This window comes from Peromyscus maniculatus, chromosome 1 (genome assembly GCF_049852395.1).
Source record: "Peromyscus maniculatus bairdii isolate BWxNUB_F1_BW_parent chromosome 1, HU_Pman_BW_mat_3.1, whole genome shotgun sequence".
NCBI classification, from domain to species: Eukaryota; Metazoa; Chordata; class Mammalia; order Rodentia; family Cricetidae; genus Peromyscus; species Peromyscus maniculatus.
The window spans coordinates 136512950-136581267 of record NC_134852.1 but is presented as its reverse complement, the minus strand read 5'-3'; the positions used below and the strand labels follow the sequence as shown (position 1 = coordinate 136581267).

Here is a 68318-nt window from a genome sequence, read left to right as displayed (position 1 = left end):
TCCTGCTAGTACCTGTTCAGCCCTTAGTCATGTCTCATCTACGTCACCTCAAGAGCTCTCTTCTGGGTTTCATACATCCCAGTACCTGTCAAGTTCATTCTATGAGTCATTCTGATGAGTTATTTAAAGTTTTTTTTTTTTTTTTTAAGATTTATTTATTTATTATGTATACAGTGTTCTGCCTGCATGTGTCCTTGAAGGCCAGAAGAGGGCACCAGATCTCATTACAGGTGGTTGTGAGCCACCATGTGGTTGCTGGTTATTGAACTCAGGACCTCTGGAAGAACAGTCAGTGCTCTTAACCACCGAGCCATCTCTCCAGCCCTTAAAGTTTTTTTTTTTTTTTTTAATGTGTATGTGTTTTAACCTGTATGTATATTTATGCATCACGTGCATGTCTGATGTCTGAGAAACTGGAAGAGGGCATTGGCTCCTCTGGGACTGGAGTTACAAATGGTTGTGGGCCACAGTGTGGATGCTGGGAATCAAACCAGGTCCTCTAGAAAGAAAATCAGTGCTCTTCACCACTGAGCCATCTCTCCAGCTCCTAATTATTGAAACTTTTTTTGTTTTTGTTTTTTAAGACAAAAACACAGTTTCTCTGTGTATCCTTGGCTGTTCTGGAACTCACACTGTAGACCAGGATATATAATGAAATCCTGTCTCAAAAAAAAATGTGAAATGGGCATTAGAAGGATAGCTCAGTGGTGGAAATACATGTTTAGTGTGTATAGGCACTGGATTTCATCTTCAGCTCTGTAAAAAATTGTGTGTGTATGTGTGTGTGTGTGTGTGTGTGTGTGTGTGTGTGTGTGGTTTTGCTTGCTTGTTTGTTTGTTTGTTTGTTTTTTGAGACAGGATTTCTCTGTGTGTATTCCTGGCTGTCCTGGAATTTGCTGTAGACCAGGCTGGCCTTGAATTCACAGAGATCCACCTGTCTCTGCCCTCCAAGTGCTGGGATCAAAGTTGTGTGACACCCAGCTATAATATTTGTTTTGAGTCAGGATCTTTCTATGTAGACCAGGCTGACCTCAAATTCAGAGCTCTGCAGGCCTCTGCCTCTGAAGTTTTGAGATTAGAGGTGTGCTCCATCATGCCCACCTTCTAATTGGTATATGTTTTTAGTATGTAGTATTGGGTTCATAAGGACATTCTCTCTGTCTCTGTCTCTGTCTCTGTCCTTCCCTCCCTCCCTCCCTCCCTCCCTCCCTCCTTCCTTCCTTCCTTTCTTCCTTTTTTTTTTTTTGAGCTGGGGTCTCACTATGTAACCCTGGTTGGCCTTGAACTCAGAGAGCTCTTCCTGCCTCTGCCTCCCAAGTGGAGGAGTTTTGGGATTTAGGGCTTGAGCCACCACCCCAAGCTCACATTTTCCTACAAATCTACAGAGTACTTTGAGCACATTTCCCTTTCCAGCCCTTGCCCTTCCCAGTCACCTTTGCTTTGTTTTTACCTCCATGTTACCGAAACTGTATTTATATATCTGTGTATAATTTAAGACCCACAGAGAGAAAACATTGCCTATTTGTCTTTCTGTGACTGACTTAAGTCATTTAATATGGTTCTTTCCAATTATAACCATTTTCCTGAAAACAATATAACTTTGTTCTTTATAGCTAAAAAAAAAAATTTCAGTGCTCACAGAGGCCAGAAGATGGTGTCCCATCCCCTGGAATTGGATTTACAGGCTGTTGTGAGCTGCTGGGAATGAAACCCAGGTCCTCTGGAAGACCAGCCCATGTTCTTAACTCCTGAACCATCTCTCTGACCCTCATCACATGCACATTTTTAAATAAAATTATTTTTTTTTTTTTTTTTTTTTTTTTTTGGTTTTTCGAGACAGGGTTTCTCTGTGTAGCTTTGCGCCTTTCCTGGAGCTCACTTGGTAGCCCAGGCTGGCCTCGAACTCACAGAGATCCACCTGCCTCTGCCTCCCGAGTGCTGGGATTAAAGGCGTGCGCCACCAACGCCCGGCCTAAATAAAATTATTTTGTTATGAGTTTTTTTTCCAGCATGTATGTATGTGGACTACATGCATGCATGGTGGCCTTGGAGCTCAGAAGAGGGTGTCAATTCTCCTGGGACTCTAGTTACAGAGCCACCACATGGGTACTGGAAATCAAACCTGGGTCTTTTAAAAGAGCAAGTGCTGTTCACTGGTGAGCCAACTCTCCAGCCTATAGCATATTTCCTTTATCCATTCCTTTGTTGATAGACACCTGGGTTGTTGATGCCATATGTACTGAGCTTCCATGCATAGTCCTGCAGTGAACATGGATATGCAAATCTTTGATATGTTGGCTTAGAGTCCTTTGTTGAAATGCCTAGGAGTGACATAGCTGGGTCATACGTTAGATCTATTTTTATTTGCTTTTTAAAGATTTATTTTTGCCGGGCGGTGGTGGCACACGCCTTTAATCCCAGCACTCGGGAGGCAGAGCCAGGCGGATCTCTGTGAGTTCAAGGCCAGCCTGGGCTACCAAGTGTGTTCCAGGAAAGGCGCAAAGCTACACAGAGAAACCCTGTCTCGAAAAACCAAAATAAAAAAAAAAAAGATTTATTTTTAATTATGTGTAAGTGTGTGTGTGTGTGTGTGTGTGTTTTCAAGACAGGGTTTCTCTGTGTAATAGTCCTGGCTGTCCTGGCATCTGCTTTGTAGATCAGGCTGGCTTCAGATTTACAGTGGTCTGCCTGCCTCTACCTCCTAAGTGCTCATATTAAAGGTGTGCACCACCACTGCCTGGCTGAGGGCATCAGATCTTATGGAGCTGAAGTTACAGGTAGTTATGAGCTGCCCAAAGTGGGTGCTGACTATTTATTTGTGAGACAGGGTATTACAAAATATTTGTTTAACTATGCAAAAGTGTGTTGCATTTCTTTAACTATGTAAAGATATATTGCTGTTTTATCTTGCTTGCCTAAGGTCTAATGAAAAGCTGAATGACCAATAAATAGTGAGGGAGGAGGTATAGGAGGGACTTCAAGGCAGAGAGAGTAAGTAGGAGGAAGAATTTAGGATTGGGGAAGAAAGAAAAAGAGACACCAGAGAGATGCCAGGGACCAGACAGACAGACAGACACACAGGAAGCAGGAAAGTAGAACATACAGAATGAAAGGAAGGTAAAAAGCCCTGAGGCAAAGCCTAGATTAATAGAAACAGGTTAAATTAAGTTAAAAGAGCTAGTGGGACAAGCCTAAGCTAAAGCCTAGCATTCATAATTAATAACAAGTCTCCATGTCTTTATTTGGGAGCTGGTTGGCAGACCAAAGAGAATTCCAACTACAACAGGGTGTTGTGGAATATTATTTTAACTAGGCAAAGATGTGCTACGTTTGTTTATGCTGTCCAATATTACTTCAACTGTCTAAAGGTGTGTTACATTTGTTTCTGCTGCCTTTGTTTACATTACTTTAATTATATAAAGATGTGTTACATTTGTTTCACCTTGCCTGCGTAAGGCACCTGATTGGTCTAATAAAAAGCTAAACGGCCAATAACTAAGCAGAGAAAGGATAGGCAGGGCTGGTAGGCAGAGAGAATAAATAGGAGGAGAAATCTAGGCTCAAAAAAAGCAAGAAAAAGAGACTGAGAGGAAGATGAAGAGAGGAGAGAAGGAGGGAGACACCTGGGGACAGAAGCCAAGCAGCCAGCCATAAAAGCAGCGGGAAAGTAAGATATACAGAAAGAATGAAAGGTGAAAGTCCCCAAGGCAAAAGGTAGATAACGAGAAACAGGTTGACTTTTTGTTGTTGTTTTGTTTGTTTTTTGAGACATGGTTTCTCTGTGTAACAGTCTTGCCTGTCCTGTCCTGGAACTTACAGAGATCCACCTGCCTCTGCCTCCCAAGTGCTGGGATTAGGCGTGTGCCACCACTGCCCAGTAAAACAAGTTAATTTAAATTAAAAGAGCCAGTCAGAAATGAGCTTAAGCTAGGCCGAGCATTCATAACTAATAAGTCTCCATGTCATGATTTGGGAGCTTGTTGGTGGCACCAAAGAAAAAGCCTGGTACAATAGGGTCTGTTAGCCCTGGTTAAACCTTTTATACGGATCAGGTTGGCCTCAAACTCATAGAGACCCACCTGCCTCTGTGTCCCAAGTGCTGGGATTAAAGCTGTGTGCATCATGCCTGTCTGACATTTATTTTTATGAGTATAGGTTTTGCCTGTATGTCTGTCTGTATTATGTGTGTGCCTCATGTTCAAAGAGGCCAGAAGAGGATGTTAGATCCCCTGGAACTGGATTTACAGACAGTTTTAAGCAGTCATGTGAGTACTGGGAACTGAACTCAGCTCTTCTGGAAGAGCAGAAAGTGTCCTTAACCACTGAGCAATCTCTCCAGCCCTCATTTTATTTATTTTGGAGAGAGGGTCTCACTATATAGTCCAAGTTGACCTAAAAGTCACTACGTAGCCCAGGCTGGCCTCAAACTTACCTTGATCTTTCTGTATCGGCCTCCCAAGTGCTAGAATTACAGGTGTGAGCCATCATACTTGGCTCAATTTTTATTATGCATGCTCCTGGAGGCCTTTCCCATAACACAAAGGCCCAGGAATTGACATCCAAATACCTAGAGTTGGGCTGGCAAGATGTCTTCGCCAGTAAAGGTGCCAACTGCCAAGCCTGACAACCTGAGTTCAATCCTTGGGGCCCACATGGTGGAAGGAGAGAACCGACTCCAGCAAGTCCTCTGATGCCTATGGAACCTGTGCTCACACACTCTAAACAAACGTAATTTTTTAGAAAACTAAATCTCACCCCAGAGGTGGTGGCGCACGCCTGTAATCCCAGCACTCGAGAGGCAGAGACAGGTGGATCTCTGTGGGTTCTAGGCCAGCCTGGTCTACAGAGCAAGATCCAGGACAGCCAGCACTACACAGAGAAACCTTGTCTCGAAAAAACAAAAACAAAAGTAAATCTCATGTACTTGCCTGTTTTTGTTTTTATTTAAAAATTTATTTTCAGGTCTGACATGGTGTTGAACACCTTTAATCTCAGCACTCAGGTGGCAGAGGTAGGCAGATTTCTGTAAGGTCAAAGCTAGCCTGGTTTACATAGTTAGTTCTAGGTCAGACAGTACTACATAGTGAGACCCTGTCTCAAAAAGAAAACTCACAGCCAGGGCTGGAGAGATGGCTCAGAGGTTAAGAGCATTGGCTGCTATTTCAGAGGTCTTGAGTTCAATTCCCAGCAACCACATGATGGCTCACAACCATCTGTAATAAGATCTGATGCCCTTTTCTGGCATGCAGGTGTACATGCAGATAGAACAGTGTATACATAATAAATAAATCTTAACACACACACACACACACACACACACACCCAAAAACAAAACAAAACAAAACAAAAAATCACACCAGCCATCTACTTGCCTCTGTCTCTGCTGGGATGAGAGATGTGTACCATCACACATGGCTATTCATTTTTTCAATATTTATTTTATGTGTATATGTATGTGTGCCCATGTGTATGTACGTAGAACTGGAATTGCTGTAGAACTGGTCATGAGCCACCTGGTGGGTGCTTGGAATTGAACCCAAGTCCTCTGCAAGAAAAGCAACTACTCGACTTTTGAGCCATCTTTCCAGCCCTATTTATTTAGCTATCTTGTTGTTGTTGTTTGGTTTGTTTTTGTCAAGACAAGGTTTCTCTGTGTAGCTCTGGCTGTCTGGAACTTGCTCTGTAGACCAGGTTGGCCTCAAACTCACAGAGAGGTTGCCTCTGCCTCCTAAGTGCTGGATTAAAGGTGTGAGCCACCAAACCATCTAATTTAGTTAGTTTTTTTTTAATTGTTTATTTTTATTTTATGTGCATTGGTGTTTTGCATGTGCATCTGTGTGAGGGTGCCAGATCACCTGGAACTGGAGTTACAACTGTGAGCTGTCCAACAGGTGCTAGGGGAGTGAACCTGGGTGCTCTGAAAGAACAGCCAGTGCCCTTAACCACTAAGCCATCTCCCCAGCCTCCTAATTTAGTTAGTTTTGAGATGGTCTTGCTATGGACCTCCCGTTGACCCAGAAATTTCTGTGTGATCAGGCCGGCCTCTAACTCACAGAGACCTAACTGCCTCTGCCTCCAGAATGCCAGGATTAAAGCTGTGTGCCACTGTGCCTGGCTTTACTTCTTGAAAACAGGGTTTCACTATCTAGCCCTGGCTAGCCTCAAACTCACTTGTTTCTTTCTATACCCGCCTCTCCAGAGCCAGGGTAACAGGCATGAGTCATCTTGCCTGGCTCGGTTTATATTATTCGTATATTTTGAGGGACATGGTCATGCTACCAGAGCCACTGCCTTAGCACAAGGGCCCAGAAATGGACACCTTCCAGGGAGGTTGATTTGTAAAAGGCCTCGCTCTCCTATGGCTGGACAAATCTGAGGAAGAATTGATATCCTATATTCTCTTATGGGAAGCAAATCAACTATCCACTCACGGGTACCGCATACTTACCTGGCTCCCTTCCTGGTTTCTTCTAGTAGCATTTTTTTTTCCTTGGGGGTGTGTGTGTCTCCTTTGCCCCTCTTCCTCTTTCAACAAATCACACAGATCTTGTCTCGAATGTTCCTGGGAAACAGGACCCAGCTCTTTCTTCTCCTTCTGTGACTACCTGTTAAACGTTTATGGTTCTACAGAGGCCCTAGGTCTCTTTCATGTCCAATGTCTGATCACCAAACTACTTTGTGTAACTCCATCTCTAGTAGACAGCTCCATTTAGTTACAGAAGGACTCCTCCTGACTTAGAAAGTAGCCACTTAACCACAGGTAACTATATTTTGTTTTGTTTCTGTTTTTGTTTTTGTTTCAGGGTCTCACCAATGTAAAAACAGCAACAACAAAAAACCGGTTTATTGATCACACTAACCAAGCCTGTGACCAAGTGACTACAATATCAGACTATTTCAGTCATTTTAGAAATTCAATTGGGTGTTGGGAGTAACTTAAGAGATCTAGTATGTTCCAGGCTCTGAGTTTGACCTCCCGGCACCCCCTACAAAAGGCTAGACAGTTTAGACACACCATAACTAAACAACATCCAAACTGATCAATCGTTCTTGGCCCTTCTGTATTCTTGAACCATGTCTGTCCTGGATGATGGACAGGTAAGCTACAGGGAGTGAGGGAGGATATGGGTGGCCGACCACAGGAAAGGGATCACTTCATTTGCTCTCCCTTTGAAGTGGTTAAGGGTTAGATAATGCTGTAATGAAGACCTCAACAAAGGTGTCTGTGAGATGATGCTATGGGTTACAGCCTGGGTGATTTAAGACCGGCTAAGCCATGGGCTGGAGAGAAAGTTCAGCAGTTAAGAGCACTTGCTGCTCTTGCAGAGGACCCAGGTTTGATTCCTGGAACCCACATGTTGGTTCAAATCCATGAGTAACTCCAGTTCCTGGGGATCTGATGTCCTTTTCTGGTCTCTGAGGGCACTGTACATGTATGCAGATAAACCACACATATACATAACAACAACTAAAAAAATTTTTTTTAAAAACAAAAGACTGATTTGCTTTAAAAAACAAAAAAACAAAAGCCATGTGGGTGTGGGGGAGGCAGAGGCAGATGGATCTCTGTGAGTTCAAGGCAGGTCTGGTCGACAGAGCAAGTTCCAGCACAGCCAGGGTTATACAGAGAAACTCTGTCTTGAAACAAACAAATAAAACAAACAAACAAACAACAAAGAAGAAGGAGGTGGAGGATAAGAGCCCCAAACTTGCTTTTTCTTTCTAAGATTTTTTTACTCCATGGGGGTGGGGTGGCACCCTTAAACAAACTTTTTTTTTAAAGTGCATTGGTGTTTTGCTTGCAGTATATCTGTGTGAGGGTGTCAGAGCCCCTAGAATTGGAGTTACAGTTGTGAGCTGCCATGTGGGTGGTAGGAATTGAACCTGGGTACTTCGGAAGAGCAACTAGTACTCTTAGCCACTGAGCCATCTCTCTAGCTCCTATGACAAACATTCTTCATGTGCGACAAGTCATTTATCGATCTCCACATTCTGGGTCACTGGCCTCTGGGTTCCAGGATGGCACTTGATTTAGCCAGCTATCTGACTCCGGAAATTTTAATTATTTTTTTCAAGACAGGGTTTCTCTGTGTAGCCCTGACTGTCCGGAAACTCAATCTATAGACCAGGCTGGCCTCAAACTCAGTGATCCACCTGCCCCTGCTTCCCAAGTGCTGAGATTAAAGGCATGGGTCACCACTGCCCTGCTTAATTTTTTTAACTTAATATTATTTATTTTAGTTTATGTATGTGTTTTTCCTGCCTGTGTAGGTCAGAAGAGGGCATTGGATCCCCTGGAACTGGAGTTACAGTCAGTTCTGAACCACCATGTGGGTGCTGGGAACTGAACCTGGGTTCTCTTCCCAGCCCCGTAATTTATTTAAATTTAAAATTTATTATTACTATTGTGTATATGTGTATATGATGGGGGGGGCGCACAAGCATGTGCGGCATATTGGAGGTCAGAAGACAACTTTCCAGCGTTCTTTCTCTTTCCATGGTGGGTTCTGGGGATGGAACTCTGGTCATCAGGCTTGCATAGCAAACTCACGCACTTTTACCCCTGAGTCATCTCACTAGCCCGGTTCTGGAAATTTTATTGGCGGTCTCAGAAATGAGGGATGCTCCTTCCACTGAGTTACTAATCTATTAGAACTTATTTGAATATGGGTAAAAAGCTGTCTTGCCACCAAGAGACAAGAGCCCGTCTGTGGGTGAAGGCAAATGCACGAGACAAGTATAATCACAGATGGTGAGCTACAGATGAGCAGTATCTTCTGGCTCCGGTCAACAATCGCAATTTACTCTGGCCTTTTCAACTCCTTAAGCCGTAGTGAAGCTGGATCAATGTGAGCCTGCATTGCGAGAGGACATTTGTGCGCAAGGTTTCAACGGCGTTTTGTGCCTTCTGTTCTTCATCCCTGTACCTTGCCTAGAAGCCTCTTATCATCTTCGAGTTCTATATCCATATACTTCTTGAGGTCCCCCAAGCATGTCCGAAACTGACCTCGCCATTGCTGCCACATCTTTAGTTCCTGTCTAAGGTGGAACCCTCCGGGACCACCCGGTCCCTTTCCTCGGAAAAGCCAAGGTCGGAAGTTCAGGCTCCACCCGCTCATTCGGCTTCCCAAGGTCACCGATCCTTCAGCTCGCCCAACTAACTCCCTGGGGGCGGTGTCCGTGTCCCCTCCGTGCAGGGCCAGGCGCTCTAGGCTGCGGCCAGCTCTTCAAAGAGCTTTATCATCTCGCTGATTTCCCGAACGGGGCGGCTACTCTCTCCGCTCAGGTGCCTTCTCTATGGTTGACTCCTCGCCTTTGTCTCTTCTTCGCTTCCGAGGACGCTCGTCTGGGACCCAACTCCTTCCCACAGTTGTCTCCGTGGTCCCTTTTAGGTACGACTGCAGAAGCCACGGGAGTGCAGTGAGACTCCCGTCAGCCTAGCTCCGGCCAGCTCCGCGCGGAGAACGATGGCGGAAGTGAGTACGAAGGTGCCCTCCCTCTTACTTTTCTTCTCTATGGTCGCTTCCTTCCGCGTCGAGAAAACCCGTCCTGGCGCCTGCGCAGAAGCGCGTGCTGGGAGCTCGTCGCGGAGGCGGGGGGCACAGGGAGCGGGAGCTGCGGCCGCCGCAGCTGCCGCCGCCGCCGCCGCCGGAGCTGAGCGCGGGGACCGAGATGCAGGTGGGACCGGAACCGGAACCCCCCCTCCTTAAGTGCCTCTATCCTCTCCGGGACTCGATCCTGGCGTCCGAGGAGCCTGGGCGGGGGTGGGTGTGAGGGCTCGGGGCTGGAGGGGTGCTTGGTTCCGGAGAGGGCAGCAGATAGGGTTGGTTCCCCCGGAGGCTCGGGCCTCGGGGCATGTGGAGGGTGTCCAGCGATTAGGATCGGGTCCGAGTGATTGGCCACCGGGGCCTGGAGGGTCCGAACCCGGAGCGCAGCCTGCACCCTCCACCACCCGCCCTTCTGGAATGTCAGAACTAAGCCAAGAGGCAGGTGCACCGGGAAATTGTGACTGAGCCTTCTTGGCAGAAGAGAAACTGAGTCACCAATCCAGGAACCGCAGGGTCAGCGGGCCTGAAGGGGGCTGGGTCGGCCAGTGGTGCTGAGGGCTGGGTGGGCCTGTGTGAGCCGAGGTAGCCTCTGGCTGGGGACCATGTCTGCTGTGCCTGCACCTCTTGGCCGGGTTCCCCTGTGCTCTGTGACTCCCGCATCTCCTGGCAGCTTCTCCATGGTTTAGAGTTGTCCCTGTGGTTGGGGCCATCGGAGGGTGTAGGGCTTAGGCTGAGGAGGAAGGGGAGGGGGGGTCTCAGACTTTCAGCCGGGTTGTAGGTTTGATGAAGAGGTTGACATCACTGATAGTTTGGGGAGACTTTCCTGAGCTGTCCTGGGCATTCACCTTGCCTTATGTCCTAGGGCAGGACCACTCACCAAAGAGCTACTGGTTGTAAATTACATGCCGAGCTCTGTCACTTTCTAATTGTGACTTAGAGTTGTGACACCATCAGAAAGCTCTTCTCTCTGGTCTCTCTTAGAGCAAGAGCAGACAGGACCCATAATACTATTCTCCCCCATGTAAATAGTGAAGATGGCAGTCACGTCTTGTGTGCTGACTTTGTGTCAAGCACAGACATGCACCTTGTCGTTTCATTTTTCCTGACATCTCTAGCAGGTAGAGATTATTAACTGTGTTTCACAGATACAGAAGCTGGGCTCGCACAGCTAACAGGTGGGCTGAGCTGGGGCTTTGGTCCAAGTCTCACAGGCTTTAGGGCATACTCCCCAGGGAGAGAGAAGTCTTGAGCCTAGCTCCTTGTGATGTCTTATGTGGCCAGTAAAGACTTGCCCTGACCCAGCACACCATCTCTTTTTCTCTAGGACTGCTCCAGTCAGCCCTAGAAAAGGGGGCAACCCAGAGATTGGTCTTTGGCCAGTCTCCACACGGGGCTTAAGTGCTGGGTTGTAAAATCAGCTTCTAAGACAGCTAGCTGATCCTTCAGTCCATCATCCTCTCATTGGGCCTATGAAGCGAGGGCTCTAAACTCTGTAATCCCGGCACCCTCTTGGCCCCCTGAGACCAGAGCAATAGGGGCTGTGGTTGGGGCTGGTCCAGCCAGTCCCTGGAGACTAGAACTATGCAGTGGAAAACACAGTAGACTCTGAATTCTGGAGTTTGTTTGAAGTCTCTGCTTCCTATCCGAAGAAGTTATTAAGTTTTCTAAGGAAAGGTAAAATGACCTATGGAACCCACTGGAATGGCATATGGAAAGAATATGGAAAGTGTGTGGTACTTAGGAAGGCTTTGCTTTGAGAAGGGACAGTGATGATCTGGAAGAGTCCTCTGTGTCGTAAGATGCTTTGAGGCCCTCTCTCTCCTGGATCTCACAGGGAGAGCAGCTGCAAAGGCAGCGGGAAAGATGCAGTGTGAACACTGCCCGGGCATCCCTATCCCTGCGGTCTATGTGGGGTGTGGGTCCTGAAGAGGGCAAAGCAGTTCAGTTCTCTTCCCCTGTTGCCCCCGAGGGATCTGGATGGGAGTCCCTGGCTTGGTCTGGGACACACCCCAAGCTCCCCTCTGCAGTGACTCAATGTGTATGCCTCTTTCTTCCTCCCACAGCTGTGGCCGCTCACCCCGTGTCTTCTGGCCGCTTCCTCCTTAGCTGCCTCTCCTCACAGGCTCCCCCTGTCCTCCTCCTGGGGCCCATCATGAACGGTGCCCCTTCCCCAGAGGATGGGGCCTTCCCTTCTCCGCCAGCACTGCCGCCACCCCCTCCCCCGAGTTGGCAAGAGTTCTGTGAGTCCCACGCGAGGGCTGCTGCCCTGGATCTCGCCCGCCGTTTCCGCCTCTACCTGGCCTCGCACCCACAGTATGCAGAGCCTGGCGCAGAAGCTGCCTTTTCGGGCCGTTTTGCCGAGCTGTTCCTGCAGCACTTCGAAGCTGAGGTGGCCCGGGCCTCCGGCTCCCTCTCCCCGCCTGTCTTGGCCCCACTGAGCCCCGGTGTGGAGCTGGCACCACCACACGACTTGTCCCTCGAAAGCTGCAGGGTGGGTGGGCCCCTGGCCGTGTTGGGCCCATCTCGGTCTTCTGAGGATCTAGCTGGCCCCCTCCCTTCCTCAGTCTCTTCCTCCTCTACAACGTCCTCGAAGCCGAAGCTCAAGAAACGCTTTTCCCTCCGTTCAGTGGGGCGCTCAGTCAGAGGTTCTGTACGAGGCATCCTGCAGTGGCGGGGGGCCGTTGACTCTTCCTCCCCGGCCGGGCCTCTGGAGACCACACCAGGCCCTCCAGTTCTAGGTGGAAACAGCAACTCCAACTCCTCGGGTGGTGCCGGGACGGTCGGTAGGGGGTTGGCTAGTGACGGCACATCCCCTGGGGAGAGATGGACTCACCGCTTTGAGAGGCTGAGACTGAGTCGTGGAGGGGGAGCCCTGAAGGACGGAGCAGGAACGGTGCAGAGAGAGGAGTTGCTCAGTTTCATGGGGGCCGAAGAGGCTGCCCCTGACCCGGCAGGAGTGGGTCGTGGGGGAGGGGCGGCCGGGCTGACCTCAGCGGGAGGAGGGCAGCCTCAGTGGCACAAGTGTCGTCTGCTGCTCCGCAGTGAAGGAGAAGGAGGAGGAGGAAGTCGCTTGGAGTTCTTCGTGCCACCCAAGGTGAGCCCGCGGGAGGGGGCCAGCTGGAAGGGACAGCGGCTGGAGGGGTGGTGCAGCCCTGTGAGAGGGCCCTTGTGGGCAGTGTCGGTGTCTGGGTTCAGCGCTTGCTGTGGGCTTTCATTTGCCATTGATGATTCTGAGACCAAAGAGCTATTCCTATTTCATCTCACCTGGGAGGGAGGGATGGACAGACGGACGGACAGCTGGTCCTGGCACACAAGAGGACTGATTAGTCCTCCCTTTCCCACTTAGGCATCCCGGCCCAGACTCAGCATCCCCTGTTCCACCATCACTGATGTCCGCACAGCCACGGCTCTCGAGATGCCTGACAGGGAGAACACGTTTGTGGTTAAGGTAGGGGCTCCACGCTCTGCCCCCAGACAGTGCCTGTGCTTGAGAGAATGTGCGCGGTAGATTTAGGCAAGTGTCTTTGGCAGCAGGATGAATATATGTCAGGACAGGCTTTGAGTCTGCCCCTGGGGCTGTTGGGCATGGCCTGTAGGCCTGCTGCTGCCCCCCGGTCTTGGCTGAAGCCCAACCTCTTGGCCCCGTAGGTGGAAGGCCCTTCAGAGTATATTCTGGAGACAACCGATGCACTTCACGTGAAGGCCTGGGTATCTGACATCCAGGAGTGCCTAAGCCCAGGGTAAGAAGCTCGCCTCTGTTCTTGGGGGATCTGGAGGCGGGTAGGGAGCAGCCTTGTCTTTCTCCTGGGGATCCCCCAGCACCACCGTTCTCCCTGTCTTTGTAGACCCTGCCCTGCTATCAGTCCCCGTCCCATGACCCTCCCCCTGGCCCCTGGGACCTCCTTCCTCACAAAGGATAACACAGACAGCCTGGAGTTGCCCTGCCTGAACCATTCAGAGAGTCTGCCCAGCCAGGACCTGCTGCTGGGACCCAGCGAGAGTAACGACCGCCTTTCGCAGGGTAAGGTAGAACCTTCCAGAGCTGCTGGGCCAGGTTCTTATCCCTGGCTGCTCTACCTACAATCTGCTGATTGCTTGTTTTTGTCTCTGAACATACCATGTGTCTTAGGTCACGGCCTCCTATTTAGAATCATTACTGTCGCCGCCCTGCATGGGCTCCACCAAACTCCTATGGCACCTTTCACACTCAGCCCTGTTGCTTTTTCCGTATGCCTATAGAATGTCACTGTGTGTGGAAGTCATAGTTCTCTTCTGCAAGCTTCCAGAGTTTGTGGACATCTTTGTTTTAGTCTTGTCATGCAGTTCGGCATATGTCAGTAGCCTTTGCGCTTTTTCCTTTGACCTGACGTACCACTCATCTACTGAGAAAGATACATGTCTGTCTGGCCCACCTCTCCTCCAGCCTCTGCTTCCACTCTGCCCCTTTCTCCTGACCCTTGCTCTGAGTTTGAGCTTCACAGTGCCTGGTGTACAGGCTGCATTCCATCCACAGAAGAGCTTTCCCAGACTGGGATCGTTAGAGCTAGCATAGACCTACATCACATTGCAAGTAGCCAAGACCACAGGGAGGGAATGGATTTCCCGAGGATTCTGACAAAGATGGGCTGTGCCAGCCTAGTTCCTGACATGCCTGTTTTCTAAGCGGTGTGGTGATCTGTCTACTGGCCTAGGCCTGAGGTTTGACGGACGTGCAGTCAGGCCCTCGTGTATCACTAGCTGCACGCTAGGCTCTGAGGTGGATGGGGAACTCAGATGTTTCAAATGGCTCCTTAGTCTCCTTGGGTTCGCTATTGCTGAATTGGTAAGACATTATTCCCAATAAAAAGCAGGTCTCCAAAATGGGGTGTCTGCTTAGTGTCCTCTGAGCAGCCCAAGCAGGGAGCATCTTGGGAACTCAGGAGGAAGAGAACAGGGGAGATAGGATAGACAGAATGCTGCACAGAGGGGGAGAGAGAAGAGCGTGGCTTCAGGGAGCCCCGGGCCCTTGCTGACCCTGCCGGAGGAGTACCAGGATGTATGGGAAGAGGGTGGGCTAACGTGACTAACGGGAAGAACTCACAGTGTGGTCAAAGTAAAGAGCCAGTTGATCTGGCCTAAAGGGTTAATAGGAAAGTGGAAGATTTGTTTTTCCTTTGTCTCTGATGATTGAATCCAGGGCCTTGCTCTCTTGGTAGGCAAGCACTGAAGTATGTTCCAGCTCTTTATGTGCTTTAGGCTAACCTGCAAGCCTCTAGCCTTAGCCTTCTGAGTGCTCGGTACAGGAATATACCTCCTGACAAGAATTTTTGATGGCCTTCACATTGGTAGTTTTCCTTTCTAGTCTAAACAGAGGGCTTCTCTCTTTCTCTCTCTCTCTCTCTCTCTCTCTCTCTCTCTCTCTCTCTCTCTCTCTCTCTCTCTCTCTCTCTCTTTGTTTTTTGAGACAGGGTTATCTGTGTAGTCCTGGCTGTCCTGGAACTCACTCTGTAGACCAGGCTGGCCTCGAACTCACAGAGATCCCCCAGGCTCTGCCTCTCGAGTGCTGGGATCAAAGGTGTATGCCACTGCCGCCTGGAGAGGCTCCTTTCTAATGTGGACATTTTTCACAGTTTCTGTCCCTTACGCCACCAACCATTGCAATAATCTTTCAGCTGTTGATTCAGAAAAGACATAGGGACATTTGGATTCTAGGACCTCCTCGAATAACCATGGTCCCTCAGCAGTGCAAGCAGTGTGAGTCAGAACCGGCGTAAAAGTCGATCAGGGTCAGTCCTCCAGAGGTGTGTGGGGGCTGGGCACACAAGTGGACAGCCAACGGGGAGCTGGCAGGAGCCCAGGCGGCCAGGAGAGGGACCTGTGGTGTTCTCAAGTTGGGCCTCCTCCATTTTCTTTCAGGGGCGTATGGGGGCCTCTCTGACCGGCCGTCAGCATCCTTCTCCCCTAGCTCGGCCTCCATTGCCGCCTCCCACTTTGACTCAATGGAACTGCTTCCTCCAGAATTGCCCCCTCGCATTCCCATTGAGGAGGGGCCCCCAGCGGGGACAGTTCATCCCCTCTCAACCCCCTACCCTCCCCTGGATACTCCAGAGGCAGCCACAGGTACTGGGTGCATGCGTGTCTGTCTTTGGTTTGTGGTCCTGTATTGGAGCCGGAGGGGTCAAACCAGGAGGAGCCAGTGACCTGGCTGGGGAGAAGGTGTCTCAAGGGGAAAACAAGGCTGGGGGGAAGCCTCTGACACCCTGCTTTCCCCTCTCTCTCCTCCCTCAAGGGTCCTTCCTGTTCCAGGGTGAGTCAGAGGGAGGTGAGGGGGATCAGCCCCTCTCAGGATATCCTTGGTTCCACGGCATGCTCTCTCGACTCAAGGCTGCCCAGTTAGTGCTAGAAGGAGGCACTGGCTCCCACGGTGTCTTCCTGGTACGTCAGAGTGAGACAAGACGTGGTGAATATGTCCTCACTTTCAACTTCCAGGGCAAGGCCAAGGTGAGTGGTCCTGGAGAACTCTATTGGGCAGTGTTGGGGTGGATCTGGAAACTCCATTGCCCAGGGGAGGAGGGATTGATAACTACCTTACTTGCTCATCCTGCCCTCAGCACCTGCGGTTGTCACTGAATGAGGAGGGTCAGTGCCGGGTCCAGCATCTGTGGTTCCAGTCCATTTTCGATATGCTTGAGCACTTCCGGGTGCACCCCATCCCTCTGGAGTCTGGAGGCTCCAGTGACGTTGTCCTTGTCAGCTATGTGCCCTCCCAGCGGCAGCAGGGTGAGCAGAGCAGGTCTGCAGGGGAGGAGGTGCCCGTGCACCCGAGAAGTGAGGTGTGTGTGCCAGGAAGACGGGGTGGGGGGTTGGAGGAGAGGCCCTGTTAGTGGGGAGCAGGGCAGTCAAGGTACCTGGGCAGGGGCCTGAAAGGGACTGCAGAAGGCTGACAGGATGCAGGCAGGCAGAGGCTCCTCCTGGGGCCTGGGGTAGTGGGGAGTTGGGTGGTGCATTCCCATTCCATCCGATCCTCCGCTCCATCATTGTCTGTCTCCTGGACCCATCCTCCTTGGCCTCGTCTTTGACCCCATCCTTCCTCCCTTGATGTCTGATGTCCCTGTCTGATCTCTCACTTTCCTGCCCCACCATCCCATCTGTCCCCGCGTTGCCCCTCCCCCCAGGCCGGGAGCAGGCTGGGAGCCATGCAGGGGTGTGTGAGGGCGACCGATGCTACCCCGATGCCTCCTCCACCCTCCTGCCCTTCGGAGCGAGTGACTGTGTGTAAGTGTGGTCCTCTCACCACCGCCCATGATCCATCTTCCATGGAGGGGGGTTGCTCAGGAGACGGGATATGGGGGAGATAGCTCACGGCTCCTTGGGGAGGCCAAGCAAAGGGGAGGCCAGCACAAGAACGCACTTCCTTCCACAACCAACGTGTCTTCTTACCATTCCTGTCCAGAACGGAACACCTCCCGTGACCCAACCCAGCCCCCTGAACCCCCTCCATGGACAGATACCCCACATCCTGGGGCAGAAGAGGCGTCGGGGGCGCCAGAAGTGGCGGCCACCACAGCCGCAGCAGCCAAAGAGAGGCAAGAGAAAGAGAAAGCGGGCAGTGGAGGGATCCAGGAAGAGCTGGTCCCCGTGGCTGAGCTGGTCCCCATGGTTGAATTGGAAGAGGCCATAGCACCAGGCACTGAGGCTCAGGGTGGTGCTGGCACTGGTGGGGACTTGGGGGTGTCCCTAATGGTGCAGCTCCAGCAGCTACCACTAGGGGGCAACGGAGAAGAAGGGGGCCACCCCCGAGCCATTAATAACCAGTACTCCTTTGTGTGAGATACCTGCCCACCCTCCATTTTCCTGCTCCCGGCCTTCAGTTATGAGACTGGGCTGGGTAGGGACACCGAGGACAGTGGGAGTCCCCTCCCCACATGCTTCCTGACCCTTGTCAGCCAAGGGCATGTATGTTGGTACAAGTAGAGGTTCAAGAGCCCTGTTAAGTCCCCAGTTACTACACTACAGGTGCCCTTGCCTCGAGGCCAAGGACTTGGGCTCCATTACCTCCCTGAGGGGCTCTTATGGTCAGCCCCATCCTTGGGGGCTGCTTCCCCACTAATAACCCCCCAACCCAAGCAAGGGTGAGGGGGAAGGGCTGTCAGTTATATTAAGGTTGTTGTTGTTGTTTTAAACAAAATGGAAAAGCATAAATAAATAAAGGGTTTATCTTAGTTCCATCACGATGGCTGTGGCTGGTGTTTGGAGTGGGCCTGGGACAGGCAGATAAGTCTGTCTCGGGTGGTTAAACCTGTGTTCTGAGCTCAGAGACCAAAGAGCTGGCCTGGATCCAGACCTTTCCATCCTCTAGTCCAGGGCCTTCGGAGCCCCCTCTCCTCTGAGTCCACTGGGTTGCTGAGTATTGAAATGCAGAACTCAACCTGCTTCTTGGGGGTTCCAGCATGTTTGGTTTTTCAGGGTGAGGGTTTCTTTGAGGGCTGTCTTACGTAAGCAGAACTTGTGACCCTCCCGCCTCAGCCGCCTGTGTGCTGAAGGGATTATACTGCCACACACTGCCAGCTTGTTCTTTTAATGGGACAAGACACTGAACGATGGGATTCCCGATCTCCAGAGGCCTTTGCGCTGCTGAGCTTTCTGAATGAGCTTCTTATCCTAGGAAGAGAGTAGGCAGGAGATGCTGGGGTCAAAGTTGGAGAAGACTTACTGTAGCAGTCCAGGTCTGACTGCAGAGGCCCAAGGCCAGGCTGATGGTCCCTTGTCAGACCAGGCTGGACTAGGTGACAGTACTGCCCCTCCGAGTCCCGCTGCTGCCTCTCGTTTGCTATGTGGAGCTGGGGCAAGGCAAGCGACTCTGTGAAATGTGAAATTCCATCTTAGTTGGTGCTGCTGACATGATTTGGCTAAATGTTTCTGTCCGAGTTTATACACATGTCTCAAGGCTTCCCTTGAAAGTCACAAGTTCCAAGCCGGGCAGTGGTGGCGCACACCTTTAAACCTAGCACTTGGGAGACAGGCAGGTGGATCTCTGAGTTCGAGGCCAGCCTGATCTACAGAGCGAGTTCTGGGACAGCCAGGACTACACAGAGAAACCCTGTCTCAAAAAACCAAAAAAGAAAAGAAAAAGAATCAAAGTCACAAGTTCCAGTTGTCTGGGTCCAGCTTCTACACATTGCCCATCCTACCAACTCACTTCCCTGAGGTCTCGGCTGTTGGCATGGGGTTTATAATCCCACCTCGCCCACCAAACTCCTGTCTTTAAATATAGACCCTACCCTGAACACATCTTTTGGCACTGCATCTGTGATCTCCAGTAGGGGTGCCCTGGCCTCCCAGTTTAGAGGTGAGGGCCGGGGTGCTAGAAGGCAAGCAGGATCTGTAGACTGTTGCCCTCCCATCCACCTTACCACTGTCTTACCCCCTCCCCTGGGAAAGTGGAGTGGCCGATCTTCTGTCCCTCAGCCTCTGCCCCACCTCCAAGAGGCCCTGCCCACACTCATGACCTTGCTATTCTGAGCCGTGTTGGTTCTGTGGGGAGATGGACAGCAGACAGCTGAGCTCATAGCCTCTCTAGGGTGGGGGTTGGTGGGGGGAAGCCTGCTGGCTCTTGTTTTACCTGATCCCTGGGGCTCCCCAAATCTTGGCCTTGAATAGGGATTGGATTGGCCCTGTTGTGGAGGTTGGGTGGAGGGCAGCCTTAGACCTGGGTGCTGTGTTCTCCAAGTGAGATGGTTAGACAGCCAATGGCCGGTGAGGGCTGTAACACCTCAGAGTGGGAAGGCCTGATCCTCTCCTAATCTCATGGCAACTGGTGCTCAAAGGCTGCCCTCCCCCATGCCTCGCCACCTTCAGGGACTTGCCATCCTGGGGTGGGCAGAAAGACACCCCCAGATTACCATGTCCTGGCTAGAAGAGCCCAAGAGACAGTGAGATGCCCTGTGAGGATGTGGAACTGGACAGGGATGGGCCCGGCTCTGCCTTCATGCCCTTCACAACCTGCCCCCTTCTTTCCTCAGCCTCAGGACTCAGGAGTAAGAACACCTTCAATCTTGGTGTCGTGGGAAGTGGTCTGAAATCGCCTCATCTGCCTTTTCCCACCGCAGATCACAGGGCAGAGAGGTGTCCCTGCAGCTCTGGGCTGGTAGCTGCCTCTCTCTGGCCTTCATTTCTCTCTCTGGGAAGTGGGAAGGGGTAGAGGTGATACCCTCAGAGAGCCTCTTTGGCAGGAGTGTCCTGTAAACCCTGCCTTCTTTCCTCACTCGACTTCTCCGAAGCTCCCAGGTCCCTATCCCCCTCTCCATGTTTGGACATTCCTGCTGCTGGAAGACAGTGGCCCTGTCACTCCTCCAGAGGCTCCTGGGGAGACGCCAGGGAGGGCCCAAGCCTCCCTGGCTGTTCAGCCTGCCTCTGGCCCGAGACGGAGGGTCCCGGGCCAGGTGGAGATGCCTTTTTATGTGACCCCCTACATTCCCGCTCCATTGTCTACGCCCCTGCACCTTAGGTCACAGCAGGACTCTGCTGGAAGGGAGGGGTTTGTGGGAACTGTGAAAAGAGGGCGGGAAGGAACACCTTGTCCTCACATCACCCTCCCCCAAGTCTGGGCAGAAGGCAGGATGCATCCGAGACTCAGCTCTTCACTTCTGTCTGTCCGTGTTGGCCACCCCTCACCCTCACAAGTGGGCCTTCTTTTTCTGCTGGGCTCTGCTGCTGTATCATTCGGTCTGTGTGCTGGAGCCCTGGTGCGGGAAGTCCGTCTTGGTTCTTTGTGGGGAAACTGAGGCCTGGGTAGAAGTGGGACCTGTGCTCCAGGGCTGCAGTGCCCTCGCTGACCTTTTCACCTCACTCCCATGGAAACGTCTCTGCCTCAGTTTCCTCCCTGCTTGCATCCTGGCCCATGTACCATATCTGCTCCTCCAGCAGCTGCCTTGGTGGAAACCAAAAATGCCCCCACGGTGAATCGGGGTCGGGAAGGGTGGCTCAGAACAGCTGCTCTTCCGAGGAAGCTGACACCCAGGCCAGCCCTTCAGCGACAACTTGAGGCTTTGCACCCAGCCCCCGGGCCCCGCCCCCCAGACTGCACTGCCAGGACCCTGCTGTTTCTTTTCCCTCTGCTCCTCAGACTGAGGAGAGTCTGTCTCTGCTCCTTCCTTGGTTCTGTCCTCATTCCTTCATAACCACCCCTCCTTCCCTCTCTCCGGAGCCTCCACTTTATCCAGCTTCAGGGGCCCTACAACCAGGCCTGATCCTCACTCTCTCTGTGGGCCGCTGCGTCAGGGCCAGAACTGCTGAGACCCCCACACCTCTGGGGCCAAACCACGAGGCCCCTGGGATTAAAGGCCAGTGTGGGATGAGGAAATTCTCATTCCCCTGCCTCACCCTGAAACACTTATCCCTCCGCCTCTGCCATCAGCACATTCTGTAGCCTCTTGGGTTACCTGGGTGTCCCATTTTCCTCAGGGGGGGATTCCCTGCCAGTTTCAAGGGGAGCTGAAGGCTGTGTTCCCAGAGGCTGAGCTACAGCGGTGTGGTGGCGGGGGGAGTTTAGGAGACGCAGACAGTCCTGGCCTTGCTGACCAGGGCCTGGACACTAAATCCCTTGTTGATGGCTGCAGCCGCCCCTCCCTGGGGTAAGGTTACCATTTGCCCCGTCCCCTTGACAGATCATCTCCCTTCCCTACTTCCCCTTATCTCTCTAGAGCCACTTCCTCTGTCCCCCAAAGATGCTCTCCCTTCTCCTTTGATCCCCAAAGACGTGGAATACCCCCCCCTTCTCTGAACACATAGGCAGGGGAAGAAAATGACTATGAGAGGGGGCTCAGGGTGGCCAAGACAGGAGAGGGCTGAGGGGCCATGAGGCCTAAGGGCAAAAAGGGGTGGTTGGGGTGAGCTTGGAATTGGGCATTTAGTGCAATTGGGGAAGTTGAGGCAACGGGGGGGGGGGCAGGGTCAGTAGCAGATAATAGAAAATGACTTTTTTCCCTGCTCGCCCCCCCCTTCCCTGGGGCTGGGGCCACCCTTGTGAGTGACATCTCAGGCTGCGGCCCCATGTTCTTCTCTGTCAGCAGAAATCTCTCTCTCTTCTGACCCCTCCTGCTGGGGTCTCAGCCAGCCAATCCCTGATCTGGGGGGAGGGGGAGCCGGCCCCCCCACTCCCTCATAAGGACCAGCTGGGGGCTGGGGGGGTGGCCGGCTGCTGCAAGTGAGACCGGGGTCAGAACTTTGTGGAAGGAAGAAGAATCTGGGAGGGGGGGGCAGGCAAGAAAAAGGAAGGAGCCCGGATCAGCAGACAGGTGGACCCGCTGAAGAAGTCCCCCCTCCAGTGAGAGGCCCCTAAGAAGGAACACATTGCCCCCGGGCCCCCAAGAAGGGAGCACAATGGAGGCGGCACACTCCAAGTCCACAGAGGAATGTTTGTCCTATTTTGGGGTGAGCGAGACCACAGGCCTTACCCCAGACCAAGTAAAGCGGCATCTGGAAAAATACGGCCCCAATGGTAAGTATCCCTCCGAGGGGAGGCTGCCATGGCTGCCCTCCCACCCCACTAGTGGGAATGCTTCCTCTGGGGGCTGTAGGGATGAGCAGGACATTTGCCTGCTTCTTGCAGCAGGAGGACACTAAAGAAAACAGTTTTAAGATCTGGAGTTTGGGGAGGTTTTATGGGTGACCTTGAACTTCAGATGCCCTTTTGATAGCCTGATTCTCTTAGCCACAGAGTTCGGGGTGCGGGGGACATGAGGCTGGACCCCTACTAAATGTGTCTTTTTCTTCTTTTTCCCTGGGTAGAGCTCCCTGCTGAGGAAGGTAAGTTACCTGAGCCTTGATCCCTCCTGAATGACACCCCTCTCATGTGCCCCATTCCCGGCTCCCCGCCTTCTCCTTTCCAAGACCCACAGCCCTTACCCAAAGGGCAGATATCCTTCCCCAAAGCTTAGCGTCAGACATCTCCAGGTGCTTTTTCCTTGAGACTTCCTGCCCTTGAACAAGTGCCACAGATTTAAAGAGTCTTTTGGGGTGTTTTATCTCTTTCGCTCATGTCAAGCTGGGGTGCCCATCAACCTAGAGGTCCAGGGCGCTCTAGACTCTGGACGCTAACTCTCCAGAGCCACAGCCCTTCATCTTTTGGATCTTAACCCCTGGGACTCCTCTTCTTGCCTCTTCCCCAGGCAAGTCCCTGTGGGAGTTGGTGGTAGAGCAGTTTGAAGACCTGCTGGTACGCATCCTTCTGCTGGCCGCCTGCATTTCCTTCGTAAGTGCCGAGGGCAGGGGGACTGTCTGAAGAACGGTGTGGGGCGTGTGATGTGCTTGTGGCTACCTACCTACCTGCCATCCTAGATGCCCTCATCCGAGCCCTCAACACCCTCTTTTCCACGCCGGAGCTGGGGGTGGAGTGCTGATTTGCTTCCTCCCCGGCAGAGAGGTTTTATTTTAAGCCCTGAGAGTGTTCTCAGCCAAAACACTGAAGCTAAGCCACCCTCCCAGCTTCAAGGGTTTCAAGGGCTCAGGTTACCCCCGAAGCACGGGGCTCCCAGCTTCGATGTGGGCTGCAGTGTCCACTGTGGGGGCCACCACCGCTCCCTTCCTGTCCTGGTTGGTCCCCACTTTGCTTCACCAATCCTGCCCTGCCCTGTGATGCTGATCGGCCGAAAGAAAGACTTGTTCGGAGACGTGGGGAAGGTGCTGCTGGTCCAGCCCCTCCAACCCTCCACACCCCACCCCTCCACTGTCCCCAGCCTCTACCACATCCTACTTCCATTAGGGGCTGGCACTTGGTGCCTACTTCTCTGACCCAGCCTGCTTCATCCTTACCTCTCGGTGTCTCCAGCCCCCTCCGAGCCTTAGCTACCCCTCTCCTTGTCACATCGCCAGTGTCCACAGCCCCTGCTGCTGGCTCCTGTCACCCACTGACCCGGCGGTCCGTCTTGTATTTTAGAATTTCTTTAGCATCTTAGCTGGAAAATAAGGCCTGGGAGACAAAACACGTCAAACATCTATGGAGCCCCGTGCACCCTGGGTCTAAGCTGGCAGCCTCCCTTCTCTCTCCTCAGATTTGCTCCTTGACATTTGCCTGTGGCTGCTGCCTGGCCGTGGCAACAGCTGGGGTGGGGTGGGTGCTGGAGGCCTGTAACCCTACTCCCCTCCTGTTCCCTCATGAAATTGGAGCTTCCATGCCTTGGCGGGAAGGGAGGGCTGTGGGTGGGCTGGGCCCTTCGAGGACCATAGGGATTTTCCTATTGGGCTTGGGTCCCTGTGGGATGGATGTGGCTGTAGGGGGAGTTGACCCTGGATGTCCTGGCAAGGTTTGCTTACAAGTCAGCAGTTTGGTCAGGGACACCTGAGGGCATTCCCCGTAATCTCCACGTGTGTGTGTCTGGGCAGCGTTATCTGCTCAGCATCACCAGGGGGGCTGTGTGTGTGTGTGTGTGTGTGTGTGTGTGTGTGTGTGTGTGGGGTGTGTGTGTGTGTGTGTGTGTGTGTGTGTGCTTGGAGCTCTGCAGTGTGAGAGCCTCACAGTCCTACACATTGTCTGACCTCTGCAGCGGTCTTCCAAAGCCTTCCAGTTCCTTTCTTCAGTCATGTGGGGGCTCTGTCAGCACCTGTTAACTCTCCCTTCCCCTCCCAGGTGCTGGCCTGGTTTGAGGAAGGCGAAGAAACTGTCACCGCCTTTGTGGAGCCTTTTGTCATTCTCTTGATCCTCATTGCCAACGCCATTGTCGGGGTTTGGCAGGTTAGTGTTGACCCCTTCTCCCCGCTTGGGTCTCAACACTGGGCAAGGGGCCAGGCCTCCTCCCAGGTTCCTCCTCCTCCATCATTTCCTCCAGCTTTGCCCGCTCCTCTGGTCTTCTCATTCAGGTGGGACTGGTAGGGAGTGTTAGAAAACGCTGGAAAAGCTCACATGCTTCCTGTGTGACCCTGAGGAAATTCTCCATTCCCTGAGCCTGTCTCCTCACTTGAAAATAGGACTAGTAAGCTAGGTGTGCAGGCACGCACCTACAGCGCTCCAGAGGCGGAGTCAGGGGACTCTCGAGTTCTAGGCTAGCCTGGGCTACAATGTGAAATTCTGTCTTAAAAAAAGAGCTATGCAAGGATGAGCACACTTACAATCCCACTACGAGGAGGAAGGAAAGGGTCAACGTCAGATGTGGTGACACACACTTTCAGTCCTACAGTTGCAGGGGTAGAGGCTGGTGGGTCTCTGTGAGTTTGAAGCTAGCCTGGCTACACAGAGGATTCCAGGCCAGGCAGGACTACATAGTGAGCTCCTGGTTTTTTGTTTTATTTTTTTAAAAAATGAAAGAAAGAAAGAAATAGAAAAAGAAAAGGAACACAAGACCAATAGCTGTGTTCCTCAGGCCTGCTACGGTTGAAAAGAACCTGACAGTTCATGGCACATAGCAGGCACTCAATAAGTACTGATTTCCTTCTTCCCCTGACATCACCAGTTTCCTTCCCTGGCCCCTTGCTTTCTGTTTTTTGTTTGTTTGTTTTGTTTTTACTTTTTAAATCCCTTTCCTCTTGGTCCAAACCCTTCCTTCGCGTTTCCAGCCACTGGGGATATTTTGTACAACAGATGCACCCCGCTGTGGTGTGGGGTTCTGTGTGCCAGCTGGACCTGCACGTGCCAGCCTTTTCCGAAATGTCCTTCTTTCTGCTGGGGTCCCGATTGCTCCCTGTTCCTCCATCCGCATGTCCTCAGACCAGCCTCCTGCAGGTCCAGGGCTTCCTCCCTCTCGGGACTCCACTCTCTCGTCTGCTCTCTTCCTCAGGAACGGAATGCAGAGAACGCCATCGAGGCTCTGAAAGAATATGAACCCGAGATGGGGAAGGTCTATCGGGCTGACCGAAAGTCAGTGCAAAGGATCAAGGCCAGGGACATCGTCCCTGGGGATATTGTGGAGGTGGCTGGTAAGCGCTGGGATGGATGGTCTAGGAGGGAAACCTTGGGTCTGAGGCCAAGAAGAGAGCCGGGAGGGGTGGGGGGGGGACTGCCAGCCCTCAGCCCTCTTTCTGTATCTGTGAGGATGGTGGCGTCTTTGCTTCTCCTTCCCAGACTCCTCAGGGGTCACTCCAGGACATTGAGGCCACAGCACCCCTCCCCACTAGAGTCTCAATAGGAACAGCTAGTCCTGTCCCTCAGGCGGCAGACAGACCCCCTGTCCCCCCCCATCAGCCAACACTCGCAAGCAACAGGTGGAAGCCAGGCCCTGCCAATGGCCTCATCTCCACCCCTTCCCGATGCTGGCTCCCCTGTCCCTTCCACCCACCACAAGCTTGGTCAGCTTTCAGTCTTGACCCCTCTGTGCCCTTGAGGCCTCTCAAAGGGGGAAGGAACGAGAGTAGAAGGGGGTGGGGGTGGGGTGGGGTGGGAGGGGGACGCATGACTACCCCCACCCCCACCCCCCCCACCACCATGTAAGGGTAACTCCTAGTCCTCTAGGAGCACCGGACCTAGGAGGAGGGCGGGCGCGCAAGGAGGGCCCTGCCCCCTCGGGGACACTTAATGCCGGCTCCGGGAGGGGTGGGGCTGGGTAGCTAAGATTACTAGGATTCTGACCCTTCAGCGCTTTTTATATTTGCCCCGAGCAGGCCTTTCCACCACGTTAGGGACCTAGTTTGGGGAATGTGCATTTCTAAGCTTCCTTCCCTCAAACCATGTCACCTTCTCTACCACGTCACCACCAGGAGAAGCATGGGGCGGGGGGAGTTGGTGGGCTGAAGCCCCCAGCTCCACCACAGGGCAGTCCTGCTTTGGTGACAGTTTGGGGTCAGTGCCATGAATGTCTATAAATACCACTTGGGCTTCGGTGACAAGGGTGTCTGCCCGACTCCATTGCTGACCTCCCTCTCTCCTCCGGCTTCCTCTGGCACTGGACGAGGGACCTTAGGAACCAAGAGAAAGGGAAGCAAGTGAGCTTCATCCCAGTTCCACCCGTGGGACCAAGGTGGCTTTAGGCAGAGGCCTGAGGAGGGGTGTGTGTCCCCCCAAGGTCTCTGGTCTGGCAGAGTGTCTTCCTCAGCCCCCCGCCAAGGTGCTTCCACAGTCTGGCTTCCCACTTCCCCTCTGTGAAGACCTGAGCCACAGTCAGGAACGCTCCCTCACACTTCCTTCTGTGTGTCCCTGCTCCCCTTTCTCTCTCGCTTGGCCTGGATTTTCTCAGCACCCACCTGTTCTCCCATCCTCCGAGGCACCCTCTTTTCTCTGCGTTATGTCGTTACGTTTCCTTCTTTCCCTTCCTCTTGTTTCCCTTCCCCGGTTTTCGCTGGCGGGTCCCCAGCTTTCCTTTCAGTTACTGAGAATACATTTAATGAGCACGCACCCCACTCCAGGGATCTGTGAGCTTCCCTTCTCAGGCTTGCAGCCAGTGGGAAGAGAGGCATTCAGTGGGGGGACAGCAGGACAGTATCTCTGGGGTGGGGATGGATGGGGACTCCTGTGCTGAAGGCCTGTGAATGGCTGGATGCTGTAGGGCTTGAAGGGTGTGAGGCAGAGATTGGGAAGAAAGAAAGCTCCATTCCCAGCTGAACTCACTCCTTTCTCTACAGTGGGGGACAAAGTCCCGGCAGACATCCGCATCCTCTCCATCAAATCCACCACTCTCCGGGTTGACCAGTCCATCTTGACAGGTAGGCTGGCTCAGGTAGGAGGGCGTAGTGAGGGAGGAGCTAGGTAGACAGAGAAAAAGGTTTAGGTGGATGAAGCAGGGCATCCCACAGTAGGACCTCTTTAGTTCTGAGGTAGTATCCTCGGTGTCGTTCAGCCTTCATTCTGTCACAAGGGGCATGGGCGAGGATGCTTGTGACTATTTTCCATATAGCCTTTGCCCTGCACCTTCTATGTGGACATAAGAACTCACCTCTGTCACGAACTGTCCTGTCCCCTCCAACATCCCGAAAAGTCCTCAAATGAGGGGTTCTAGGATAGGGTGGGGACTTTGGACACACTTTAAACTCTGGGAAACAGTGTAAACTGGGCCCACAGCAGGAGGACCTGAGCCTCTGTCCTTGGTCAGGAGGCCACACTGGTAGTCCCCCAGGAGTGTGCTATGCAGCTGACAGATGCTTCACGTCCACTGACTTACTTGATTTTCACCAGGACATGAGGAGCAGATGGAAGTTAAGCGATCAAAGGCACACACTAGGCTTGGTCAGCGTCTTTTAACTCTAAGGCAATGGACTTTTCCCACTTGCCCCAGTCACCTTCCTCCAGAGGCGAGACTGCTGGAGTGTTGACTTGATGATTGCAACGTGTCAGAATGTTAGGGACAGAGACATGCTGTCGCCTGAAACCTCTTTGGTCCTTTCTCCACAGGAGAGTCTGTATCTGTCATCAAGCACACAGACCCTGTCCCTGACCCCCGAGCCGTCAACCAGGACAAGAAGAACATGCTCTTCTCAGTAAGCAGTCACATGACCAGGCAGAGGAGCTGGTGTGGAGGGGAGCATGGCAGTGGAGGAAGAGATGAGGCCCCTGGCCTGTGGCATGAGGCCTACCTCTTGCCTGACCCGACTCTTCCCTCACCTTCCCAGGGTACCAACATTGCAGCCGGCAAGGCCGTGGGCATCGTGGCCACCACTGGCGTGAGCACTGAGATTGGCAAGATCCGAGACCAAATGGCTGCCACTGAGCAGGACAAGACCCCACTGCAGCAGAAGCTTGACGAGTTTGGGGAGCAGCTGTCGAAGGTCATCTCCCTCATCTGTGTAGCTGTCTGGCTTATCAACATCGGACATTTCAACGACCCTGTCCATGGGGGCTCCTGGTTCCGGGGGGCCATTTACTACTTCAAGATTGCTGTGGCCTTGGCTGTGGCAGCCATCCCAGAAGGTGAGACAACCATCCCTTGGTCATCTGTTCTCTCCTTGGCAAAAATAGTTCCAGATAAAGTAACCATGACAGGCCCCGTGGAGAAGGAAGGTCCTGATAGCTTTGGTGGCTGTTATGTAGCAACCGCACTAGGTATCCCTCCTCCTGGATTCTTTGCTCACACCATCTCTGTCCCCTTAGGGCTACCTGCTGTCATCACCACCTGCTTGGCCTTGGGTACCCGCCGGATGGCAAAGAAGAACGCCATCGTGAGGAGCTTGCCCTCTGTGGAGACCCTGGGCTGCACCTCTGTCATCTGTTCTGACAAAACAGGGACCCTCACCACCAACCAGATGTCGGTTTGCAAGGTCAGGAGAAGCATCGGCGGGGTGACGTGAGCCCTCTGAAGATGGGCTTCTGTACTAGTGGTTTCTCAGTGTGGCCTGGGGATACTCAAGGGTAGATTAAGTGCCACCCTTAGATCAAGGAAAGGGATGTATTAGTTTGCTTTCTGTTTCTTTTATAAAACTCTGACTAAAACCAACCTGGGGAGGAAGGAGAGGGTTTATTTGGTTTATATGTCCCAATCACAGTCCATTATTAAGGGAAGTCAGGGCCGGAACTCAAGCAGGAGCAGAGACCGGAACCATGGAGGAAGCTGCTTACTGGCTTGCTTTCTGTTGCTGTGATCAACACCATGACCATAAGCAGCTCTGGGAGGAGATACTTGATTTCATCTTATAGCTTACAGTCCATCGTTGAGGGAAGCCAAGGCAGAAGCTCAAGCTAGGAGCTTAAAACAAACCCCATGGAGGAACAGAGGAGCGCTGCTCACTGGCTTGCTCCCTGTGACTTGCTCAGTCTGCTTTCCTATACACCCCAGGACCACGGGCCTGTGGTGAGCTGGGCCTTTCCACATCAGTCATGATCAAGAAAATGTGAGGCTAATCTGATGGAGGCAGATCCTCAGTTGAGTTTTTCTCTTCCTAGGTAACTCTAATTGTGTCAGGTTAACAACAACAACAACAACAACAACAACAACAACAACAACAACAGCCACCCCAAGCCTTACCCTGTCCTGTGTGTCTCTCTGATCCTCTACACTAGCCCATTCAGGGACATTCTCTTTTTGACCCCACTTTTCTAGAAAGTAAACTGAGGCTTAGGGAGATTTAGGGGTTCACTGAAAGATACAAAATTTATAAATAGCACAGCCAGGCACAGTGGTCCCTGCCTGTTATCCTTGTACTCGAGAGGTAAAGGCAGGGGCATTGCGAATGTGAGGCCTGCCTTAGCTATGTCCTTAAAGGCCAGCTAGGCCCTGCCTCCTGGATCTAGAGTCTCAACTACTTGGGAGGGTGGGGTACAAGGATCACTTCCACTGAAGAGTTCAAGGCTAGCCTAGCAACAGTGACATTTTGTATCAAAATGAATAAACAAACAAACAAACAAGTAAATGTAGCAGAATTGAGTTCCAAACCCAAATACTTGTGGCTCAGCTCAGTAGTGTCTGTGTGTGCAAGCCCGTGCCCCTAGAGTGACAGTAGTGTCTGTGTGTGCAAGCCCGTGCCCCTAGAGTGACAGTAGTGTGTGTGTGTGCAAGCCCGTGCCCCTAGAGTGACAGTGGTGTCTGTGTGTGCAAGCCCGTGCCCCTAGAGTGACAGTGGTGTCTGTGTGTGCAAGCCCACGCCCCTAGAGTGACAGCAGTGTCTGTGTGTGCAAGCCCGTGCCCCTAGAGTGACAGTGGTGTCTGTGTGTGCAAGCCCGTGCCCCTAGAGTGACAGTGGTGTCTGTGTGTGCAAGCCCGTGCCCCTAGAGTGACAGTAGTGTCTGTGTGTGCGAGCCCACGCCCCTAGAGTGACAGTAGTGTCTGTGTGTGCGAGCCCGTGCCCCTAGAGCAACCACGGCATGACAAGGCCAGCAAGCCTGGCACAGGTCCTGAGCAGCATTTCTTTCTTTCTTTCTTTTTTTATTTTTAAAAGGTTTACTTGTTTATTTAAAGTTCTTTTTTATTCATTTTACATACTTCCCACTATTCCCCCTCCCTCCCCTTCTCCTACTTCCTCCATTTCTTTAAAAAACGTAAAAGTATTTATTCATTTCAGAAGGAGTGTATGTTACTCTTTTTCTTCTTTCACCGTGTATGTGTCGGGGATTGAACTCAGATCATCAGGCTTGGTGGCAAGTGCCTTTACCCTCTGAGCCATTTCACTGGCCCCTAAACAGCCAGCCCGCCCTTTTCCCTTTTCAAGACAGTCTCTTTACATGGCCTTGACTGGCCTGGAACTTGCTATGTGGTCCCAGCTGGCCTCGAACTCACAGAGCTTCCTGCCTCTACCTCCTGAGTGCTAGGACTAAAGGCGTGCACCACCACACCTACCCAGTATTCTTTTTAAAAAACAAAAATAGCTAAGGTTACAAAATAAGCCACTGATTGAAATACAGCTCTCAAATTTTTTTTAAAGCAAATGTGTAGTTTAGCAGCATCTGCTTCTTTATTCAGAATAAGCTCCAGCAGTGGGTACAGTGTCCAGGGGCTGCCGAGTGTGGGGTGCTCTGGAAAGCAGGCTGACAGACAGACATCCGTGGTCCTGTCCTACAAAGCCACACCTCGGTTTAGAGGTTTTTTGTTTTTTTGTCAGGGTTTTCCCAGGCTTGTCTTGAGCTGTTGGCCTCAAATGATCCTCCCACTTTTGGCCCCCAGTAGCTGGGCCTACGGGTCTGTGCCACCCCATTCAACCCAAAGCTATAGGTGGTGCTAATTCTGATGTGATCCATCCACTGCGTTCATAGCTGGAAGAAAGTGCTTCATGTCAGGAAAAAATAAGAGATTTGAATTTTTTTTTTCTTTGTCATCTAAGAATATCAGCCTCTCTCTTTCTCTCTCTTCCCGGGGTAGGATCACATGTAACCCAGGCTGAGGCTGGCATTGAACTCCTGATTCTCCTGCCTCCAACTCTCAAGAGCCTGGATTGCAGGCTGATGCTACCACGCTTAGCTTCATGGGCTCTTTTAGGTGTTAGCCGCTGATGCCCCACCTGCCCTAAACAGAGTTCTGTGGAATATTGTGCCTTTGACATAAAAATAGCCTTTCTGTAGGGCTGAGGACATAGTTCAGTGCAGAGTGCTAGCCTAGCATGCACAGGCCTGTCTTCTAGCCCCAGCACATAGGAATGAATGAATGAATGAATGAGTAAATAGATGAAAGCCTGGTGTAAACAATCAGGCCTGACACAGGAGGATTGCCAGGAGTTTAAGGCCAGCCTTATGAGTTCCAGGAGAGCCTGGGCCATAGAGTGAGATCTTGTTTCAAAAAGTAAATGAGCGCTGGGCAGTGGTAGCACACGCCTTTAATTCCAGCACTTGGGAGGTAGAAGCAGGTGGATCTCTGAGTTCTGAGTTTGAGGTCAGCCTGGGCCACAGAGTGGGGACAGCCAGAGCTACACTGAGATACTTTGTCTTGAAACCGTGCACCCCCTCCCAAATTAAATGAACAAAAATAAGTAAATAAATAAAATTTTAAAAGTGGTTCTCTGAAGGACAAAGAGTTTGTAGTGGGATCAAGATGAAGTGAACATGCCGGGTGGTGGCAGTGGCACATGCCTTTACTTCCCAGCACTCTGGAGGCAGAGGCAGGTGGATCTCTGTGAGTTTGAGGCCAGCCTGGTCTACAGAGCGAGTTCCAGGACAGCCATGGCTACACAGAAAAACCCTGTCTTGAAAAAGCCAAAAACAAAACAAAGAGGTGAAGTGGATAGCGTGGGCAGAGTGAGTTGCTATCCTGAGCATCACATCCTCCGCCTCTCTCTAACACATGGGCTTCACAGCCAGAACACAGGCTTGCAGGACGTGGCTCTTGCTCCCCTGTAAAAATGAGTTAGGGACAGTGCCGTAGGAAAAGGACATTTTCAGCGCTTCCTGCAGGAAGCTCCAGCACCAGCACTGGAGCTGCAGATGGAGCCGCTGCTCACAGGCACGCTCGGCCGCAGTCTCCATCACACCCCGTTGTACACGCCCATGAACTGACCTGGAGAAGGCCTAGCATAGCCCTCGGCAGTTGAATTGTAGGGCCTCTGACGAGGAACACGGGGAATTCTTGCACAACCCTGGAGTGACAGGGAGCAGTGCAGGTCAAGGAGGGGGGAATTGGGGGAGAAATGCTGGGAAATTTGCTTAGTCTGAACTTCAGGATGCCTGCACTCAGGGATGGGGAATATCTGTGTGGCCCTTCTCCTCTGCAGATGTTCATCATTGACAAGGTGGACGGGGATGTCTGCTCGCTGAATGAGTTCTCCATCACCGGCTCCACCTATGCTCCCGAGGGAGAGGTGTAAGTCATCCAGGAGTCTCCTCAGGGCCGTGTGCAGACCCCCACCTCCTTTACTTGGGATATCTTCCTACTTTCCCTTCCCTTTCCACTCCCTTTTTCCCCAGCCATCTTCTCTCCCACCCGACCCTCCACCTCCAAGTTCATTACCATCTCCTCTCCTTCCCGAGGCCCGTCTGCTTCTCTGTGCTCTCTGCATCTCACGCTCTGTTCTCCTCCATTTCTCTCCTGCCTTCCTTCCCACCTTGCTGCCAGCTTGAAGAATGATAAGCCAATCCGAGCAGGGCAGTATGATGGGCTGGTGGAGCTGGCCACCATCTGTGCCCTCTGCAATGACTCCTCCTTGGACTTTAATGAGGTAACCTTCCACTCGCAGAGCTCCCCCTTCCGTTCCTGCAGGCAGCTCAGAGTCTGTGCCTCCTGGGGCGTTCCAGGAGGAAGGGGTCCCAGGGAGCAAACATAAATGCAAGGGGAGTGCTTGGCTTCTTCTTGTCCCATCCAGATGAAGATGGGTGTGTTGGGTGAGGACAGGAGATCCGGGCACACACTTCCTCTCCCTCCTCTGTCCATTTCAGACCAAAGGTGTCTATGAGAAGGTGGGCGAGGCCACGGAGACAGCCCTCACCACCTTGGTGGAGAAGATGAATGTGTTCAACACTGAAGTGAGGAGCCTCTCTAAAGTGGAGAGGGCTAACGCCTGCAACTCGGTGAGTCAGGGCGCCCTCCACAGGCCTACACCCAAGATGCGGGCAGACCCAGACAGACAAAGCCTTGTGTCTATGCTGGGACCCCAGCTAGGTAGGCTGTGCCTTCATCCACAGCTTTTCCAAGCCAGGCTGAGCTCTGGTAAAACGCCTTTTCCTATAGTGATATGGCTCAATACCCTGGAAGGTCACTTCCTCTTGTTGTGACCCAGAGTTGGACAGAGCTGGACGAAAACCATGGTGCCACCTGCTGGGTTGGCCCTGAGTTCAGCCACAGCCCCTTGGTTTCCATCAGCTCTCAGGTTTTTGGTGTGGGGTCTGGGTTGTGCAGCCATTGATCCCACAAGGTGAGATCTTCTCCAGGGCACATACCAGTGCTGCCACTCACTGGACTCCAGCTGTGAACGCCTGCTGGTTTCTGAGTATCATGTTACTTACAGCTCTCTTTCTTGACATCCTCCTGCCTCAGTCTCCCAAGTGTTAGCATTAACAGTGTGCACCACCATGGCTGGCTTTCCTCTGTCTTTTCCTATACTTCTTCATTGGTACTAGGAAATGGAAGGCAGAACTTATATGTACTAGGCACATTTCTTTCCTTTTTTTAAAAGAAAATATTACTTCTGTAAGTTTTTCCTTTCTTGTATGTGCAAGATACACACTGCTGCTTTTTTATTATTTCTTTGTGTGTGGTGGGGAGTTGGTTCTTGTCTTTCACCATGGGTTCTGGAATCAAACTCAGGCTTGTGTGGCCATCAGGCTTGTGTGGCCATCAGGCTTGTGTGGCCAGTGATTTTACCCACAGAGCCCTCTCTGCTCTGCTTTATTTAATGTAACAAACAAGCAGAGTTTGAGGCTTCACGCCTCTGGGCAAATGCCTCCACCACCACCTCCCTAGCTCTTGTTATTTTTGTTTGGGTCTATGGATGGTTTGTTTATTTGTATATGGTGCTGGGATTGAGCCTCACGCCTCTCACATGCTAGGTTGGTGCTTTACCGCCAAGTAAAGCCTTAGCCCCATCTGTGATGTAGTTATTATATTATTATTATTATTATTTTCATTTTGTTTTGTTTTGAGATAAAGCCTTGCTGCACAGCCCAGATTTGTCTTAAACTCACGCCAGTACTCCAGCTTTAGTCTGCAAGTGCTGGGATTATAGGCATAACTCATCATGCTTGGCCATGGCTCTCACTCATTTTTCATTGTGTGCTAGGGAAGCAGAGGCAGGAGAATTACTATAAGTTCAACACCAACCCGGATTATAGTGAGAGACCCTGTCTCAAAGAGTCTTGGTCATACTGGCTATGTTCCCCACTGACACCACATTGGACAGTGCAGGCTACATGCCTTTGGTTACTGAATGTTCTGTTGAGTAGCAGCATACATGGCCACTCTGTTTCTCTTGTGCTTTAAACTGGACACTTGAACTTGGGGTGTGGCTCGGTGGTAGGACACTTGCCTAGAATGTGTGAGCCATGAGGTCTATCCTCAGCACTACAAAACTGAAAATCAAACAGCCCACAGTGGAAATGGTATACACCAGCCCTGGAGTTTCTGCGTTTGTCTTGTGGGTAACGGGCTTTGCCTTAGACTCAGCCTCAGCACGGGGTCTACTCTGACATCCAGATCCTTTCGGACTGCTTTCAAGGGATCTGGTCTTTACCTCCCAGGTGATCCGCCAGCTCATGAAGAAGGAATTCACCCTGGAATTCTCCCGAGACAGAAAGTCTATGTCTGTCTACTGTTCCCCAGCTAAGTCGTCCCGGGCTGCTGTAGGAAACAAGATGTTTGTCAAGGTCAGAAAGCCTTCTCTCTCTAACATCGGGGCCCTTTCCAGTGCCTGCCCTCGGTACCCTGGAAGGCAGGCAAGAGTCTCTGAATGCCATTCTGGTTTTCTAGGGTGCCCCTGAGGGCGTCATCGACCGCTGTAATTACGTGCGTGTCGGCACGACCCGTGTGCCGTTGACAGGCCCCGTGAAGGAAAAGATCATGACGGTGATCAAGGAGTGGGGCACTGGTCGGGACACCCTACGATGCCTGGCCCTGGCCACCCGGGACACCCCCCCCAGACGAGAGGAGATGGTTCTGGATGACTCGGCCAAGTTCATGGAGTATGAGGTGAGCCAGTGAAGGACTGTTTTGGGAATTGTGTTGAGGCAGTTTTCCCGATGGCTCCATCTTCCCGGCCACCGAATGTCATTTCCTACTACGTCGAGTCAATGACTGCACTATGAATCCTCAAATCACAGGGCAATGAGGGGTGGCAGGTTTATGAATCATCTAACCCAGCAGGATCTAACCGAGCCCTCAGGAGACTGAGGTAGGCCAGCCTCAACTACACAGGCAAGACCCTGTTTCAGCCGGGCGGTGGTGGCACACGCCTTTAATCCCAGCACTCGGGAGGCAGAGGCAGGCGGATCTCTGTGAGTTGGAGGCCAGCCTGGTCTACAGAGTGAGTTCCAGGAAAGGCGCAAAGCTACACAGAGAAACTCTGTCTCGAAAAACCAAGAAAAAAAAAAGAAAGAAAGAAAAAAGAAAAAGACCCTGTTTCAAAAAAAACCCACAAAAACAAAAGCCAAGGGAAGATGATTTAGTCCAGTGCGGCTTTGCGTGTGGTGCTGGGGCTGGAGCCTGGGGACAGGCAGGGGTGCGATGACCGAGCTGCACCTGCAGCCACCATCTACATTAACTGTGCTCTGTGCTCTGGGGACTGGTGATGTTGCATTCCAGAAGGGAATTGTGGTCACCCAGGGCAGTGTCTGAGCTTGTTTTGGGGCGACAGATGTACTTCCTGATACAGGCTTCCCGCTTGCTGTGGGCTCTGAGCAGCCCCAAGAGCTCACTGCTTGCATTTATGGGGGCTGATTATGGCCTGCTAGGTGACAGGGTGTGCTCAGAGGGGTGGGCTAGTGACAGGTCTAAGGAGACATTACCATGCTAACATGTAGCTTTTCTTTTCTTCTTATTTCTACTTATTTTTTCTTGTTGTTGTTGTCATTGAGATGGTCTTGTTATGTAGCCAGGGCTGGCCCTGAACTCGCACTTACGATCTTCTCTTGACCTCCTGAGGGCTGGAATCCCAGGTGTACCCACCACCCCCAGCTTCAGCTCTCCTTTTTGCAGCAGGCCTCGGCACTGCAGAGCATACAGGCGTTATAAGGAATGAGAAATGTTTCCTGCCTGGGCTTCCCGCGCAGATGTCTACCACCAGGCCCCACGGCAGCATGCTCCAGCTTCCCCAGCATTACCGCCCATCGTCCTTTGAACTTCCTCCTGTGTGTACCAGATCACCCCTTAACCGGTCACCACCCACGTCTTTTCCAGATGGACCTGACATTTGTTGGTGTTGTGGGCATGTTGGATCCACCCCGCAAGGAGGTCACAGGCTCTATCCAGCTGTGCCGTGACGCTGGGATCCGGGTGATCATGATCACGGGGGACAACAAGGGTACAGCCATTGCTATCTGCCGACGCATCGGCATCTTTTCGGAGAATGAGGAGGTGACAGATCGTGCCTACACTGGCCGTGAGTTTGATGATCTGCCCCTGGCTGAGCAGCGGGAAGCCTGCAGACGCGCCTGCTGCTTCGCCCGTGTGGAGCCCTCACACAAGTCCAAGATTGTGGAGTACCTGCAGTCCTACGATGAGATCACAGCCATGGTGAGCCGCTCCAGAGGGCTGCCTGGGTCAAGGCTCTGAGTGTCCCCATGCATGCTCAGAGGCCCCAGTGACATGCACAGAGGAGAGGGATTCCGTTTCTGCCTGGAGTCTGAGGGAGGGGCATAAGGTGTCTGGAACTTTGGAGTTTCTCACTTTCTCCTTCTGCCTTCAGACAGGGGATGGTGTCAATGATGCCCCTGCCCTGAAGAAGGCCGAGATTGGCATTGCCATGGGATCTGGTACTGCTGTGGCTAAGACAGCCTCTGAGATGGTACTAGCCGATGATAACTTCTCCACCATCGTGGCTGCTGTGGAGGAGGGCCGAGCCATCTACAACAACATGAAGCAGTTCATCCGCTACCTCATTTCCTCCAACGTGGGCGAGGTGGTCTGGTGAGCAGCCAGGGCGGGCATCCAGAGAAAAAAAAAAAACAGGGCTGAAAGGGGTGATCATGGGACTTGGGACAGGACCAGTGTATGACCTCCTTCCTTTGGCAGTATCTTCCTGACAGCCGCCTTGGGGCTGCCCGAGGCCCTGATCCCTGTGCAGCTGCTATGGGTGAACTTGGTGACCGATGGGCTCCCTGCTACAGCTCTGGGATTCAACCCACCTGACCTGGACATCATGGACCGTCCCCCCAGGAGTCCCAAGGAGCCTCTCATCAGCGGCTGGCTCTTTTTCCGCTACATGGCAATTGGGGGTGAGCAGGAAGGGGACTCAACAACACTTCCGAGCCCCTGGGACTGACATTTGTCCCCGATGCTAACTTCGCCCAAGTCAAGCTGCTCCAAGGCACCTCTTCCTCAACCAGCTGTCTCCAGCTGTGTGCGGCCCTCCTGATAACTCCTTTTCTCCCCTCCACAGGCTACGTGGGTGCAGCCACTGTGGGAGCAGCTGCCTGGTGGTTCTTGTATGCAGAAGACGGGCCTCACGTCAGCTACCACCAGCTGGTAGGAGGACGGGGCGGTGGGCACGGGGAGGCATCTTGAAGGCTTTTGTGGATCTCAGACTTCTGTCTCTTCCTTTATAGACTCACTTTATGCAGTGCACTGAGGACAACCCTGAATTTGATGGGCTGGACTGTGAGGTCTTTGAGGCCCCTGAGCCCATGACTATGGCCTTGTCTGTGTTGGTGACCATTGAGATGTGCAATGCTCTCAATAGGTAGGTCCTTTCCACTTGGGTGGGCCCTGGTGTGCCTTCTTGAGCCTCTTCTCTTGCCCTCCACCTCTCCCCCCGCCACTCTGCCTCACCACATCTTTCTGTGTATCCCTATCCCTCCATCTGCCTGGCCTTTGCCACAGCCTGTCTGAGAACCAGTCTCTACTACGGATGCCGCCCTGGGTGAACATCTGGCTGCTGGGTTCCATCTGCCTGTCCATGTCCCTCCACTTCCTCATCCTCTATGTTGACCCCCTGCCGGTGAGCCTTCTGCTGTCCCTTCTCCCCGACTCCAGGGGCCATAGGGTGCTCACAGAGGAGGGTGGTTCGCAGCGCCCTGGTCCCTTCTTTTCTTCCTGAGAAAACACTTGGTCTTTCCTGATGGCTGCTGTCTCCACCCCAGATGATCTTCAAGCTCCGGGCCCTGGACTTTACCCAGTGGCTCATGGTCCTCAAGATCTCACTTCCGGTCATTGGCCTAGACGAGCTTCTCAAGTTCATTGCTCGGAACTATCTGGAGGGTAAGGGACGATCCCTCTTCCCTAGTACTCAGTCCTGAGCACAGCCCCTGCCCTCTGCGCCGCGAATCCGCGCCACACCTCACTCCCCTCTTCCTTTGCAGGCGGGTAAGTTCCTTTTGGCCCTGGTAGGACCAGTGTCCCCAGGGAGGGCAGCCCAAGCCCTGTCCCCGCTCCAGCCATGACTGGTGGGGTTTCCCCCCCACGGCCTGCTCCGCCCTGTGGGCCTGCGGGCCTCCTTCCCCCTTGATAACGGCCTCTCTCTGTCCTCTCTGGCCATAGGATAACCGTCCCCCTCCTCCATGTCCTTGAACGTGTCACAGGTATTTCCCTACACACCCTGTGCCCGCTGCTGTACCCCGCCGCTCGCCCACCGGCCCACGCGCACCCCTGCGGCCCACGCGCACCCCTGCGGGCACTTGCGCTCGCAGCTCTCCCTGGAGCCGCTGCTGCTGTTGCCCGCTTCCACATGAGGGCCGTGCCCTTCCTGTGGGCACTGGCAGCTATGAGGCTGCGTCCTGGCCTTCCAGTCTGCTGGGCTGGGCTGCGCTGCGCTGCGTCGCGCTGGCTGCCTCTGCTGCTGGGGCTGCGGTGGTGGTGGTGGGGGCGGGGGGTGGTGGTGGGGTCTGGGGTCTGGCACACCACAGGTGAGTAGGGAAGGGGGCCATGGGCCCCTCCAGGTGAGTGTGATGGAGATGCACAAGGAGATGCAGCTCTCCCTCCTGGGCCCACTGCTCTACCCCGTTCCTTTCTTCTTCCAGATCCAGAAGATGAAAGAAGGAAGTAACCAGCCCTCTCGCCCTGTCTTCCCCGCCCTAATAGCGCCGCATCTTCAGCCAGAGCTGAGACACAGACCCTTCTTCTCCCCCAATTCTGTTTATAAACAAAGTTCCCGGCCCCTCTGTCCCCCTTCAGCAAACCTGCCCTCCCTCTGAACCTTGTAAATCCCCTTCCCAACCTCACGGGGCTGGCAGGAACAAGGCGACTGACTGAGCTGAGCTGCTTATTTATTGAAAATAAATGACAGAAAAGTCTGACCTTGCCTCCATATATCTTGAGGCCTATTTCCGGTGCCTGTGGACAAATACCTTAGTGTCATACAGTCCAGAAAGCAGCTGCGTGTCCAGGGGCCTAGGAGGAAACCACCGATGCCAACAGCTTCTCGCCACAGGCTGGACGTGCCTCGGAGGGGGACTGGCTGCTGGCCAGCGGTGGCAGGGCAGGAGGCCAGGGTCCATGAGGCAGCATTGGCAGCCTGGGAGCCACAGGGCTCACCTGTACTTTGGTTCTGGAAGGAGGCTGGGACCCTCCTCCAGGCATCATCCCTGAGAACAGGCCCAGCCACCCTGGGTGGGAGCAGGGGCCCTGGTGACACTGCCATCCAGGCTTGGCGTGGGTGGGCTCCATTCCGAGACCTGCAGTCCGTCTCACAGTTCTGGCAGAGAAAGGGGTGGCTTCCCCAGCAGGGAAGCGTCTCTCCTGGCCCCTCAGGAGTCCTTGATGTCCTTGATGTCCCTGAGGGGTGCCTCATCCAGGATGCTACGCACCTGCTCCAGAGTCTCTGCTTGGCGAATTCGCTCCAGGCGTACCTGTGTGGTTGGGTGGGAGATAGGGAAAGCCCTGCTGAGGAGACAGCCCCTGCCTGACCAGCCAGCCTCTTGGGTCAGCTCTGCAGAGGCAATCTGTGTTCAGATGGGGTCAAGGGAAGGAATGGGTCCCAGGAGGTTGGCCCGAGGAAGTCTGGGTGTTGCTGGCCATTGATTGGCCATTGGGCTGACAGCATGAAGCTGGCATGCAGCTGAGGTGTGCAAGAGAAGGTCCATGTTTCTGGGCAACAGCTCAGGAGGAAAGACCATGCCAGGCCTAGAAAAAGGACCTCTCCTAATTGAGGGCTGCCTCTGTGAGACCCAGGACAAGTCACTCAGAGCCATACCAACTAGGCAGGGAGGCCAGGTCATACCTGCAGGGCCTGGGACAGCCGGACGAAGTCCCTCTGCACCTGCTCACTGGTCTCCAGCTCGGCCTGCAGCCGCAGTGTCTTGGCCCTCTGTTCCGAGAGGAGGTCTGTGAGCTGGGCCTGCAGGGACAAGATGTGGGGCTGGGGCCTGACTCATCTTTGGCTAGGTGAGAGGGTGGGTGGCCAGAGCCACGGGGTGACCCGCACTGGTGTCCCTTCAATACCACCAGACTCTGGCTTCCTTTGGCTCAAGCCAGGTGGCTGATGCAGGGCTTCCTGCTACCTGGTCTGAGGGAGACAGGAAGGGTGTGAGGGGGGACATAACCACACAGATGTGTTAGCCACGCCATGCCGCCCATGACACTCACCTTGCACTGCTCTTGCTGGACCCGCTCTGTCTCCATCCTCAGGCTACACAGGGAGGCTGGGAAGGCAAGGAGCAGGGAGAGTGGGAGTCAGGCCCACGCGGTCCCAGGCCTCCTGGCGTGGCCCTCCACAAGGTGCCGACCCTACTCACCCTCCAGCACATCTGTGGGAGTGAGAGAGAGAGAGAGAGAGAGAGAGGTCAAGGCTGGATCTCCACTGCACCTCCTCTGCCCGTGCCTGACCCAGGGGACCCTGCGGTGGCTTGCTCTCCCCCCACCTGTCTCTTCTCGTTGCGCTCTCAGCTGTCCCTCCAGGCTGGCCCTGGCCGCTGTTTCCTCCTCTAGCGCCTCACGCAGCTTCACGATTTCAATGCGCAGGCGCTCAGCCTCATGCTCCTGCGCCTGTTGCCTGGCCCGCGCCTGTTGCTGGGTGTGCCGCACCAGCAGATGGAGCTCCTGCGAGAGACACAAGGGGTCTGCTGGGCACAGGGCCGAAGAGGAGGGCAGGAACCACTGGCCAGATGCAGAGTGTGCAAAGAGGGAAGGCAGGGAGGGGGGCGTTAAAACAGGAAAGGCGCCAAATGCCACAGTCATGGTAAGCCAGCTGCAGATTCATAGTGGGATGAAGAAATGGGAGGCCATGACTGCCACATGGTATGGAGGACTTTCAAGAACAGTGTGGAAAGTTCCAGAATACCTATAAGTTTCCAAACAACTCAAGTTAAGGCTCCATTATGTACATAATGAAAACCACAATAAAGGAGAGCAGGGAGGCCTGGGGATGCTCAGCTGAGGGTGCTTGCCTAGCAGGCAGAAGCCCCAGGTTCGATCCCCAGCACTATATAAAAACTGGGGACAGTGCTGGAGCGGTGGCGGCACACGCCTTTAATCCCAGCCCTTGGGAGGCAGAGCCAGGCGGATCTCTGTGAATTTGAGGCCAGCCTGGTCTACAGAGTGAGTTCCAGGCCAGCCAGGGATACACAGAGAAACCCTGTCTTGAAAAAGAAAACAAAACAAGCAAAAAACTAAACTAAACAAACACAAAAAAACCGAGGAGAGATGGTAGTGTGGGACTGCAATCCCAGCACTCCTGAGGTGGAAGAAGTGAGATCAGAAGTTCGAGACATCCTTGGCTACACAGGGAGTTCCAGGCCAGCCTAGACTATAGGAGACCGTCTCAACAAAACCAGACAAGACACACATACACAGACCAACAAAAAAGAACAGGAAATCGAGACGAAAGACGACAGGGTCACACTCAAGTGGATGCTGGCAGTAATTCTCAGGGAAGAGAGAACAACCAGGTGACCTACAAGTTCACGAACCAACTGTTTATAATCAACACGGACCATCATGGAGGATAGGTTCAACGATTCTGAAGAATTCAATCTTAAGGTCCTGATGTCACTTAAAAATAGCAAACAGCACCTGGTGTGGTGGGGCCTGTGATTCCACACTCAGGAGGCCAGCCTGTCTCAAAGAGAGGCCTGGTCGCCAAAAAAAAAAAAAAAAAGAGAAAAGGGCTCAGAGTGTGACAAGTGAAAAGGGCGGCACAGGGCTTGTCCAGCCCGCATGGGACATGGCTAACCCCCTGCAGCGAGGCAGTGGGAGCAGCATGGGGTGCAGTCAGGCGGCAAACACAGTCACCGCTCCCTTCGCCTGTGGCCAGCACTTCTGAATTCTTTCTCTTCACGCCAACCCTGGGGAGATGGTATGGGTCCATTTATCAGATGGAGAAAATAAGTCTTAGACACGGCTAATTCATGAGAGCCAGGGTCTGTCCTCAGGTGTCCTTGGAGACGGGTTGACGTCAGGCATTCGGGTGCCGTTTACCTGGATGGAGTTGGGCAGAGCCTCGCCCTCGTTCTCCCCCGGCTCCGGGCCCTGGAGGGCGGAGGACGGCAGCTGCTCAGTCCGGAGCCCTCGGTTTTCTTCATTCAGTCTCTTAACCTCAAGGTGCAGGCACTTGTGAGAAGTGGCCAGCTCTGCCTGGGGACACACAAAGCACAAGGCAATTAGAGGGACTGGCCTCTCTAGTCCCTGGGGCTAAACCCAGAGCCCCAATGCTAGGCTGCTATCTAGAAAGCCCTGGCCGCCTGACCCGCTGAGAAAAAAACGAAAGCTTTTTTTTTTTTTTTTTTTTGGTTTTTTGAGATAAGGTTTTTCTGTGTAGTCCTGGCTGTCCTGGAACTCACTCTGTAGACCAGGCTGGCCTCTAACTCACTGCCTGCCTCTGCCCCGAGTGCTGGGATTAAAGGCGTGTACCATCACTGACTGGCTCAAGAAGAAAGAAACTCTTTATTGCCCTCTCTGGCTCTAAGCTCTTCAGATTCTGTCCCTGCTGACACACTGGCATCCACAGCCCACTGTGGGTATTTCACTTAGATGGTGTATTTTTTTAAAAAAAGATTTATTTCAGCCTGGTGTGGTGGTGTACATCTTTAATCCCAGCACTTGGGAGGCAGAGGCAGGTGGATCTCTGTGAGTCCGAGGCCAGCCTGGTCTACCAAGTGAGTACCAGGACAGCCAGGCCTGTTACATTGAGAAACCCTGTCTATATCTCCAGACCCTTCTGCCTCCACCTCCCGAGTGCTGGGAGTACATGCATGTGCCACTATACCTGGTCGGTTTACATGGTGCTGGGCATTGAACCCAGGGCTCTGTGCATGCCAGACAAGCACAGTTCTGCAATATGTTTTTAAAATTTATTTTTATTACATTGTGTGTGTGTGTGTGTGTGTGTGTGTGTTGTGTAGTGTATCATCCAGGCTAACCTCAAACTCATGATCCTCCTGTCTCAAACTCCTGTCTGCTGGGCTCGCACCTGACTTAGAATGTGCACACAGAAACGTGTGGAGGTCAGAGGACAACTTTCCAAGTCAGTTCTCACATTCCACATGGGTCCTGGTGATCACACTTGGGGCGTCAGGCTTTGGGGCAAGTGCTTTACCCACTTGAACCATCTTTTCTTTTCTTTTTCGAGACAGGGTTTCTCTGTGTAGCTTTGTCCTTTCCTGGAACTCACTCTGTAGCCCAGGCTGGCCTTGAACTCATAGAGATCCACCTGGCTCTGCCTCCTACATGCTGGGATTAAAGGCATGCGCCACCACCACCCAGCTTGAACCATCTTGCTAGCCCCCCAAACATGCTTTTTTTTTTTTTTTTTTGGTTTTTCGAGACAGGGTTTCTCTGTGTAGCTTTGCGCCTTTCCTGGAACTCACTTTGTAGACCAGGCTGGCCTCAAACTCACAGAGATCCACCTGACTCAGCCTCCCGAGTGCTAGGATTAAAGGCATGTGCCACCACCACCCGGCTCAAACATGCTTTTTTAAGTGCCAAAGTAATTGCCAACTTTATTTACTCTCTTAAATATTTATTTATTTATTTATGTATGTATGTATGTATGTATGTATATGAGTTCTCTATCTGCATGTATGCCTTTTTGTTCCATGTATGTATGTATGTATGTATGTATGTATGTATGTATGTATATGAGTTCTCTATCTGCATGTATGCCTTTGTACCAGAAGAGGGCATCAGATCCCACTATGGATGGTTGTGAGCCACCATATGGTAGCTGGGACTTGAACTAAAGACCTATGGAAGAGCAGCTAGTGTTCTTAACCTCTGAGCCACCTCTCCAGCCCCATGTAATTGCCAACTTTAAAACTGGGAGTCAATATACACATTTCCAGATCTCTGGCTTCTCTTTAAAAGCAGGATGTCTGACCACACAGATCTTGCGTACTTTTGGGCGGAACTGGTCAGTGTGTGATTTGCTTTCAGTCCTGATTCTGCAGACTGGATCGCATTAGCTCAGTTTACAGATGGGTAAGGAGTACATTCTAAGGTTGTGGGCTTAGTTCAAGATTACATAGCTCTGGCCACAGTCAGGCCACCCCCAAAGGCTTCCTCACCTAGTGAGAGCAGCTGGGTGGAGGGCGGGGCTGATACTTGGCTTTCCATGCCCTCCAGGGCCCCAAGTGGTCCTGACCTCTTACCCCAGACACGGCACTCACCATCTGCAGCTGCACGCGTTCTTGGGCCTGGCTCACGGTCCCTTGCAGAGTCCGAAGCAGTTGCTCTGAGTTCTGGACCTGGGCCAGGAGCACCTGCATCTAAGGAGGGAGGAGGGTAAAATAAGAGGGATGCTGGGGGTGGGGGGGGAGAAGGGGGGAGGGGGTGCGGGTGGCCCCGGAAACGAGGCTGCACTTACTTGCTTGGCACAGTCCTCATTGCTCCGCCTCAGCCCCTCTTGCAGCTCATCCCGCTCACGGCTGACACTTTCCAGGTCCTTCTGCAGCCGCCGCCCCTGCCAGACGGAGACCCCAGACTTGTCTTTCAGCTCTGCTGGAGGGGATTATGCCTATTCTTCCCTTCCCCATGATCCCTAGGTCAGGCCGAGCCTCCAAAGTGGAGAGATACGGTTTACTTCCTGCCATCTCTGCTGCCATCTTCTGGGCTACTTAAAATTTCTTCTTCTTTTCTCCCCCCAGTGCTGTGGGCTGAATCCAGAGTCCTGCACAGGCTAGGAAGTGCTCTACCACGGAGCCATACCCCACCCCTTTTCAGTTTTGTTCTGGGCATTTCTCACCACATTATCTTCTACAGCATCCCTACCCATGCTCTGCCCAACTTCCTTTGCCGGGAGGGGACCTCTCTCCCACACTGGCCTGCCCACTGTGGCTTTAGTGCAGACCTCATACATATGAAGGGGTCCACTCACCTCTACCTGCAGCTGCTCCCACTGGCTATCTGGAACAAGCTGGTACCCAGGAGGGGGTAGATAGATGCCCTCAGGGACCAGAGTGCCCGTGGACACCAGAGAAGCCGTCTCTTCCTGCTCAGGGCTTAGGCCCTGGGTGCCTCGCAGGGAGGTACCACTGGCCGCCCCTCCGAGGGAGAAGGAAGAGATGGAGGCACTGTCGTCACAGTTGTGGGCAAAGGCCTCCGCCGCCGAGCCTGCATCTCCACCTGGCTCCTCCGAGGGTTCCAGCGGAGGCGAGGGGTTCCTTGATAGTGGAAGCAGCTCCGTGGAGCCGTGCAGGGAGGCAGGCTGCTTTGGTCGTCTCTAGGGAAAGTGGGAGGGAAGCGGCTGGCAGCCAGTGTCCCCGGCACCCCTTTTTCCCTCAGCACCCCTGGTGTCCCCCCTTACCCTCACCTGGATCTCCTGGATCAGCTCTTCCGCCCTCAGCAGCTTCACTTTCAGCTCCGCGATCTCCTGCTCCATGGGTAACACAATTTCCCGGAGCTTCTCTGAGTCTTCATGGGCCTGGAGGGATGGGGCATTGGGCAGTGACAGACCCTCCCTCCTGAATGATGGCCACCAACTGTTCTAATCCTCCCTGAAGGTTATGCCCACCCACAAGATTCCAGAACACTTGCTCTAAGTGCTTCCAGGGAAAGGGGCCCAAGGCCGTGACTAGCTTCCTCCTGTCCACTCATTCTTCGTCCCGACATACATCTTTTTATACCATAGGACCTCCTCCGGTTTTCAACTGGGTACGTGGTCTCGGTTCTCTATTACCATCTACATCTCTCAGCTTCTCTGGAACTAAAGGTGATCACACAACGTAGTTCTAGCTAATGAGATGTAAGCACATGTGTAATATGTGAATTTACAGGTCAGTTCCTTAAAGGAAGCTGTGTCTTTCTTTATAACTCCTTGCTGACTGAATGGGGATGTGATGCCTGGCATTCAAGCAATCATCTTGGACCGTGAGGCAATCTACCAGCTACAGTCAAAAGCAGTACAGAAGCCTAGGTTTCTTTTATTTTCTTTTTTTTTTTTTTAAAAAAAAAAATTAAGTATTTTATCTTATGTTTATGCATGTTTTGCTGGCATATGTACATACGTTGTGTGCATCATCTGGTACATTGAGAAACCAGAAAAGGGCGTCTGGTCCTCTGGAACTAGAGTTACAGACAGCTATGAGCCATCAAGTAGGTTCAGGGAACTGAACCTGGATCCTCTGGAAGAGTAGCAAGTACTCTTTTTTTTTTTTTTTTTTTAAATAAGAACAGATGTGTCAGACATCTGGAAACTAAGTTTTTTTTTTTTAAGATTGATTTATTTATTATGTATACAGTGTTCTGTTTGTATGTATGTCTGCACACCAGAAGAGGGCACCAGATCTCATTATAGATGGTTGTGAGCCTGAGTTTCTGATCCTTCCACAGTGCCAGCACAGACATGTGCCACCATGCCCGGTGTTATTCAGCCCTGGGACTGAACCCAGGGCTTCACACACGCTAGGCAAGCACTCCAGAGACTGACCACAGCTCTGGCCCTGAGCTCCTGTTTGACCTTTGTTTTCACGAGTGGGAAATGGACTCTAGCTCTTGTTTCCTAGAGATCTAATTACCGGCCTCACAGAGCTTCTGCGAAGATCAAATAAGGTAAGAATGCATACTGCTCGTAACGAGCAAGCATATGGAAATACACACGTCCTAAAATTTAATTGTTTTCATTATCTCTTTGGTGGAAGGGCTACTAAGTACCCCGAGGCCAGCCTCAAACTCGTAATTCTTCTGCCCAGCTTCCCCAGGGGCTGGATTATAGGTATATACCACCACGTGGAGGTATTAAAAATATAGAGAGTTCTTGCCTATCATGTACATATATATATATATATATATATATATATATATATATATATATATATATATATATAGTACACACTTGTACACACATACACACACACACACACACCTTTTTCAGGTTTCTAACTGGCTATGGATGTGCATGCTTATAAATCCCAGCACTCAGGAGCTGAAGCAGGAGGCCGGCCTTTGGCAAGTTCAAGGCCAGCCTGGGCTACACAGCAAGATCCTGGTTCTTACTATGTTACCCAAGCTGTCTTGAAGCCCTGGGCTCAAGCCATCCTCCTGCCTCAGCCTCCCAAAGAGCTGGGACTATCAGTACCTGTCACCACACCCATTTTCCTATTGTTATTAATGACAGGAACAATAAAGGAGGCATTATACCTTAGGGACCAAGTACAAGGACAGTTGACACTGTTGAGCACTCAGCAGTGTCCAGCACAGAAAGGGTTAGTTTCCTTCCTCCACATGACTGACCTTGTTTCTAGAGGTAAATAAACTTGGTCACTTCTGGCAAGGATCGTGCTAAGCACTCAACAATGGAGAGGCTCAGTGTCTACCTGGAGTCATTACTGTGTCCAATGACAGGCTATGAGACACCAACAATCACTATTGTTCCAAACCCCGGGGACAGGCGGTCCGTCCCACTCCAACCTTTTCCATTTGCTTCTCCAAGGAGTCCAGGGGGTGGGCCCGGGCCAGCAGCTGCTTGAGGTGGCCCAGCTCTCGATCCTTCTCCTCGGAGTCCTGCTGCTGCTGCTGCCGCTCCTGTTTCAGGGCTGCTATCTGCGTCTCGTAGCTGCTGATGGAGTCTGTGGGAGGGGAGGGTGGGCGTTTGGTGCCTGCTCTCTCCAAGGTGGTCAACTGCAGCAGTTACCACGGTGAGCTGGGCAGAAATGGACCTGGGCAAGACCTTGGCACCTCTGTGTACCAGTGTCCTCGGGAGCAAGAGGGAGTGTGTCTGACCCCGGGGGGTTTCAGGATGAAGTGAGACGATCTAAGGAAGGTGTCAACCATCTGACATACAATAAGGACCAACTGCACAGTATGCTGCTCAGATACATTCCAACTGAGGAACTGGCCCCAGGATATTTTTACTAAAATCAGGCAAGTATGAGGCCCTGTTATTAGTAAAAACAAAGGAAGTAAGATATCATAAGGGCTAAGAACAAAAACAGAACCCACTCCCGTCCCAGCACAGCAAACACAACAAAACCCAAATCCCCCAAAACCCAAGGCGAAAAGTCATTTAATAGGAAACTGTTTGGGTGCATGCAGAAAAGAAAACTGAAAGTATTCCTTTCACATCATTCATAATACATAAATTCACTCAAATGTGAGTCCTCCATTTTGCCAGGAGGTAATCTCACAAAGATTACCTCACAAAAATCTCACAAAAATCTCACAAAGAAACAGATCATCGTGCTTTGCTTAGACACAGGGAAAGCCAAAAACAGTCAAGGACAGACTGAATGTCATGAGACACGAGACACAGCCCGCAGGTCGGAGTGAATGGGAGAGCTGGCTAAATGATGCCTCGTGAGACTGCCAACTTGGGCAGAATGGTGACCGACAATTTCCAAACAGCCAACAGAAGGAAGTGTATCTTCCCTCTCAAGCACAGTGTGATATTATCTTGATTTTGTGGCTAAAACAGGACCTGGACCTTAAGACAAGTCAAATACAGTCCAAGGTCCTGTTTATGTACCCTGTGACAGAAACTGCAGACTCTGACTGCAGTATGGGCTAGAATTTCTATTTATTTATTTATTTATCTATGTATTTATTTATTTAGACAGGGTTTCTCTGTGTAGCTCTGGCTGTCCTAGAATTCACTCTGTAGACTAGGCTGGCCGTGAACTCACAGAGATCTACCTGCCTCTGCCTCCCGATTACTGTGATTAAAGCTGTGCGCTACCACCCAGCAAATTGGAATTCTTATTATGGAAATTGTCACTTTCTCTGTGACTTATGCAGTGGTAAACTGTACCACTGAAGAATCAATTATGGTAGCCAAAAGCTGGGCATGGTGGCACACCCTTTAATCCTAGCATTCAAAAGGCAGAGGCAGGTGGATCTCTGTGAGTTGAAGGCCAGCACGATCTACACAGTGAGTTCCAAGACAGCCAGGGCTGTGCAGAAATAGTCCGTCTCAAAAACAAAACAAAACAGAAATAAGACAACAACAGCAAACCTCTATGGTAGGGCAGGAATCTTGGTGTTTGGGAGGTCGAGGCAGGAGGATTGAGGGTAGCCTAAGATACATAGTGAAACCTGGTGTCAAACAAATAAAACTAAGCTAAAAATATCACAAATGTAGGGCTGAAGGTGGCTCAGTTGGTAAAGTGCTTAGCATGTATGAAGTCCTAAGTTCAAATCTCAGGTATCCATATTAAAAAAAAAACAAAACAAAAAAACAGAGCTCAGTGGCTGCTCTTCTAGGGAACTCAGGGTTCAATTCCCAGCACCCACATGCTGCTCACAACCATGTGTAACTCAGTTCCAAAGCATTCAACACCCTCTTGTGGCCTCTAAAGGCACTGTGTGCAGCAGTACAGACATACATTCAGGCCAAACACCCATACACATAAAATATAAACAAAGGCTAAAAAAACAAAGATGCACAACAGCACGTGCCTGTGACCCCAGTGGTGAGGAGGCAGAGACAGGGTCGCTGGCCAGTCAGCCAGGCTGAATCGTGAGCTCCAGATTCAGTAAGAGACCCTGCCTCAAAACAAGTAAACCAACAAATGAATAAGTAAAAGTAAGGTGGAGGACAACCGAGGAGACGCCTACACTGACCTCTGGCTTTCACATGGAAGTGTGCACATGTATGCACAACTGTATACAAGTACACACATACAAACTTGTACAAACGCATACAGAAAAAAGGAAAAATCTGATCTGCACAAACACAGATTGCCCAGTTATTTGCATAACCAATGCTGAAGACCTAATATATATTCCTATTAACATGTCTCAAACAATCAATATTTGATAATAGTGATGAATATTTACTTTAGGCTCTGTAGATACAGCAGTTAATCACACAGGCCCACCACCTGGCGCTCACGGCTCAGTGAAGATAACCATGACAATAACAAGGCTGTGGTCCACTCTCCAAACTATGGATCCCAGAAGAAGGAATGGTGTCCTGTGAGCCTGGCCAGGAAGGGGTGCTGGCTAGAGATAAGGGATGGAAGACAGACAACAGGGTCAGCATGGGCTGTTGTGTCTCGACATGCTGGCTCACCAGAAGAGCCCAAATATAAGGGAGCACAAAGGATGTAGGGAAGGGTGCAAAAGTGAAGCCACGTGGCTCTCAAGGCTTTGAAAGCCAAACTAAGAGGTCTGAAAATTAAGCTATAGATTTTCGGCATGTGGAGGTGGTGTCAAGTAGACATTAACATTTTGTTTTTTCTCAGCTACTTACTCATTTATTTTGTGTGTGTGTGTGTGTGTGTGTGTGTGTGTGTGTTTTTCAAAGCAGAGATCCTTCAGACTCCTCTTCCTAACTGCTAGGATTATAGGTGTGTGTTACCATGCCTAGCCAATGTTTATTTTTTTGAAACAGTGTCTGACTGTGTAGCTCTGGAATTGACTATATAGACCAGGTTAGCCTGGAACTCAAAGATATCTCCCTGCCTCTGCTTCCCAAGTACTGGGACTCGAGACATGTATCACCATGCTTGGCTCCTTTATTTATTTTGAATTTATTTATGGCCGTCTACCATGTTCAGGCAGGTTCTCTGGTTTCTGCAGTAAGGGGCAGAGGTCAGAGCACACCTGAGGAGCTGGCTTTCTCCTTCTCCCTTGTGGGTTGCAGGGATTGTACTCAAGTCATCAAGCTTTACCCACAGGGCTACCTCACTGGCCCCAGGGCATTATCTGAACATGAACTAGCATTAGATACAGAAGTCGCCAGACTGCCTGGGTTCAGATCTGCTGCTATGTGGTTCTATCACTCCATGCAAGTGAGCCTGTCTGTGCTTCTGTGCTTTGTCTGTAAAAGAGTCAGATATTAACTCCTGCTTCCAAGAGTTTGTTAGGAGGATTAAACACAGCCAAGGATGGTAGCTCCTACCCAGAACTCTAGTACCTAGGAGGCTGAAGCAGGAGGGTTACCTTGAGTTCAAGGCTATGCTGGACTATAAAATGAATTCCTGGCTAGCTTGGGTTACAGTGTAAGATCCTGCCAGGAAAAAAACAAAGCCGGGCGGTGGTGGCGCACGCCTTTAATCCCAGCACTCGGGAGGCAGAGCCAGGCGGATCTCTGTGAGTTCGAGGCCAGCCTGGGCTACCAAGTGAGTTCCAGGAAAGGCGCAAAGCTACACAAGAGAAACCCTGTCTTGAAAAACCAAAAAAAAAAAAAAAAAAAAAGGAAAAAAACAAAACAAAACAAAACAACAACAACAACAACAACAACAAAAATAGGGCTGGGGATCTGGCTGGGGGGTGGAGTACTTCCCCAGCACAAAGCCCTGGGTCAGATTCCCAGGACTGCATAAAACCAGGAGTGGTAGTGCAGGCCTGCATCCCAGCACATGGAGAAGGAAGACCACAGGCGGAAGGTCATCGGGATGATTCAGTGGTTAAAGGCGCTTGTCATGAAAGGCTGATGACTGAGTTCAGTATCTGGAGCCCACATAAAGGTGGAAGGAGAGAACTGAATCCATAAAGTTGTCCTCTGAGCCGACATGTGCAGCACAGCATGGATGACACCCCCACATCTCTCTCTCTCTCTTACACACACACACACACACACACACACACCCCTAATTTTAAATTTAAAAAAAAAAGAGGAAAAAGTTTACATGCAGTTTGAAACCAGCCTGGACCTTGTCTCAAAAAATTAACTAATAAAAGTAAAAGAAACAAAAAAATTACATTATAGAGCATTTAGCTCTGTGTCTGGCATGTTGTAAGTGCTCAATAAAGAGAAGCCATGGTTATAACTTAGGATATACCTTTTCCTTTGGTGTGTGTATAGGATAAAAAGGAGCCAAGGAAAAAAAACACCCTGACTTTGACTTGACCCCAGGACCAAGGATTGAAATCCCACCAATCCCTGAGCTTGTCCCAGAATCAGGCCACAAAAATCCACTAATCCTAAGGACCTCCCGCCCCCCAATCCTATATGAGGTCTGTGGCCCTCTTCAGTTTGCTACAGTTCTTACAGGAGGCAGCCACCCTCCTGGATTCTTCCTTCCCAATAAATCTTCTGAGTGAGGTTTGTTGTGCAGTGTGACAGTTTTCCGAGCAGAGCCCAGCTGTAACAATTGTCACGGGAGCAGAGCAGAACTGTGACACTTTCGCTGGGGAAACTTTCCTTAGGGAGCAGAGCTGTAACACTTTCCCTTAGGGAGCAGAGCTGTAACAATTTTTGCAGAAGCAGAGCAGAGCGGAACTGTAACACTTTTGCTAGGGATACTTTCCTCTAGTGGAGCCGAGTTGTTGCATTCGGGGCACCTGAGCCGAGTTCTAACAACTTCCGTAGGAGCAGAGCAGAGCTGTAACACTTTCGCTGGGGAAATTTTCCCTTCGTGAGCAGAGCTGTAACAACTTTGCTGGGGAAACCCTCCCCTGCTGGAGCAGAGTTGTTACACTTGCATCCGGGAACCCTTCACCTGGAGCAGAGCTGTAAGCAGCTATGCCTACAATGACTTTCTGGTATTCCTTGGCTCCCGACTGCCAGGATACCTTTTCATCCTAGCTGGAACATTTACAGTGTGCACATTCACACAAGCCAGAGGTCAAAATCAGGTGTTCTCTTTAGTTGCTCTCTACCTTATTTTTTGAGATAGGGTCTCCACTGACTTTGGAGCTCTCCATCTTGGCTAGACTGGCTGGCCAGCGAGCTTCTAGGGATATGTCAACCTCCAACCTCCAGAGCTGGGGTTACAGATAAACTGCCATGCCTGGTAGGGTGAGATGAGAATTTTTGGCAGTTTACTCTGGAAGCCAAGGTCAAGGGCAGACCACAGAGGGAGATCTGTAAGAGACTGGGGCAGCAGATCAATAGAACTGGCCATAGTAACACTACTGCCAGGACACAGAGTAAGGGCAGGTCTGCCATCCTTGAAGGGACTCTGGCCTCAGCCCAGAGAAGGGTGGAGAAGAGGAAAAGGCGAGGAACCTAGGACCAAGATAGCTGGTGTCTATCAATCCACAGAGGCCACGAGGCAGAGGAAGAAAAGGAAGGAGATGCATGTGTTTGCGTAGGGTGCTGAGCGGGTGCTTTGGAAGGAAAGCACAGGACCAAACTCAGAACAGGCTGGGTCTAGAGCCCTGAGGCCCTGAGGGAAATGACAAGTTTCTGGCTCATATCCGGGGCTGATTTGACATCCTCAAGGGTGAGAAATGGCAGCCATGAGGGAATGGGAAAAGGTGAGTGCTACACCTAGCTGTGGCCGACAAGAGCTGATGTGACAACACTCGTGTTTCTCCTCAAACCGGGACACAGACTTCCCTCTGCTGAGCGACATGAAGCTCACCTGAAGCCTTTCTCGTTCTGTACTCTGTGGTGGTAATCTAATTGTACTGAAATATTATTTTGATTGTATGTTAATAAATAAAGTTGTCTGGGGGTCAGAGCTATTAGAGCCATAGCAAGAGTGTGGCGGTGGTGGCACACGCCTTTAATCCCATAAGATCTCTGTGTGTTCAGGGATACAGTCAGCATTGGAGACATATGCCTTTAAGACCTAGGGGGCTGTACATTCAGACAGTGACGAGGCAGTCATGTGTTTGGGTTTACAACCAATGAGAAGGCAGAACAACATACTATAAAAAAACGAACCGACAGGAAGTAGGTCTCTTTTCGCGAAGCTGGGACAGCAGGAGGAAGGGTGAGATTTTAGCTCTGAGCTCTGACTTCTGGCTCTCTCTTTTACATTGTTTCTGTGTTTCTTATTTAATAAGACGGTTGGTTACATCTACAGTACTCTCTGTTGGAGGGGCAGAGGTTGACAGGCTGGGAGGTGGGTGTATTGGGGATGGGTTCCTCACCTTTCAGGATGGCCTGCAGGGAAGCCACCTCCTCTTGGCACTGTCTCTGCACTGCGGCCACCGCCTCCGCCTTGGTGCTCTCGCTCACCTCCGCTACAGCCTTCATGGTTTCCATTTCTGCCAGTGCACTGGCCAGTTCGGCACGAAGCCGTCCGAGCTCACTTGACTCGGACGCATCCTTTTGCCCATCTTGGGGCTGGGGATGCAGCGCTGTGGGGGAGACAGGGACCAACCTTTCTTCCCATAGTTCGCAGGTCTCTTTACACTTCAGGCCACCCAGTCCCAGACTTCATCAGCCCTCGCCTCGACCCACTCGACCCACCGGCCCTGCCCCTTCCCGCCTCTAAATAGTGTACTTAGCTCGACTGTCCAATTCCTTCCAGTGGCCCCGCCCCCTTTCCTAAGCTCCTCCCCACCTCTTACCTGCTCAACCCTCAGGCCACGCCCATGGCCAGGACCCCGCCCACCCTGGCGGGCGCCGTGCCCCGCCCCCTTCCCAAGCCTCCGCCTGGCCGGCTGCCGCCCGCCGCCGCATTCGGCCCCGCCCCCGGTCTCCTGCTACCCACGTGCATGGCGGCGCCCTCACGCACCGACCCCTGGCCGCCCGCGCCGCCGGTCCTCACCTAGGGCTGCCGGCGCAGCTGCTGCCATCGTCTCAGCCCAAACGGCGGATTCCCGCACTCTCTGGCGATGGCACTCCCGCTTCCGGGTCCGCTCGGTTGTTTCCGGATCCGCTCGGCTGTTTCCGGATCGGGTCCCAGGGGCGGCGGAGGTGGAGGTGGGCGTAGTGCCGAGAGACGCCGAAGGCGTTCGCGTGGCTGCGGGGCTTGGGTCCCGCCTCTCTCGGGTCGCGCGCTCGCGTCCCCCCGCTCCCTCGCCCCCTGGGAGACCCGACGGCTCCGGATCTGCCGCAGTCTTCCCTGGCGTCTCCCAAGACTCCACTACGTCCTGCGACGCCGGGCCTAAGCCCTGGAGGACGCGGCCTCCCCCTCCCCTCCGCTCGGCCGCCCTTCCGCCGCAGCCCGGCTCGCGTTACAGCCAAGCGCTGCCCAGCCCTCCCAGCACCTCCGCCCCGCCGGCCAGGGCTGGGTCGGCGTTCTGAAGCCTGGCGCAGTCAGGGGAGAGGTGCGAGACCTGCGTGTCTCCACCCCCATTTCCATACGGCTTCCTGCAAATCCCCTTCTCCACTCCCAGAGCTGTAAATCTTTTCCTCTTCAGCCTGGGTCTAGGTCAATCTCTCATTATGTACGACCTCTCGCTTGGGAGGGTCACAGCAATTCAAACAAGTGCAGAGACTGGATTCCCCTGCCTCCAAACCGGTTTTCTTTAAAGGACGCTTGCTTGAACTTGGAAGTCCTTGATTCTTTGTGACCTCCTTGGAAGTCCTGTAAACTAACGCCAGTGTACTTTTTCTCTCTCAAGATCTGTAATATTGTTTTTTTATTATTAAGTTTTTAAGTTTTATTTTTACTTACCGACCAGTTTCCCCTCCTTCCTATCCTCCTGTTCCTTACCCCCCTCCTCCTTTCTACCCCCCCTTCACTTCTCAGAAAGGATAAGGCCTCCCATGGGGGTCAATAACAGCATAGCAAATCAAGTTGAGGCAGGACTAAGCACCTCCCCGCTCCTCAGCATCAAGACTGTGCCAGGCATCCCACCATAGGGAATAGGTTCCAAAAAGCCAGGTCGTATGCCAGGAACGGACCCTGGTCCCCACTGCTAGGGGCCACAAACAGACCAAGCTACACAACTGCATTACATGCAGAGGACTTAAGTTGGTCCTATGCAGGCTCCCTAGAGTCAGTGAACTCCCATGAGCTTTTGTCAGCCTTCTCTGGGATTCCCTATCTTGATCTTGACACCCTGGCTCCTACAATCCTTCCTTTCTCTCTTCAACAGACCCCTGGAGCTCGGCCCAGTGCTTGGTGGTGGATCTCTGCATCTGCTTCCATCAGTTACTGGATGAAGGTTCTATGATGACAATTAGGGTAGTCACCAATCTGATTACAGAAGGTACCCTCTCCGCTATTGCTAGGAGTCTTAGCTGAGGTCATCCTTGTGGATTCCTGGAATTTTCCCCGGCACCAGGTTTCTCCCTGACCCCATAATGGCCTCCTCTATCAAGATGTCTGTTAAGTTGCTCTCCCTCTCCATCCCTTCCCCAACTTGACCATCTTGATCCCTCATGATCCTTTTCCCCCTACCCCTATCCCTGCCTCAGTTTATCCAGGAGATCTCATCTATTTCACTTTCCCAGGCTGATCCATGGGTCCTTCTTAGAGTCCTCCTTGTTACCTAGTTTCTCTAGGGCTGTGGATTGTAGCCTGGTTATCCTTGCTTTACATCTACTACCCACTTATGAGTGAGTGCATAACATGTTTGTCTTTCTGGGTCTGGGTTACCTCACTCAAGATGATTTATTCTAATTCCATCCATTTGCCTGCAGATTTCATTATGTCATTTTTTTTTTCTTTAACCACTGAGTGATACTCCATTGTGATTTACCACATTTTCTTCATCCATTATTCTGTTGAGGGACATCTAGGTTGTTTCCAGGTTCTGGCTATGAACAGTTGAGCAAGTGCCCTTGTGGTATGATTGAGCATCCCTTGGGTATATGCCCAATAGTGGTATCATGGGTCTTGAGGTAGATTGATTCCTAGTTTTCTGAGAAACTGCCATACATCCAGAGGGGCTGTGAAAGTTTACACTCCCACCAGCAGTGGAGGAGTGTTCGTACTCTGCATCCTCTCCAACATAAAGTGTCATCAGTGTTTTTGATCTTAGCCATTCTGACAGGTGTAAGATGGTATCTCAGAGTCATTTTATTTTGCATTTCCCTGATGACTAAAGATGTTGAGTAATTCCTTAAGTGCCTTTTAGCCATTTGAGATTCCTCTGTTGAGAAGTCTCTGTTTAGATCTGTACCCCATTTTATAATTGGATTGTTAGGTATTTTGATGTCTAGTTTCTTGAGTTGTTTATATACTTTGGATATCAGTCCTCTGTCAGATGTGGGGTTGGTGAAGATCTTTTCCCATTCTGTAGGCTGCCGTTTTGTCTTATTGACAGTGTCCTTTGCCTTACAGAAGCTTCTCAGTTTCAGTAGGTCCCACTTAATTTATTATTATTGTTATTATTTTAAGATTTATTTATTATGTATACAGAAGAAGGTGCCAGATCTCATTACAGATGGTTGTGAGCCACCATGTGGTTGCTGGGAATTGAACTCAGGACCTCTGGAAGAGCAGTCAGTGCTCTTAATCTCTGAGCCATCTCTCCAGCCCTTATTATTACTTTTTTTAAGATTTATTTATTTATTTATTTATTTATTTATTTATTTATTTATTATGTATACAGTGTTCTTCCTGCCTGTATGCCTGCAGGCCAGAAGAGGGCACCAGATTTCATCACGGATTTTTTTTTTTTTTTTTTTTTTTTTCTTTTCGAGACAGGGTTTTCTCTGTGGAGCTTTGGAGCCTGTCCTGGAACTCACTCTGTAGCCCAGGCTGGCCTTGAACTCACAGAGATACGTGCTGTGGGATGGTCTGTATGTCAAATTGCTCTGATTGGTCAATAAATAAAACACTGATTGGCCAGTGGCCAGGCAGAAAGTATAGGCAGGACTAACAGAGAGGAAAAAAGAAAGAACAGGAAGGTGGAGGGAGTCACTGCCAGCCGCTGCCATGACAAACAGCATGTGAAGATGCTGGCAAGCCACGAGCCACTTGGCAAGGTATAGATTTATAGAAATGGATTAATTTAAGCTATAAGAACAGTTAGCAAGAAGCCTGCCATGGCCATACAGTTGTAAGCAATATAAGTCTCTGTGTTTACTTGGTTGGGTCTGAGCGGCTGTGGGACTGGCAGGTGACAAAGATTTGTCCTGACTGTGGGCAAGGCAGGAAAACTCTAGGTACAAATGGCGCCCAACGTGTTGGCAAGAGTCTCCACCTAAAACCTGAGTAAAAAGATTCTAAAACGGAGCTAAAAACAGTTCCTAGTTGTTTCTCTCAAGTTAGTAGCAGCCTTTGCTTGAGCTACTATGGTGGGTTTCTGGCTTGTGCGCTCGACCTGCAGTTTGGTGGGAATGAGGCCTCTGCAAGTGGCACATTAAGCTACGTGGTGGATTTTGCCTTTGCTAGTACAAAACAAAAAGAGGTTTCTAGGCTACACACTGCTTTGATAAAAGTATAGACGCAAGATGGCTCCCAGAGCTGGCGGAAAACATACCACTGCCATGTTGGGAAGCTGAAGTGGGCGGAGCCAGCAGCCACAGAGCTGGTTCAGTCTTGGAATGCTGCAGTTTAAAGCAATAGGCTCAAGGTAACATAAAAAATAAGCCACGTAAAGATGGCTACCACACAGAGAATCTGGATTATTGTAACTAAAGAAAAACATTTGATTGCAAAAGCTGTTGAGTTGTGCCAAAATGTATATTTAAAAGGTACCTTGACTTCAAAATTTGAATGTAAGGATATGTTGCTTTGGAAAGGAGGCTTTGCTTTTGTTCCCACAAAAAAGCCAGAGGCTATGGATTTGTTCCAGATTAAGATACATCAGGTTTGACCAGCCAAGACCCCCTGAAAGGTCTCTGATGACATCAAGGCCCAGATGATCCAACATCCAGCTCAGATTCAAGGCAACTGGCTCAGACAATACACCCTCACAGACTACTCCATGATCCTAAAACTTTCTTTGTGTTCCCATAAGATACAGCGTCCCCCTCCAGCAGGAAGTAGTAAGAGAAGCTATGCCCAAATTCCCAAATATACCAATCTGGCTTTGGAGATGTGTAAAAGTTAAAACCTTCCTCTTTAAAAAAAAAAAAGAAAAGAAAAAAGAAAAGAAAAAGGGAAGTGCTGTGGGATGGTCTGTATGTCAAATTGCTCTGATTGGTCAACAAATAAAACACTGATTGGCCAGTGGCCGCGCAGGAAGTATAGGCAGGACTAACAGAGAGGAGAAAAGAAAGAACAGGAAGGCAGAAGGAGTCACTACCAGCCACCGCCAGGACAAGCAGCATGAAAAGATGCCAGTAAGCCACGAGCCACATGGCAAGGTATAGATTTATAGAAATGGATTAATTTAAGCTATAAGAACAGTTAGCAAGAAGCCTGCCACGGCCATACAGTTTGTAAGCAATATAAGTCTCTGTGTTTACTTGGTTGGATCTGAGCGGCTGTGGGACTGGCGGGTGACAAAGATTTGTCTTGACTGTGGCAAGGCAGGAAAACTCTAGCTACAGATATGCCTGCCTCTGCCTTCTGAGTGCTGGGATTAAAGGCCTGCGCTACCAACACTGGCTCATTACGGATACTTGTGAGCCACTGTGTGGTTGCTGGGAATTGAACTCAGGACCTCTGGAAGAGCAGCCAATGCTCTTAACCTCTGAGCCTTCTCTCCAGCCCTGAGGTCCCATTTATTAGTTGTTACTCTCAGTGTCTATGCTGCCGGTGTTATATTCAGGAAGTAGTCTCCTGATACTTCCCACTTTCTCTTCTGTAAGTTTCAGTGTGAGTGGATTTATGTTGAGGTCTTTGATCCACTTGGACTTGAGTTTTGTGCAGGGCAGTAGATGAATCTATTTGTATTCTTCTACATGTCGACATCCAGGTATGCCAGCACCATTTGTTGAAGATGCTTTCTTTTTTCCATTGTACAATTTTGGCTTCTTTGACAAAAATCAGGTGTTCATAGGTGTGTGGATTTATGTCAGGGTCTTCAATTCAATTCCATTGATCACTGGTCTGTTTTTGTGCCAATACCAAGCTGTTTTTATTACTGTAGTTCTATAGTAGAGCTTGAAGTCAGGATGGTGATGCCTTTGGAAGTTCCTTTATTGTACAGGATTGTTTTAGCTATCTGGTTTTTTGTTTTTGTTTTTTCCCATATGAAGTTGAAAATTGTTCTTTCCAAGTCTGTGAAGAATTGCATTGGGATTTTGATGGGGATTGTATTGAATCTGTAGATTGCTTTTGGTAAGATTGCCATTTTTACTATGTTAATCCTACCTATCCAAGAACATGAGAGATCTTTCCATTTTCTGATATCTTCTCCAATTCCTTCCTTCAAAGACTTCAAGTTCTTCTCATACAGTCTTTCACTTACGCCACAAACTGGCCCACTAGGGGTACCACAACCATAGGAGAACCAGAGCTTGGGTAGTCAGAAAGGCAAATGGCAGACAGACAACACACTCAGAAGTGGGTTGAATTTGCTGCAATTTTACTTCTGCAAATCTGTAGTTTATATACAGAAAAGAAAACTATCAAGTCATACAAGGAACAACAAGAGCTTGGCAATAATTCAGTTACACCATATTTAAAAAACAGCAAGCACACAATTATTAATCGGCGCTAGACCCTTCACCCACAAAAACTTTATGACCCAAAGAGCAATCTGTGATTTCTAAACTTAATACAGTCCCTAGACTTGTGTAGACTTCTTGCAGTTGCAGCTGTGTCCTTCATCTTGTCTCAGCAGTTTTCTAGTTCATTATACACTCCTACTTTTCTGGTTCTCATGACCCACTTAGCCAAGTTGGATGCTGCAGACCCTCTCTAAGTCTTTCTTTAGTTTTTTTTTTTTTAACCATATATCTCTTTTAATATAAAACCTTTTTACCTGCTGGGATATGGACTCTTATACTTTTACGCCTGTAAGGGGAAGGGGTTTTGCTGTAGTCCTTAAGTTTCCCATGCTGAACTTCCTCAACAGAGGGGCCCACCATCTGCTCCCTATTAGATAACGTTTTTTTACCATAAATCACTTTAGTTGGGATTCCTAAAGGATTCCTAATGGGTGAGTGTTCATTCCCTAGAAGTTACTGAACTTTTATACTTTCTTATTTAGCGGCTTGGGATTTTTAAGAAATAGCTCATTCTGCTATATCTGATTAAGATCCATGTCCAGCTTCCCCTTTCCTCCACAGTTCACAACCCAAGTATTCATTAATTTTGGCTGTGCTTCATTGACTAATTAGAACATTATCAGAAAAGCAGTTATACAGAACCCATAGCCCAGGGAGCTTATGATCTGTGAAGCATGTCTTCTTTGAGAGGGAGGCATAACACGGGCACTCTGCCAGGGACCTCCAGGGAGCTTAGTCCTGTGGGACACATATCTCCCATCCGCTATTATTGACATAATTGTTCATGTCACACGGACGACACTGGAGTTGGTATGGCACACTTGTTTGGTTAGAGTTATCCCAAGATATTTTATATTATTTGTGGCTATTGTAAAGAATGTTGTTTCTCTGATTTCTCTCTCAGCCCATTTATCATTTGTATATAGGAGGGCTTCTGGTTTTTTTTTGTTTTAGTTAATCTTGTATCCCACCACATCACTGAAGGTGTTTATCAGCTGTAGGAGTTCCCTGGTAGAATTTTTGGGGTCACTTATGTATACTATCATATCATCTGCAAATAGTGAAAGTTTGACTTCTTCCTTTCCAATTTGTATCCCCTTGATCTCCCTTTGTTGTTTTATTGCTGTAGCTAGAACTTCAAGTACTGTATTGAATAGATATGGAGAGAGTGGACAGCCTTGTCTTTTTCCTAATTTTAGTGGAATCGCTTTGAGTTTCTCTCCATTTAATTTGATGTTGGCTGTCAGCTTGCTGTATATTACTTTTATTATGTTTAGGTATGTCCCTTGTATTCCTGATATCTCCAAGACCTTTATCATGAAGAGATGTTGGATTTTGTTAAAGGCTTTTTCAGCATCTAATGAGATGACCATGTGTTTTTTTTCTTTCAGTTTGTTTATATGGTGGGTTACCTTGACAGATTTTCATATATTGAACATCTCTGCATCTCTGGGATGAAGCCTACTTGATCATGGTAGATCATTTTTTTTTTTTGCATCAACTGTAGCCTCATAAAAGGAGTTTGGCAATATCCCTTCTGTTTCTATTGTGTGGAACAATATGAGGAGTATTGGTATTAGCTCTTCTTTGAAATTCTGGTAGAATTCTGCGCTGAAACTATCTGGCCCTGGGCTTTTTTTTGGTCAGGAGACTTTTAATGACTGCTTCTGTATCCTTAGGTGTTGTAGGTCTATTTAAATTGTTTATCTGATCTTGATTTAATTTTGGTATGTGGTACCTATTAAGAAAATTGTCCATTTCTTTTAGATTTTCCAATTTTGTGGAGTACAGGTTTTTGAAGTATGACCTTATGAGTCTCTGGATTTCCTCAGTGTCTGTTATTATGTCCTCCTTTTTGTTTCTGATTTTGTTAATATCTTTGGATATTCTCTCTCTGCCTTTTAGTTAGTTTGGATAAGAGTTTGTCTATCTTGTTGACTTTCTCAAAGAACCAACTCTTTGTTTCATTGATTCATTGTATTGTTCTCTTTATTTTTATTTTATTGATTTCAGCCTTCAGATTATTTCCTGTCTTCTATTCCTGGGTGAGTTTGCATCTTTTTTGTTCTAGAGCTTTCAGGTGTGCTGTTAGGTCACTAGTGTGAAATTTCTCCAAATTCTTTATGTGGACATTTACTGCTATGAACTTTCCTCTTAGCATTGCTTTCATAGTGTCCCATAAGTTTGGGTATGTTGTGCGTTCATTTTCATTGAATTCTATGAAGTCTTTAATTTCTTCCTTGACCCAGTGGTGATTCAGTTGAGTGTTGTTCAGTTTCCATGAGTTTGTAGGCTTTCTGCAATTTGTGTTATTGTTGAATTCTAATTTTAAGCCATGGTGATCTGATAAGATACAGGGGGTTATTCCAATTTTTTTTTTGCATCTGTTGAAATTTGTTTTGTGACCGAGTATGTGGTCAGTTTTAGAGAAGGTTTTGTGAGGTGCTGAGAAGATGGTATATTCTTTTGTTTGGGTGAAATGTTCTATAGAAGTCTTCTAAGTCCTTTTGAGTCATAACATCTGTTAGTTCCCTTATTTCTTTTAGTTCCCTTATTTCTTTGTTAAGTTTCTGTCTGGTAGACCTGTCCATTGGTAAGAGAGGGGTGTTGAAGTCTCCCAGTATTAGTGTGTGGGGTTTGATGTATGATTTAAGCTTCAGTAATGTTTCTTTTACAAATGTGGGTGTTCTTGTATTTGGGGTACAAATGTTCAGAATTGAGACTTCATCTTGATGGATTTTTCCTGAGATGAACGTGAAATGTCCTTCTCCATCTCTTTTGATTAATTTTACTTTGAAGTCTATTTTGTTAGATATTAGGATAGCTACACCAGCTTGTTTCTTAGGTCCATTTGATTGGAAAATCTTTTCCAAACTCTCTACTCCAAGATAATATCTGTCTTTGAAGTTGAGGTGTGTTTCTTGTATGCAGCAGAAGAATGGAGCCTGTTTTAATATCCATTCTGTTAGCCTGTTCTTTTTATAGACAAATTGAGACCATTGATATTAAGAGATATTATTGACTAGTGATTGTTATTCCTGTTATTTTTTTTGGATTTGTTGTTGTTGTTGGTAGTGTGTGTTTCCTTTCTTTGTGATTTTCAAGTGTGAGGTTATCTATTGCCTATGTTTTCATGGGTGCAGCTAACTTCCTTGGTTGGAATTTTCCTTCTAGTACTTTCTGTGGGGCTGGCTTTGTGGATAGGTATTGTTTAAATATGGTTTTGTCATGGAATATCTTGTTTTCTCCATCTATGATGATTGAAAGCTTTGCTGGGTATAGCAGTCTGGGCTGACATCCGCAGTCTCTTAGTGTCTGAAAAACATCTGTCCAGGACCTTCTGGCTTTCAAAGTCTCCATTGAGAAGTCGGGTGTTATTCTGATAGTTCTGCCTTTATATGTTACTTGGCCCTTTCCATTTGCAGCTCTTAATATTTTTTCTTTATTCTGTATGGTTAGTGGTGATTTGATTATTATGTGGTGAGAGTACTTTTTTTTTTCTGGTCCAGTCTATTTGGTGTTCTGTAAGATTCTTGTACCTTCATAGGCATGTTCTTACTTAGGTTGGGAAAGTTTTCTTCTATAATTTTGTTGAATATGTTTTCTGTGCCTTTGAGCTGGAATTCTTCTCCTTCTTCTATCCCTGTTATTCTTAGGTTTGGTATTTTCATGCTGTCCCAGATCTCCTGGATGTTTTGTGTTAAGAATTTGTTGGATTTAACATTTTCTTTGACTGATGAATCTATTTCCTCTATTGTATCTTCAATGCCTGAGATTCTCTCTTCCATCTCTTGTATTCTGTTGGTTATGCTTGCATATATAGTTCCTGTTCTTTTACCCAGATTTTCCATTTCCATAATTCCCTTGGTTTATGTTTTCTTTATTGCCTCTATTTGAATTTTCAAGTCTTGAGCTGTTTCCTTCACCTGTTTGATTGTTTTTTCTTGGCTTTCTTTAATGGATTTATTGATTTCTTCCAATTTTTTGTCTTCCTCCATTTCTTCAAGGGAATTTTTTAAAAAAGAATTATTTATTTATTGTATATAGTGTTCTGCCTGCATGTATGCCTGCAGGCCAGAAGAGGGTACCAGATCTCATTATAGATGGTTGTGAACCACCATGTGGTTGCTGGGAATTGAACTCAAGACCTCTGGAAGAGCAACCAGTGCCCTTAACTTCTGAGCCCTCTCTCCAGCCCCTCTTTAAGGGAATTTTTCATTTCCTCTTTAACGGCTGCTATCATCTCCATAAAGTTGTGGGGTTTTGTTGTTGTTGTTTTTCATTTTTTGTTTTTGTTTTTGTTTTTTTCTAGACAGGGTTTCTCTGTGTAGCTTTGGAGCCTGTCCTGGAACTCACTCTGTAGCCCAGGTGGGTCTCAAACTCACAGAGATCCACCTGGCTCTGCCACCCCAGTGCTGGGATTAAAGGTGTGCGCCACCACCGCCTGTCATAAAGTTGTTTTTAAGGTCGTTTCCTTCTGCTTCATCTGTGTTGGGATGTCTAGGTCTTGCTGTTGTAGAATCACTAAGTTCTGGAGGTGCCATATTGTTCTTTGTGTTGTTGAATGTATTTTTACACTGTCAGTTACCCATCTGTGTTTGGGATAATTATAGGTACAGGTGTTATAGGTGTTGATTCTTGTGATGTCTTTGTTGGGTGGGTCTTTTGTTTCTCTGTTGTCTTTTGCCCTGAGTGACCAAGGGTTCTGGTGATTGACTGTTTGTCAGGTCCAGTAGGGTTGTCTCAGCTGAGGTTTGTGGGGGTTTGGGTGTCTAGATCTAGCATATTGTCCAGTTCTTCTGGCTGGTGTGGGCTTTACTTGTGTCTATGGGCTCTGTTCTTCCAACTGGTGTAGGTTTTCCTGTGCCTGTTCTTCCAACTGGTGTGGGTGGCATTTGTGCCTCTAGGATCTGCTGATATTGCTGGAGAGGGCTGTTCATGGCGCTGCTCTTCTTCCAATTGGTGCAGGTGGTGCTTGTGCCTCTAGGGGCTGATGATTTTTCGAGGGATGGTTGGCCAGGGGAAGGATGATGGGCTCGGTGATTTTGGGTGGTTTTAGGTGGCGGGATGGGTCTTGTAGGTTACTGGGTCCAGTGGGTGGCAGAGATGGTATAGCAGTCTGCCTGCCAGAATCTTACCTGCTGGCTGGCTGCTGGGGCTGAGATGGGAGGGAGGAGGGCACAGGATGCGTTGTGGGGCTTAGGGATTGGGGCACTTAAACTGGGAAATCAGTCACTCACCTTTGCCAATGTTCTTATACCAGGATGCATTCTTCATTTCTTGAGTGCTAACACCCAGTTGTAGTACCCATCACCTCTCCTGAACTGGCAAGATAACTCATTGCCTTCCCTGCCCCCATGTGCCTACTGGTGGGCTTTTAGTGTTACAGGGAGCTCACCAGAGATGAGGGACCACTTAGACACAGTGTAGAGCCAATTGGAAGTCTTTACTCCAGCAGGCTGGGACTACACTCAGGGACCCAAGTGTAGTTAGTACTGAGCTTTTAGAGCAAGGGCCTTTTAAAGGCAAAAAACTGCCTCCTGTTAGTGCGCTCTTCAACTGCAGGGAGAGGTTTTGCACAATTGGCTTAACAGAAGCTAAGACAAGCAGTTGGCTGGAGGGCTTGCACAAGCAGGCAGGTTAACGGAAGCTACCTTAGCTGAAGCGTCTTGGTCTTAGGTTCCTAAAGTAGTGTTGATTACCTTTCCACAGGGCTTCCCATCAAGGAGATCAAATTCTAATTAAACCTAAAATGGCCTCAGCAAGAATGCAAGTTAGAGGACCCTCTGCCCTGTCTTGCCCTGTCACATCAGCCCCTTCAGTTAATTTTAAATGTAGCCACAGCGATCTTCCCACACATGAACCAAGTCTCATCTGGCTTAGAGTAGTCTAGTTTAAACATGTTTGAAGGACAGACTGTTGTTCACTGATGTCACAGGTGGCAAATATTCTCATGAAAAGGGACTTAGCTATTTTTTTAATCATTAGCTACTACAGAAATGCAAAATGACCCGGAGAGCTATGGACACACTCCTCTCAGAATGGAAGAGTAATGACATCAAATGTTGCTGAAGATGTGGAGCACGGATATCCGGTGGGGGTGTGAAATGGGGAGCCATTCCAGGGGAGAGGGCAGACATGAGAGGCTGGGGAGATGGATGGGGGTGAGAGAGAGAGCACTTGCTGTGAGAGCAAGAGGACCTGAGTTCACAGCCTCCGCACCCACAGGAAAGCCAGATATGGCTGATAGCGCCTCTGATCTAATCATTGAGAGGCAGAGGCATGCGGATTTCTCTGAATCCCAGTCTAGCCTGGTCTACTTTAAGAGTGTTCCCAGCTAGCCAGAGCTACATAGTAAGTCACTGTCAAAAAGCAAACAAACAAACAAAACAAACAAACAAAAAACACCCATTAATTTCATTTTAAAGCAAATTTGCCAGCAGATATGGTGGTATAGGAATATAAGATCTCACTTGGAAAGCTGAGGCAGGAGAATTGGAAATTCTGATCCAGCCTGGGCTACATAGCAGGACCCTATCTCAAAAACAACACTCCCTAAACCCCAAAGCTTAGTAGCTCATGCCTGTAATCCCAGCACTTGAGAGTTCGAGGCATGCATGAGGATCAAAATTCCAAGGTCATCATGAGCTATTTAGGGAGTTTGAGGCCAGCCTTAGGAAATGTGCATAGGGACAATGCTCTACTTAGTGGCTGTATTAGCTATAGTGTCATATCATGAATGCTGCTGCTGACATGTCCTGCTAGGTCCCTGAGAGCAGGCCAGTGTAAATGCCTGAATGCTAACATCTGTTACCTTCTGTTTGAAGTCTTATCTGAGTTTCCTAGGGGTTAAAAGCATATGCAGTCTTGGTTGAGAGACAACTTAGAAAACTATGCTACTTCTTTACTGAGAATTTGCATTTGGCATTGTTCCTTTGGGGAACTTAGGTAAGAGGTTTTGGTATACAGAATCAACTAGCTAAAGGTGTGATTGTTTAACAATAAAAGGGCCCTTTGCTAAGCTACAGTGAGTCAGTCTGGAGATATTGGTCCCCCTGCATCTGGAAAGGCTGGAGATCATCCTTAGAGTGCTCTGTGCCATCTTTCCATGGACCCTCAAAACCCACACCGGATATACAACATTTTGGCACCCAATGTGGGGCTTGCAGGACAGAGGATCAGGACACTTTTAAGGACTGGAGGAAGTTTGCTCTCAGGGTAAAAGGACTCCAGGATTGGCAGGGTCATGGGGAATTTAAACTCCCCATCTCAGGAGTAACAAAATGTACAGTTGCTAAAATGCTTGTT

The 68318-nt window shown here is 50.3% G+C and overlaps 3 protein-coding genes across 13 annotated transcripts; 2 read left to right on the top strand and 1 right to left on the bottom strand.

Moving 5' to 3' along the window:
* Positions 1 to 9210: 9210 nt before the first annotated feature.
* Positions 9211 to 17758, top strand: Sh2b1 (SH2B adaptor protein 1). 7 transcript variants are annotated; one of them, XM_076552134.1, is made up of 10 exons: positions 9211 to 9286; positions 9393 to 9476; positions 11612 to 12642; positions 12895 to 12996; positions 13197 to 13288; positions 13394 to 13569; positions 15444 to 15647; positions 15817 to 16028; positions 16139 to 16307; positions 16981 to 17758. In XM_076552134.1, exons 3-10 carry the CDS (start codon positions 11701 to 11703, stop codon positions 17355 to 17357), a joined length of 2274 nt encoding a protein of 757 aa, XP_076408249.1. In that variant the 5' UTR covers positions 9211 to 9286; positions 9393 to 9476; positions 11612 to 11700; the 3' UTR covers positions 17358 to 17758. The 7 variants fall into 7 exon arrangements, with proteins under 7 accessions (XP_076408249.1, XP_006980444.1, XP_006980447.1 ...); XM_006980385.4 differs by lacking the exons at positions 9211 to 9286; positions 9393 to 9476 and adding exons at positions 9551 to 9678; positions 16703 to 16802; XM_006980384.4 differs by lacking the exons at positions 9211 to 9286; positions 9393 to 9476 and adding exons at positions 9551 to 9678; positions 16703 to 16802 and having other exon boundaries at positions 16139 to 16360.
* A 3945-nt stretch (positions 17759 to 21703) lies between these two features.
* On the top strand, positions 21704 to 39741 carry Atp2a1 (ATPase sarcoplasmic/endoplasmic reticulum Ca2+ transporting 1). Of its 2 annotated transcripts, XM_006980380.4 has the most exons (23): positions 21704 to 22026; positions 22317 to 22334; positions 22697 to 22779; positions 24154 to 24258; positions 25298 to 25436; positions 27075 to 27155; positions 27841 to 27926; positions 28059 to 28356; positions 28537 to 28703; positions 32577 to 32665; positions 32918 to 33020; positions 33238 to 33369; positions 35035 to 35160; positions 35264 to 35482; positions 36689 to 37024; positions 37197 to 37417; positions 37523 to 37725; positions 37890 to 37975; positions 38056 to 38189; positions 38330 to 38447; positions 38590 to 38707; positions 38987 to 39027; positions 39466 to 39741. In XM_006980380.4, exons 1-22 carry the CDS (start codon positions 21909 to 21911, stop codon positions 38989 to 38991), a joined length of 2985 nt encoding a protein of 994 aa, XP_006980442.1. In that variant the 5' UTR covers positions 21704 to 21908; the 3' UTR covers positions 38992 to 39027; positions 39466 to 39741. The 2 variants fall into 2 exon arrangements, with proteins under 2 accessions (XP_006980442.1, XP_076408219.1); XM_076552104.1 differs by lacking the exon at positions 38987 to 39027.
* Rabep2 (rabaptin, RAB GTPase binding effector protein 2) lies at positions 39695 to 55651 on the bottom strand. Of its 4 annotated transcripts, none has more exons than XM_015998910.3 (13): positions 55228 to 55593; positions 54638 to 54847; positions 48284 to 48441; positions 46188 to 46298; positions 45753 to 46097; positions 45243 to 45338; positions 45046 to 45144; positions 42860 to 43015; positions 41305 to 41482; positions 41179 to 41190; positions 41030 to 41085; positions 40665 to 40781; positions 39695 to 40293 (listed from the first exon to the last, which is right to left on the bottom strand). In XM_015998910.3, exons 1-13 carry the CDS (start codon positions 55286 to 55288, stop codon positions 40192 to 40194), a joined length of 1701 nt encoding a protein of 566 aa, XP_015854396.1. In that variant the 5' UTR covers positions 55289 to 55593; the 3' UTR covers positions 39695 to 40191. The 4 variants fall into 4 exon arrangements, 2 of the variants coding, with proteins under 2 accessions (XP_015854396.1, XP_006980443.1); XM_006980381.4 differs by having other exon boundaries at positions 55261 to 55590; XR_013044838.1 differs by lacking the exon at positions 41179 to 41190 and having other exon boundaries at positions 41294 to 41482; positions 55261 to 55651.
* Positions 55652 to 68318: the final 12667 nt, after the last annotated feature.

Coding starts and splice junctions, on each gene's coding strand:
- Atp2a1 (XM_076552104.1), top strand. CDS start 21,909: ATGGAGGCGGCACACTCCAAGTCCACAGAGGAATGTTTGTCCTATTTT. Junction 33,021..33,237: donor CCTCCTTGGACTTTAATGAG/GTAACCTTCCAC, acceptor TGTCCATTTCAG/ACCAAAGGTGTCTATGAGAA. Junction 37,726..37,889: donor CCGCTACATGGCAATTGGGG/GTGAGCAGGAAG, acceptor TCCCCTCCACAG/GCTACGTGGGTGCAGCCACT.
- Rabep2 (XM_015998910.3), bottom strand. CDS start 55,288: ATGGCAGCAGCTGCGCCGGCAGCCCTAGGTGAGGACCGGCGGCGCGGG. Junction 43,016..45,045: donor AACGCGTGCAGCTGCAGATG/GTGAGTGCCGTG, acceptor GTGTGTCCCCAG/GCAGAGCTGGCCACTTCTCA. Junction 41,483..42,859: donor CTCTGCCCAACTCCATCCAG/GTAAACGGCACC, acceptor TGTCTCTCGCAG/GAGCTCCATCTGCTGGTGCG.
- Sh2b1 (XM_076552134.1), top strand. CDS start 11,701: ATGAACGGTGCCCCTTCCCCAGAGGATGGGGCCTTCCCTTCTCCGCCA. Junction 12,997..13,196: donor AGAACACGTTTGTGGTTAAG/GTAGGGGCTCCA, acceptor TTGGCCCCGTAG/GTGGAAGGCCCTTCAGAGTA. Junction 15,648..15,816: donor TACTCCAGAGGCAGCCACAG/GTACTGGGTGCA, acceptor TCCTCCCTCAAG/GGTCCTTCCTGTTCCAGGGT.